The sequence below is a fragment of the Ammospiza caudacuta genome, chromosome 33, assembly GCF_027887145.1.
Source record: "Ammospiza caudacuta isolate bAmmCau1 chromosome 33, bAmmCau1.pri, whole genome shotgun sequence".
NCBI classification, from domain to species: domain Eukaryota; kingdom Metazoa; phylum Chordata; class Aves; order Passeriformes; family Passerellidae; genus Ammospiza; species Ammospiza caudacuta.
The window spans coordinates 3819415-3888614 of record NC_080625.1 but is presented as its reverse complement, the minus strand read 5'-3'; the positions used below and the strand labels follow the sequence as shown (position 1 = coordinate 3888614).

General features: G+C 53.0%; 3 protein-coding genes and 2 pseudogenes across 4 annotated transcripts in view; 3 read left to right on the top strand and 2 right to left on the bottom strand.

Annotated features, from left to right (window-relative positions):
* Positions 1-3919, top strand: part of LOC131570241 (hydroperoxide isomerase ALOXE3-like) — a 4567-nt gene extending 648 nt beyond the window's left edge. Inside the window, exons 2-13 of one of the 2 annotated variants that reach the window (XM_058822602.1) lie at positions 1-121; positions 194-275; positions 371-493; positions 592-695; positions 794-1116; positions 1192-1395; positions 1526-1612; positions 2200-2327; positions 2404-2525; positions 2617-2717; positions 3136-3306; positions 3523-3919. The exon at positions 1-121 is cut by the window's left edge and continues 78 nt beyond it. In XM_058822602.1, coding sequence (XP_058678585.1) covers positions 1-121; positions 194-275; positions 371-493; positions 592-695; positions 794-1116; positions 1192-1395; positions 1526-1612; positions 2200-2327; positions 2404-2525; positions 2617-2717; positions 3136-3306; positions 3523-3702 — 1746 coding nt within the window. In that variant the 3' untranslated portion in view covers positions 3703-3919. Of the gene's footprint in view, positions 122-193; positions 276-370; positions 494-591; positions 696-793; positions 1117-1191; positions 1396-1525; positions 1613-2157; positions 2328-2403; positions 2526-2616; positions 2718-3135; positions 3307-3522 lie in introns of both variants that reach the window. The other variant, XM_058822601.1, reaches the window with a different exon arrangement.
* A 13134-nt stretch (positions 3920-17053) lies between these two features.
* On the top strand, positions 17054-33845 carry LOC131570243 (zinc finger protein 850-like; annotated as a pseudogene).
* LOC131570168 (zinc finger protein 572-like) lies at positions 20743-25375 on the bottom strand (annotated as a pseudogene).
* A 565-nt stretch (positions 33846-34410) lies between the features above and the next one.
* LOC131570203 (zinc finger protein 776-like) lies at positions 34411-41869 on the top strand. The gene is made up of 4 exons (XM_058822546.1): positions 34411-34483; positions 34808-34968; positions 38361-38417; positions 41687-41869. The coding sequence occupies exons 1-4, from the start codon at positions 34411-34413 to the stop codon at positions 41867-41869; spliced, it is 474 nt and encodes a 157-aa protein (XP_058678529.1).
* A 7481-nt stretch (positions 41870-49350) lies between these two features.
* LOC131570202 (class II histocompatibility antigen, B-L beta chain-like) lies at positions 49351-51921 on the bottom strand. Its single transcript, XM_058822545.1, has 4 exons — positions 51828-51921; positions 51190-51459; positions 50306-50590; positions 49351-49718 (listed from the first exon to the last, which is right to left on the bottom strand). The coding sequence occupies exons 1-4, from the start codon at positions 51910-51912 to the stop codon at positions 49351-49353; spliced, it is 1008 nt and encodes a 335-aa protein (XP_058678528.1). The 5' UTR covers positions 51913-51921.
* Positions 51922-69200: the final 17279 nt, after the last annotated feature.

Genomic DNA, 69200 nt, shown 5'->3' with positions numbered 1-69200 from the left:
CTGGAGGATGCCTGGTTCTGCAAGGACGTCCGGGTGGCAGCCCCCAATGGCACCCTGTATCGCTTCCCCTGCTACCAGTGGCTGGAGGGAGTCACCACGGTGGAGGTGCGAGAGGGCTCAGGTAGGACCCACCCTGTCCCCATCTTCCTCTGATGGCCAGAGGTCCGACTTTTGACACCCCCTTTCTTTCTAGGGAAGAAGCTGGTGGATGACAAGCTGCAGATCCTCAAGGAACATCGTCATCGGGAGCTGGCGGCACGGCAGGAGGCTTACCGGTGACAGCAGGGACAGGGGGGCAAGGCCTGCTTTGGCCAGGTGGGCTGGTCAGCAGTGATGCTGATGTCTGCTCCCATTTCCCCCCCCTACTCAGGTGGAAGAACTTCGCCCAGGGCTGGCCCCGTTGCCTCAATGTGGACTCCATCTTCGAGCTGGACTCCAACATCCAGTTCTCCCGCATCAGGGCCAACAACTTCACTGGTTTCCTCATCTTCCAGTAAGCTGTGCCCTGAGGCCATGGAGGACTTGGGTAATGGCAGGGAAAGGGGCCAGAGAAGGCAAGAAGTGTGCTGAGGTCCCCCCTCTGCCCTGTAGAGGGGCCTCCCACTTTCTGTCAGGGTTCCTACTGAGACGCAGCTCCTGGAACAGCCTGGATGAGATGCGCACCATCTTCTCCCGGACACAGGGCAGGGACATTGGTGGGTGCCTTTTGTGTTGTCCCCTGCCCTTCCTCCTGTATCACTCAAGGTGCTTGGAGGGTGGGTAAGTGGGTGCTGATGTCTGACCATCGCCTCAGTACCTGAGTATGTGGCCAAGCACTGGCAAGAAGATGACTTCTTCGGTTCCCAGTTCCTCACTGGCAACAACCCCATCATCATCCATCGCTGCACCACACTGCCACTCAATTTCCCAGTGACACCAGAGATGGTTGCTGGCTCACTGGGAGGTGCCACTGACCTGGGCAAGGAGCTGCAAGAAGGTCGGATTTTCATTGTGGACTACAAGGTGCTGGAGGACATCCCAACCGACACCATTTACGGGCGCCAGCAGCACATAGCAGCCCCGCTCTGCCTGCTTCACCAAGGCACTGATGGGCTCCTGCGCCCCATCGCCATCCAGGTAGGGGTGTCCCACTCTAAATCCTACTGTCAGGAGGGTGGCAATGGTTCTATACCACCATGTGGTCTCCCACAGCTCAGCCAAACACCAGGACCCCACAGCCCCATCTTCCTGCCGAGTGATGATGAGTGGGACTGGCTGTTGGCCAAGACCTGGGTGCGCAACGCCGACTTCTACAGCCACCAGCTCCTCACCCACCTGCTGAGGACCCACCTGTTTGGGGAGGTCTTTGCCATCGCCACGCTGCGCCACCTGCCCACCTGTCACCCTCTCTTCAAGGTAAGGGTTCCCCTCAGGGCCACCTGCTGCTCCCTGTCCCCAGATCTGAGGGCAGTTATGCCCCACCTGACAGCCCCCCGCTCCATGAAGGGGTCCATGGTCACCTGCCAGGTGTTTATTCCTCCCTCAGCTCCTCATGCCCCACTTCCACTTCACACTGCACATCAACACCTTGGCCCGCAGTGTCCTCATAAACCAGGGTGGCCTCATTGACAAGGTGAGCCCTGGGAACTGAGGCCACTGGGCTCTGCTGGGGCACAGAATGCTCTGGGGTACTGGGAGGCACAGGGGTGTACTGGGGACACTGGCGGTCTACTGAAGTCCACTGGGACACTGGAGGGCACTGGAGTCTTGGCAGTGCTGGGGTCTCCTGGAGGTACTGGATTCTACTGGGGGGCACTGGGGTCTCCTGGGAACCCTGGGGTCTACTGGAAACACGGGGCAGTACTGGGGTGCTACTGGAACCAATGTAGAGTACTGGTGCGCACTGGGAACACTGGGTGTACTGAAATTGCTGGGGAACACTGCGGTGTATTGGGGGCACTAGGGGGCATGAGAAGCATGAGAGACCTGGCAGACATTAGAGAACATGGTGTGGAGGACACTGGAGAGCACTGGGGTATATGGGAGTACCAGGGGCACTGGGTGTGTACTTGGAGTACTTGTAACCTGGAACCAGTATGGGGTACTGGGGTGTATGGGGAGCACTGGGCGACACTGAAGCCGGGCACCTCCTGCCCTCCCCAACCATGGTTCACCCAGGGTTCCGGGGTGACCTATGAGGGGCTGCTGCTGGTGGTGCAGCGAGGCCTGGAGCAGGTGACCTACACGTCCCTGTGCCTCCCCGACGACATCCGCCACCGTGGCATGTCCCATGTCCCCAACTACTACTACCGAGACGATGGGATGAGCCTCTGGGAAGCCATTGAGAGGTGAGACTGGTTTCAGGGGGTGGAGGGTGGTCCTGGCATGCCCCAGGATCTCACAATCACCTCATCCCTACGGCAGCTTTGTCACCGGCATCGTCGCATTCTACTATGATGGGGATGCAGCAGTGAGCGGGGACACCGAGCTGCAGGCCTGGGTGATGGACATCTTCACCAATGGCTTCTTGGGCAGGACCTCCTCAGGTAGCACACCTGTGGCTGCCAGAGGATGTCCCCAGGAGAGGCAGGGAACACGCAGGTCCCTGAGGCTCTTGGCTGTCCCATCCCCACCCAGGTATTCCCTCGTCGCTGCAGACAGTGGTGGAGCTCATCAAGTTCCTCACCATGGTGATGTTCACCTGCTCGGCGCAGCACGCGGCTGTCAACAATGGGCAGGTGGGACACGGGCAGGGACCCAAAGGATATCCTCAGGTGTCCTCAAGCCATGCTGGGGACATGGCCCCCTCCCACTCCTCTGTGTGCAGGAAGGATGTCCCAATCCTGAACCAATGTCTATGTCACACCTACATGCCAGAAGGATGTCCCCATCCATCCTATCTCCATGTTGGAAAGATGTCCTCACCCTGTGTCCCCATCCAATGGGTCCCCATGCCAGAAGGATGTCCCCATCCATCCCCTCTTCACACTGGAGATGTCCCCATCCATCTCCCTTGCCATGCTGAGATGTTCCAATCTGCCCCCTCTGTGCCAAAGAATGTTCCCACCTGTCCCCTCGCTGTTTCGGGAGGATGTCCCCACCCATTCCATTGCTGTTTTGGGGGGGTGTTCTCTGCAGTAATCTTTCCCCCTGCAGTATGATCTGGGGGCCTTTGTCCCCAACGCCCCGTCCTCCATGCGCCACCCACCACCCAGCGAGAAGGGCCGGGCCTTCCTCCAGCACTTCCTCGACACCATTCCTGAGGTGGCCACCACTGCTAACATCCTGGTTGCCCTCATTCTCCTCAGCTCCCAACTCAAGGACAGGGTGAGTCTGGCCCCACAGTCCCCACGTGCCCCCCTAAACAGCTCTGTGGGCCTGGGGAACTGCAGGAGGTGCCCACAAGGGTGGATGTCACCCCCTTTGGTGTCACCAAGCTTGGGGGACAGCCACCATTGCTCCACACCTACCAGGGTGCTGGAGAACCCCCGAATAGCACTAGGGGGCTGAAGCTAAAGGGTCCATGTTGCTGTCCCCCTCCAGAGGCTCCTGGGACAGTACCCAGAGGAGTGGTTCACGGAGGCGGAACCCCGGCGGCTCATCCGGGCCTTCCAAGGGCGGCTGGAGGAGATCCGGGACCGGATTGAGGAGAGGAACCAACAGGCTGAGCTGAGATACAACTACCTGAACCCACTGGAGACGGAGAACAGCATCTCCATCTGAGCACAGGAGCTGCACCCGCTCAGCATCACCAGCACTGCCATCACCCTGCACCTGGGCACCCTCAACAGACAGAACCACCAGCATCTGGACACCCAGTACACCCAGCACCCCTTACTCGGCCATCCCCAACACCCTGTCACCCAGCGTCCCGCACTTGGACAACCCCAGCAGCCCCACACCTGGAGATCTCCATCATGCACCCCCACCTCCCTCAGCACCCCCCACTCCATTTTCCTCTCCCCAATAAATGCCAGCTGTCAATCAAACCTTGCTGCTTGTAGGCATACCCTAAAACCACAGGGATCCGCACAGCCCCCACACAAAGGAGGAAGCTGAACCGAGGCAACTGGGGGACATGACAGAGTTCCAGGTGCCCCCAGTGCTTCCTCCCAGTGCTCACAGTGTTCATCACTGCTCCACAGGGACCCAGTGCCCCCCGGCAGCGCTCCCCTCATTGTGGGCAGAGTGGGAGCTTGAAACAAAGTTTATTAGAGAAGCTGTTTTGGGATATAAAGTACAGAAAGGACCCCCAACACCCCCAAAACCTACCCAGGACCCCCTGGCTTTCTAAACTTCTCAGAAGGGAATGTAGGTGTGGCTGGATCTAATCCAAGTCCAGCTTCCACAGCCTCCTAACAGGCAAGGTGCTCCAGCCCCACCTTGGAGGCCCTTCACTAAACCTGCTCAGGCTTACAGACATCTTTCCTGTGTTGAGGAACCACAACCAAGGCACAATAATCTGGATAATTCAGATCCATATCCCTAATCTCCTGGTCACACAGTCCAGGGTGCTCCTGGCCTTCCTTGCTGCCAGGGCATATGGCTGCCTCCAGCTCCCTGTCCACCAAGTCCTTTCCCACAGGGATTCTGCCAGCCACACAGCTCCAGCCAGTGCCACTGCAGGGGCTGATACTGGCATTTGTCCTTCTTTCATGAATTCCACGAGTGTGTGAACTGAATATATGCAGGTAACCAAGACAGCCAAAACCCACAGCTGAAGTGTAAAGAGTAGATTTATCCTATTGCCACGCTAGGAAAAAGGGACATATACAGTCCTAAGCTTATTCCATCGTAACAGGGGCAAAAACAACACATGCCAAGCCTGTTCCTCTGCCATAACACACCACAGGGCCCATCAAAGGCACATGCCTTCAAAAGGCTGTGCTTTTGCAATCTCTGAGCCCCTTATCTCTCTTCCCTCTCACCAGGAGGCCTAAGGCCTGTGAAAAATGCATTTTAAGACTTTTTTACAACATCCTGTTATCTTCTGCAGAAATTGCACTTCTCAAAGCAGACATAAAACAACCCAAAGCAATCACAATATGTGAAATTTCTCCCACCAAATATTAGCATCTTTCAGCTGCAAGGTCATCTTTGAGTGAAAATACTTTTTCTTATTTTTTTCTTCCTTGCCACATCGGCTTTTAACGCCTTCCCCCCCTCAGTGAGGTTCCTGACAATACTTGCTTTCCTCCTCTTTGAAGCTCTTCACTGAATGCAGAGATCTGAGAGACCTTTCCAACAAAGACTCAGGCAAAGAAGCCATTTTATCCCTCAACATCAGTATCAGTGTTTGCTGGTATTTAATCCCCCTCCCTGTTCTGAAGCAGTCCTGCACAGCACACACAATGCAGAGAAATTCCCTGTCTGTTGCTGGCCTTGCTGTTATCCAGCGTCTTCACAGCTCCCATTCGTTACCTGTCCAGTGCCATCGCAGCCCTGCTCCCTTCCACGTCCCCAGAGCCCAGTGCAGGCCCAGCCCAGGCCAGGAGCATTGCGGCTGGGAACGGCCCCTGTGCCGTGGTGCCCACAGCAGCCTTGGGGCTCTGTGCCCCATGGCCTCCCTGCTGGGCAGCCTCTGCCAGCTCCTGCAGAGCCCCTGGCACCTGTGGGGCTGCACAGACCGCCCTGCCCCAGGCTCTGCCGGCCCCTGGGCCAGCAGAGAGGCAGCCAGGGCTGGCCATGACCGGGAACAGGCCCTGAGCCCCGCAGGAGGATGGAGCTGGGCCACAGCCAAACTCAGCCCAGGCCAAAGCTGGGCTCATCAGCCAGGGCTGCCAAGGGCTGGGCACCGAGGCTGGCGCTGACAAATGTCCTGGGCCCCCTCCCTGCTCTGTCCATGCCACCAAGGCCTGGCCTGAGTCCTGCCCCTGCACGCTCAGCCAGTCTGAGATGGACACTGATGGTTTCTGGGCCAGGCTCTCTGAGCCCAGCCCAGCTCCCTGCAAGCTCTGCCAGCTGCCCTGAGCTCTGGGCAGCACCAAGGGCCTCTCCCCAGCCCAGCCCAGCCGGCTCTGGCCCCACAGCTCTGCTCAGGCCAGGCTGCTCTGGGCACTGCCCCACGGCCTCAGCCCCTGGCAAGGGCACAGCAGCAGCTGCAGCTGCCACAGGACGCAGCCCCAGCCATGGGGGAAGGTGCTGGGCCAAGGCCAAAAGAGGCTCCCTGGCTGCCCTGCTCCCCTCGGGCTGAGGTGCTGAGAGCTCTGCAGCCCCTGCTGCCATCCCATCTGCCCAGGGCAGCACAAGAGCCCCGGCCCTGGGGCTCTCAAGAGCTGCTCCTGCTCCAGGCCCAGGGCGCGCTCCAAGGCTGGTGCAGCCAGAAAATTGTTCTCACTTCCCATTCATTCCTGCTCTGCTGAGGATGGACATCAAGACTAAAAAAAAATGCTGCAGGTTAATTTATTTTATTTAAATACAATGTGAGTCTCCCTATTTACACAGTCTCTGGGTCACACAAGCTTGGTGGATGCTGAAGGAGGAAAGGATGAGTAATGACACTTCTTTTTAAAGACAACAACATCACAAGTGGAGAAGAAAAATATGTAATATGTAAATAAGGAAAGACAGACCTATCTGTCATGACATGCACTGGGAGTCACTGACAGAGGACAACAGGCAGGCTGTGGCTGCTCAAATGCATCCACTCCTAAGTTTCTTCAGCTCTTGGTTCCTCAGGCTGTAGATGAGGGGGTTCAGTGCTGGAGGCATCATTGAGTACAGAACCGACACCACCAGATGTAACCGTGGGGAGGAGGTGAAGGGGGGCTTCAGGTAAACAAACATGGAAGTGCTGATAACAGGGAGACCAGACAGGCGAGGGAAGCACAGGGCTTTGTGCTGTCCCTGTTCAGAAGGGATCCTCAGCATGGCCCTGAAGATCCACACAGCACAGAAAAAATGAGTACAAAACACTCAAATCCTAAACAGACACTAAACACAAGAATCCCAACTTTGACCAGTTATTTTCAGAGACACCCAGTCTCCAGATTCTCAGAGACTTGAACATTTGTTGTTGTGGACACTCAAAACCCTGTAAGGTCAAGGGTCTGTTGAAGATGAAGGCTGGAAGAAAGTAATTTCAGCTACCAGGAGGGAAGTTCCTTCTGAAATCCTGACAAGTAGGGCAGGTACCTTCTACAACAAGTAAGAGACCCTGGAACTCGGCGGCCAGACAACTGACAAGGTGGGTGAAGGTGCTTCTGGGACAGAGGAGCCTCCTAAAGCAACACCACCTGTACCCGGCATCAGAATCTCCTCTGTTAAGAGGAAAAGAAGGGAAGTTTAATAAGAGACTATTCTCCCTTCTGAGGAGAATGGAGGGCCTGATTTGCAGATAGGACCCAACTCACAGCGAAGTCTGCAGTCTCCCAGGGGCTTGGGTAAGGGATATGACTGGAAAACTCTCCAGCCTATTGAGGCCCTCTGATTACTATTGGTTTTTCAGGCTGGCAGTGACAAAGTAATAAAGAGAAGTCCGAGGGAAATCAAAAGAGATTTCAAAGCCTTGAGACAACTGAACACAGGATCAGGAGCACAGGTAGTGATTTCCCCGGTCCTTCTGGTAACAGGGAATAATACTGACAGGAATAAAAAGATCCGTCACATCAATGCATGTGTCCAAGGCTGATGCAACTGGAAAAAATTGGGTTATTTGACTATGGGATGATCTATTCAACACCTGGCCTACTGACACCTGATGGGATTTACCTTTAAGAGGGAAAGGGACAAAATCAGGCTCACCAGTGAAGAGCAAGGGGATGGAGCGCCAAAGCTCGAGGAAAGGAGCACTGATAGGATCCCTCAATCCTGCTACAATCTACCACACCTGAAACGTTTCCACACTAATGCTTACACAGCATGAGCAACAAACAAGAAGAGCTGGAAGCTCTGACCCACTGCCAGAGCTTTGACAGCACTGGCATAAGTGAAACCTGGTGGGATGAGACAACTCTGTTACAGGAGTGCCCCACTGGATGATTAAAGGCTCTTTTAGAAGGGTAACCAGGGCAGGAGAGGTGTGGGATGGCATTGGATGTAATGGAAGGGCTGGAATGTCTGGAGCTCACAGCTGGCAACGGCACAGTTGAGACTGGGTGAGAATAAAGGGGCAAACAAATAATGCAGATGCCATGTGGGAGTCTACTACAGACCACCCAGCCAGGCCCAGGACAGTGAAGAGTTATTATCTGAGGAACTAAGGGACACTTCAAAGGAAAGATGCTCTCTGAGATCTGCTGCTTCTCAACAGAGAGATCTCGTGAGCAAAATGGAGATTGGTCATCTCAGCCACAGAGACCACAGAGCAATCAAGTTTAAATCTCTGCTGACAGGAGGTAAAGCGCCAGCAAAACTTCAGCTCTGGCCATGAGAGCAGACCTCAGGCTGTTCAGGGAACAAATGAGTACCCTGGAAAAATGTGGTGTCTGCAGGTGCTGGAGCCCGTCACTGCATCATCTTCTAAGGCACAGGAGCAGAAATTCCTAAATGCTGGCAGTCAAGCAGGCAGGGTAGAAGACTGGTGTGGCTGAACAGGGATTTCCCCTTAGATATAAGGAAAAAAGGAAGGTGTGTGCCCAGCAGAAAGTTCAGGTAACACAGGAAGAATACAGAGATGCTGCTCAACACTGTAGGGAGAAAATCTGTGTGGCCAAAGCTCAGTTGGAATTGAAGCTGCCAGAAATGTGGGGAACAATAAAAAGTTCTTTCAAATATATTAACGGGAAAACAAAGGGTAGAAATAACACTGTCGCATTCCAGGATTAGGATGGTCACCTCACAAACAGGGACGTGCACAAGGCGGATGTGTTTTAATACACTCTTTGCCACTGCCTTCAACACAGATGACAGACCAAGGCAATCTCAGTGCAGGAGATCAAGAATGATCAACTCCAAGTTGACCCTGAACTTGCATGGGATCTGCTGATCCAGCTGGATCCCTACAAATCTATGGGGTCTGATGGGATTCATACAAGAATACTCAGAGCTGCTGATGTCATTGCAAAGCCTCTCTTGATGATTTCTGAGTGTTCCTGGGATACCTGAGAGGTCCCAGCTGACTGGAAGCTGGCAAATGCTGTCCCAGTTTTCAAGAAGGGCAAGGAGGAGGACTCTGGAAACTACTACAGGCCTGTCAGAGCCACTTCAGTACCCAATGATGCAACAGAAAAGATTACTCTGGAAGGAGTTGAAAAATACCTGGAAGACACCACAGTTATTGGTCACAGCCAGCACAGCTTCATGAGGGGAAAGTCCTGCTTGTTGAACCTGATTTTCTTCTAAGACAGGGCAACCCATGTGGTTGATCCAGGAAAGCCAGGAGATGGAATGTTTTTTGGACTTCAGCATAGGTTTTGATACTGTCTCTCCCAGGCCCCTTCTGAACAAAGTGTGAATAACTGTGAAACAGCTGAATAACTGTGTTACGTGTTGGGCACAAAGGGTGACAGTGACAGACGAAATCAGGCTGGCACCAGTCACTAGTGGGGTTCCACAGGGATCCATCATCAGCCCAGTTCTCTTCAACACCTTCATAAATGACTTGGAGGCAGGACTCAAATAAATACTAAGAAAATACACTAAATTGGGAGGAGCTATCAACTTCTGCAAGGGCAGAGAGGCCCTGCAAAAAGCCTCAACAAATCAGAGATGTAGACAATCACCAACCATGTGAAGTTTAACAAGGGCAAGTGCAGGATCCTGCACCTGAGATGGGGAGCCCCTGGCTGTGTGTATGGACTGGGGAATGAGATGCTGGAGAGCAGCTGTGAGAAGGGACCTGGAGGTCCTGGTCAGTGTCCAGCTGGATCCAAATCAGCAGTGCCTGGCAGCCAGGAGGGCCATCCGTGTGCTGGGCTCATCAGGCCCAGCATGGCCAGCCTGGCCAGGGAGGGGATTGTCCTCTGCTTTGCATTGGGGCAGCCTCACCTTGAGTCCTGGGGGCAGTTTTGGGCACAAAAACACAAAAAAGACATTTAGTCACTGGAGAGCATCCAAAGGAGGCCACAAGAATGGGAAAGGTCTGGAGAGGAGCTTTATGAGGAGCAACTGTGGTCACTTTATCTGTTCAGCTGGGGGAGACTGAGGGGAGACCTCATGGAGCTCTTCAACATCGTCCCAAGGGGCAGCACAGGAGCAGGTACCAGCCTCTCCACTCTTGTGATCAGTGGCAGGTCTCAAGCAAACAGATGGAGCTGAGTCAGGGAGGTTTAGGTGAGGTATCAGGAAAAGGTTTTTACCTCAGTTGGTCAGGCACTGGAACAAGCTGCCCAGAGAAGTGGTCACAGCTCCAAACCTGTCTCAGCTCAAGGAGCATTTGGACAATGCTGTCAGCCTATGGTGGGATTGTAGGAGTGTTGTGTACAAGTCCTGGAGTTAGACTTGGTGATCCTGATGGGTACCTTCCAAATCAGCCTACTCTGTGATTCTAGGAAGTTTCTGCTCTGCCCCAAGACTTGTGCTCAGCCTCCTGTCTCACCCACTGGAGAAGAACACCTGTGCCCACAGGAACAAAACCCACCAAAAGTCTGGTTTACACAAGAGGCTGCACCAGGTGAACTGGAAAAGGGAGCAGATCAGGTCCCCTCACTCTTTTTTCTTCGTTTTCCCTGCCTCTCTTTATTCTCCTCTCTCACATCTCTTTCTGTTTTTTCTCTGCCCAGCTCCAGCCCATCCACATGGCAGCACCAACACAGGACTGAAGCACTGGAAATATTCTTTGCCTCCTTCCCTGACTGTGCCTGGGCAAAGCACACCATTCTCCACATGAACTGTGGTGGAACTGGGGACATTGTGGAGCTGTGCTGCTGCTCCACACACTTGTAAGCCAGTGCCTTGGACGAGTTTGTGGTCGGAGCAGAGAATTCATGGAAGTGTTGGGAACATCAAAACATAAGGTGTGTCTGGGTCTTTCTTTAGCTTGATGGGAATTTATAACAAACATCACTCCCCTACCAGTGGATGAGGACAGGGGTCCCCGGGCTCCCCTCTTTCCATGCTCCCCCTGCCTCTCAGGCTGCCGGGGGTCCCCCCCTCTAAAGGCTCACCATTTCAGAACCCCAGGGCTCCCTGCTCTCTGGGCTGCTGGGGTCCCAGGGGCTCCTCCTCTCTGAGTGGTTCTGAAGGTCTCACAGGGAGAGACTGGAGTGTTCTGAGTTAATGGCTCAAACAATTGGCCATTTGTAAAAGCAGGGGGGCTTTGCTGATTATGGGCAAGGGAACAGCCCAGGTGCAGAGGGTGAGAGCCCCAGAGCATGACGACAACAAATCAACCTTGGTTTAGCAAGAAGCTGGGCTTTGAGCCAAATAAGGGAAAAATCCTATAGGCAGCTGATCCAGCGAGGTGGGACAGTGCTTTTGAGCAGGGACATTTCATCCTTAACACGACTGGCTCAGTTGTAAAAACTCCCTCCTCCCTGAGGGATATACTGGGACATTCACACATACTGGGACATTCACACATACTGGGACATTCAGACAGAGGGCTGAAGGTTTTCATCCCCTCTGATGGGCCATAATTAGCTCAACGACAATGACTGAGAGACAACTGTCATGTCTTAACAGATGTCATAAATCATCAAAGATCTCTGAAGTGCCCCAGACTCATTTCTGGAGCCTTCCACCAGAGGACTGCATATGATCCAGTGTTGCAATAAACCCACAGTGCTGTAAAGACCGTGCAAACCCCCCCTTCCCGGGAAGGGCGTGGACCTTCCTGCATAACCCCGAGTGCACATTAACCCAGTTAAGTCTGTGTTTCATGGGCATCACCCAGCCCCAAAAAATCAAGACAGTGACCATCATTTCAACCAACTGACATCAAAATTGCAACAAACAAGTCCCATGTCTGGATCCAAAGATGGTTACACCTTTCTACTCTTATCCTTTTTTTTCTCTTTCTTTCCCTTATATGTCTTCTTATTTTAATGCTTTTATATTGTTGCATTTCTGTAGATAATAATAACCAAAATGGTTTCCCACCTCCTTTCCATTGCATCCAAATTGGTGAGTTCTCAAAAAAAATGTGCATAAAAGATAGATAGATAGATAGATAGATAGATGGATGACAGATAAACACCACTATAAATCTTCAGAGGCTGGTCATAACCACCCTTCTCCAGGGTCCCCTATCTCCAGGGTTCCCTTTTCAGCACTCCCGGGGATCCAAGGGCTCCCCATCTCTCCAGGCTCCTTCCTTCTCTCTCAGGGCTACAAGGCGATCCCCCTCTGTGGAGAGCTTAACTGGAAACTTACAGGTAGAATCAAGTTTCAGTATTGATAGATAGCTCTCATCGTTAGACCTACAATCATGGTCACATTCTGTTGTTAAAGTTAGCATTATAGTGGGCATTATGTCTCTGTTAGTAGTGTTAATTTTGCCGTGTTTTTGCATGTGCTTACAGAACATGGTGCAAAGGATGATATCTACTGCATTTAATCAGACTATGCTTGTTCAACAGAAAAACGGGGGAAGTGTGGAGAACTTTGTGGACAGTTGGTTAGCTGAGAAAGGTCACGTCGACATAATGCCTCTGGTCAAGCTTGAAGGGGACAAGTATAGGAGTCAGTAGCCAGTGTCCAATGACAGGCAAGGACATTGTGCCCTTGGTGCAACAGCAGGATAGGGGAGAGCATCTTTGGCAGAAATACGAAGAATAGTTTCAATAAAATATCTACAAGAATGCAGAAGTAGGCGTAGCTGGCTGATAAGTGACTAACCAATAGTGAGCTCGCCTTTGCAATATGTATGAGCCTCATTAACACCGATATAAAAATGCGTACCTATCAATAAAGTTTGAGATTTGCTGATCACTCATATTGCGTGCCGCATTTCTCCCGCCGACTCCCAACACCCCTCTCCATGCTTTCCCCTTCCAGGCTCCTCCCTCCCCTCTAGGCTTCCAGGAGTTTCCCCTCTCCAGGTTCCCTACTTCAGGGTCCCGGCGGGTCCCGAGGCTCCCCCCTTCCCAAGATCCCTCCTCACCGGGCCCCCTCCTCTCCATTCTTCCTCCACCTCCAGGTTGCCACGGGTCCTCAAGCCCAGGTGTGGCCCCTCTGCACTGTCCCCGTTCTGGGGGTCCCAGTTTATCCCGGGAGAGTCCCCAGCCCCAGCGTCTGGCACAGCATCCCCGCCGGGGCCGGGGCCGGGAAGGCGCAGCCCCAGCAGGCGCGGTGATCCCTCCCCTCCCTCCGCCGGACCGTCCTCCCGAAATAACACCGCCTGGAGACCCCGCAGAATGCCCCCGGGGGCGGCTCCTGCGGTTCAGCTTTGGAATCCTGCAAGGACGAAATATTCCCCCATCCCCCGAAAAAAAACAAGAGACCCACCCCCAGATATTTGGGGTGAACTTGAAATATCTCGCCTCCCTCCAGAAACAAATGGTCCCAGGAACACACACCCCGTCCCCGCAAGATATTTGGGGCGGGCTCCCCGTCCCAATCACCTGCGGGATGTAGGTGAGCGGGCAATGCTCCCGAGGGGAGCGGCCGCGCACACACCGAGCGCTCCCCACGGACACTTCATTCTGTTCCGCTTCCTGCTCCTCCTACCTCCGCTTCTTCTCCTCGTCCTCTGTACTCCCAGCTCCTTCTCCTCTTACCTCCCTTCCTTATCCTGCTCCTTCTTCATCCTTCCTCCTCCATTCCTTCTCCTCCTCCTCCCACAACCAGCGCTACCCTTCCCCCCAAAGCCCCTTCTGTTCCGCGGGAGGAGCAGGGATGGAGCTGGGGCAGGTCTGGATCGGCAGCGCTGGGCTCTCGGCTGCTCCCACCCGCTGCGACAGGACACGGAAATGGGAAAAGCAGAGGAAAACAGAAAATTGGTGAATGGAGATAAAATTTTGGGGTTTATGGCGTCCTTAGTCGGAGACTTCCACTCCTTTGTGCTCATCTCAGGAGCCGAGATCTTGGAGGGGGGAATGCAGAGATGCCTGGGGGATCCCAGGGCATTTTGGAGGCAGGATGAGAGGCTGTGTAAGCCCCTTCCTGGGGCTCAGCAGAGTCTAGCTGGAAAGCCTCAGGTGCTCCTGGGGCCCCGGGCTCAAGGCTTGTCACCACCTGCTACTTCAGATGGTAGTTCTGGCAGGACCTTAACTCCTCATGCCTCTTCCTGGGGCCAGAGGACTTGTAGAGACCTTCTCCAGATGGATCCTAGAGGTGTTCCCTCTAGGAACTTTGGGCTCACAGTGAAGCCCTTCCCATAGTTGTGGCATCCAGAGGGTCTCCCCAGTATGGATTAACTGGTGCTTGATGAGTTTGAAGCTTCTTCCAAAGCTTTCCCTGCAGTCCCGGACCGTGTAGGATTTGGTGGTGAGTTGACCCTGGCTGGATGCTGGGTGCCACCAAAACTACTCTGTCCTTGCTGTCCACATCTGGACACAGGAGAGAAAATAAAAATAAAGGCCCAAGAGTTGAGATAAGGACCAGAAGAGATCCCTCACCGACCACAGTTATGGTCAAAACAGACAGCCTGGAACTAGGAACTGAATTTATTACAAACCAAATCAGAGCAGGATAATGAGAAATAAAATAAATCCTAAAAACACCACCTCCCTATCCCACCCTCCTTCCTGGGCTCTCCCTCCTTCCTGCAGCAGTGCAGGGAGATGGGAATGGGGGTCATGGTCAGTTCATCACACCTTGTTCCTACTGCTGTTTAGGGAAAGAAGTCTGAGTCCTTCCTCTGCCCCAGCATGGGTCCTCTAGAGCTGCAAGTGCTTCCAGCAAAGCTGTCCCACTGTGGGCTCTTCTCTCTGTAGGTTTGCTGTCCTTGCAGGGTGTCTGCTGCAGCACGGGCTTCCCAAGTCATCACATCCTTTTTAAAGCATCCACCTGCTCCAGTATGGGCCTCCCACAGGTTCACAGCCCTCTTTTGGGCATCCAATCCCTGTACTAGCACCTGGAGCAGCTCCTGACCCTCCTTTTCCACTGACCTTGGTGTCTGTAGAGCTGTTCCTCTCACATTCTGCTCTTCGCTGCACCCAATTTCATTTGTACAAGAAGGTTTTTGGTTTTTTTCCTTCTTAAATATATTATCATTACCATCTCTGATGGGGTCATCCTTGGCCAGCAGCAGATCCATCCTGGAGCTGGCTGGCATTGTCTCTACTAGATGTGGGAGAAGATTCTGGCAGCTTCTCACATTAGCCACTCCTGTAGCCCCCTGCCCCCAGTACCAAAAGCTGGCCATGAAAACCCAGTACAGTTCCCTTGTTTCCGTGATGCCCTGCAGTGTCACAGTGTCCCCTGGGCACCAGGAAACCCTGCAGGGTTGTGAGCACACCTGGTGCAGGTGCCTCAGGGGCAGGAGCAGTGGAGCTGCAGGCTGAACTCTGGGGGGAGTGCAGAGACACAAGAGGCCATGAACTGTTGACTTGGCACAATAAAGGGCTCAGGGCCTGTGGTGCAGCCCAGGGAGGGACACTGAGAGACACTGCAGGAGCAAGAGCTGAGACTGGGCCACACTTGGACTGTGAGAGGATAAAGCCAAGCTGTTCCTTTGCTGGGAGTCCCTCCTGGGAGGCACCAGCTGAGGCTGTTTCTGGGTTACTGCTTTTATTGTCTCATATTGTCCTAATTCAATTTGTCCAAATTGTTATTACTCTAATTGTGTTACTATTCTTTTTAACCATTTTATTACTCTTAAACTTTTAAAAATTTTAAAAACAAGTGATTGGCGTTTTTCACAGGATGATCAAGGAGAAGCAGGGGGAGGACGCAAGAAGGACGACAAGGAACAGCAAGGATTCAGCAGAAAAAAAAAGCAGCCCGAGCAGGAGGAGGCGGGAAAGAGGGGCAGGAAGAGGGGCAGGAAAAGGAGGAGCCACAAGCGCACAGCTCGCTGTACCTGCAGCCCCGGCGCCCTGGGAGCATCGGTCCTGCCCTCCGCGTCCCGCAGGTGACGGGGGAGGGCGGCTCGTCGGGCTCCTGGTAGAGTTTTTCTGGGAGGGGGATTTGGGATCTGCCGGGAATCCAGAGCTGAGCCGGAAATGCCCCTTGGGAGGACGGTGAGGGTGTCCGGGAAGGGGGGGTTTGTTTGGAGCGGTCCCGGCGGCGGGGCCGGGGCATGCCGCGTTCCCGGAGCCGCGGTGCGGGTTTGTGCTCGGGCCCGCCGCCTCCATGGCCAGCCCGGGGTGCGGGTTTGTGCTCGGGCCCGCCGCCTTCACTGCCAGCCCGCGGTGCGGGTTTGTGCTCGGGCCCGCCGCCTTCACTGCCGGCCCGCGGTGCGGGTTTGTGCTCGGGCCCGCCGCCTCCATGGCCATGGCCCGGTGCTGGCGGGGATGGCACTCCGGTTCTGGGGGCCCTTCCAAAGAGCCGAGGTGTGGGGAGGAGCCCCGGAGAGAGGCCGCACTGGAGCTGCGGGATCCCCGGTGGCCTGGAGAGGGGTCGGGCACGGAGAGGGAGAAGCGTGGAGAGGGAAAACCCTCGGGAGCCAGAAACGGCGGACCCGGAGAGGGGGGATAGGTTGGAGACGGCTCCCCAAGGAACGCCAAAGTGGGAAACCCAGGGTGGGGGAAATTCAGGAACGCCCAGCATCTTGAAGCAGATAGTGAGAGGAGAAAACACGCACAGGGCTTCCAAAATCCTTGGTGTCCCTAAGCAGGGAGACCACGGCGGAGAGGGGGACACGACACACGGGACCCCCAGCAGCCCAGAGAAGAGCGAGCACCAGAGCCTCAAAGTGGGGAGGCCTCTGGGATTCTCGGGACCCTTGGCATCCTAGAATAAGGATCCCCAATACATGGAGGAACCCCAGCAGCCTGGAGAACGGGGACCATTGCGACACCAAAGTGGAGAGACCAGAGAGACCAGAAAAATCTCCTGGGAGATTTTTCTGTGGCAGAATCTTGACATTTTGAAGTTTTTGGGGAGTAGATCTTTTTGTTTTTATTGGGTTTTGGGCTAAATCTTGGCTGTTTGTAGTTTTTTGGGCTGAATTTTCTATTTTAGAGTGGGTTTCAGCTGAATCTTGGTGTTTGGAGGCCTGTGTCTTAGTCTTTTAGGGACTTTTTTAGAGACAAGATGCCCAGTGACTTCTAGAGATGGACTTGGGCAGGAGGAATCTCCAATCCAGCACACTCACATCTTGTTTTTTCTGCCAAAACCAGGACTTATCATTCCCTAACTTTGGCCAGATGGAGGAGGAGACTGCGAGGAAGAGGAAGATGCTCTGGGACCCCCAGGCAGGTGAGGAGGAAATCATTGCCCCTTTCCCTCTCTCTTTTGCCTCGTCTCCCAGCCCAGCATTGCCCTTGGCTGCAGGACAACCCCAGCTGTCCTGCTGGGTATGAATTTGGGGGGATGTCCTTCCCCTTCCCTCTGGCACAGAGGCAGATCTCCTTCCTCTCCGTCTTCCTTCTCCCTTCTCCTTTTTCCCCCCTCCCTTTTCTTCTGTTTTTTCCTTCCTCTCCTTGTTCCTTCTTCTTTCTTCTTTTCCTTGTTCCTTCTCTTTTCTGTCTTTCCTTCCTCCTTTTTCTTTGTGCTGCTTCCTCTTACTTCCTTTTCCTCATTTCTTCCTCTCCTTTCTCCTTCTTCCCCTTTTTTGTTCCCTCTTCTCCTTCCTCCTCCTTTTTCATTCCTCCCCTCCTTCCTTCTTCTGCCTTCCTCACTTCCTTCCTCTCCCTGTTCTGCTCTTTCTTCCTTCCTGTCTCTCCTTGATCCCTTCTCTCCTTGTTCCTTTGCCTCACTCATTCCTTCTTCCTTCCTCTCCTTCTTCCCTCCTCCCCCAGGGAATGACCTGCACACAGAGGCCAGGGAAGACAAATCCCCATGTCGGAGCCTCGTGGAAGCGGCTGCTTTAAGCAACTCCACAGCACAGGAAGTCAGCAAGGAGGAAAAGCCCCGGAGATCCCCCACGAGGTGCAGCTTCAAACCCAGCCCAGGGAGCTCTGAGGAGGAAAGACCCACCCTGAGCCGGGAAGGCAGCCAGAGCTTCAGCCAGAGCTCAGAGCTGGTGATCCATGAGCAGCTTCCTGACAGGGAGAAGCCCTACAAGTGCTTGGAGTGTGGGAAGAGCTTCAGCTGGAGCTCCCACCTGATCCGGCACCAGAGGATCCACACTGGGGAACGGCCCTACACATGTGGGGAGTGTGGGAAGAGCTTCAGCCAGAGCTCTGACCTGGTGGTCCACCAGCGCCTTCACACAGGGGAGCGCCCCTACAAGTGCTTGGAATGTGGAAAGAACTTCAGCAAGAGGTCCAGCCTCACATACCACCAGCGCTTCCACACTGGGGAGCGGCCACACGTTTGCTTGGAGTGTGGGAAGGGCTTTATCCAGAGCTCCCACCTCATCAGCCACCGCCGGCTGCACACCGGGGAACGGCCCTATAACTGCTTGGAGTGTGGGAAGAGCTTCAACCGCAGCTTCAGCCTCGTCATCCACCAACGCGTCCACACTGGGGAGCGGCCCCACGAGTGCCACGAGTGTGGGAAGAGGTTTCAGAGCAGCTCCGATCTCCTCCTGCATCAGCGGATGCACGCAGGGGAGAGGCCCTTCCGCTGCTCGGACTGCAGGAAGGGTTTCATCCGTAGCTCTGACCTGGTCAAGCACTGGCGCGTCCACACTGGGGAACGGCCCTACACGTGTGGGGAATGTGGGAAGGGCTTCACCCAGAGCTCTGCTTTGGCCTCACACCAGCGGACCCACTGGTAAGAGAAGCCCTACGAGCGCTCCAGCTGCGGGAAGAGCATTGGAGGATCCGTGCTGGGCAGAGCATGGGGTGACCCATGTTCCTGGTGATCCACATGGGAAGGCATCTGGCTTGTGGTCTCCACATCCTTCGGGTTCCCCTTAGGCACCTGGATGAGCAGAGGGGTAAGAACATCCACTGGGACACAGACTGATGGTGGAAATTCATTGGGAAGAGTGGATTTGTTGACTTTAGACCCCAAAAAATCTTATCTGCTCCATCCAATAATTTCTTCCTCTGGTATCAAGCAACACTGGATGATCTTTAGGGTCATTTCCAACCTAAATAATTCCACAATTCTAATTCTCTCTGGCCCATGGGTGTCTTGCACAGCCAAATGGCGATGGACTGGGGCAAAAAACAAAATTTTGAACACAATGGGGTAGAGACCCCTCTTAAAAGGCTCTTCCACCCACCCAAGCCAACTCCATGGACACTCACATGATGCTGACATGTAAATCTTTTTATTTTGGCCTTGATTTTCTTTTGATTCATGTTTATCCCTTAAAAACATCCAAGGCTGGGGTAAAAAAAATGAATAAAACTTCTAAACTGCCAACATTTACTGAAATTTTGGGGTTCTAGGCGATATTTGGAGAAACGTGGGAGAGTTTTCTCCATTGTTTTGCAGTCCAAATCCAAGAGGGATCAAATCTGTTACATCAAAATTGCTCAGTTCTGCTGAAAATGGCTAAATCCCAACCTAAAATAGCTCAGTCCCACCCCTTAAGGGCATGATTCCACCTCAAAATGTCTCAATTCCACCCCAAAAATCATGTGATCCCACAGCACCCTCAATACCTCCAGGAGGGGTGTGATGGGGCTTGGGAGAGGTGGGATGTGAATTGGGAGGGTGGGAATGGGGTTTGGGGTGGAGTGGGATGGGATGGAGGAAATAGGGCTTGGAAAGGGGATCTTCATATCTGGGAGGGGCAGGATTGGGATTGGGATTGGTGGGATGCAGGTTAGGGGCTGGAATGAATTTTGGGAGGGCTAGGAAGGGATCTGGAATAAGATAGCAAAAGATAGGGGGTGTTAAGGATGGGGGGACCATGTCCCCAAGGGTGTTTCAGGGTATCCCCCAAATCTGTGGAGGTTTTGGGGTATCTGCCATTCCTGAAGAGATTTTGAGATATTCCCCATTCCTGAGAGGTTTTTTTGGGCACCCCCCTTCCTGAGCGAGTTTTTGGGGTACCCAGAATCCTGGGGGTGGTGGGAGAGGGGGGAGACGTGGCTCTGGCGCTTGGAAAAGGGGCTCCACAGCTCCTCCACTTGGAACAGGGAGCCCATTTTGGGAGGACCATGTTGCATTTTGCTGGTTTTGAAGTATTATGAACGGCTTTTGGGAATATACTGCTTATTTTCAGGTGTTGAGGTGACTCCCCGCTATTCTTGGGGGCTGCGGTGATGCCCCCTCATTATGGGAGGATGAGGTGATCCTATTTTGGAGAGGATCTTGCTGTTTTCTGCCGATTTTCAGGGTTATAAATGGCTTGTGGAGGCACCTTGCCCTCATTTTGGGAGGTTGGGGTGACCCCGTGGTTCCTCCAGTGGCCGAGGGGTTATAACCAGCTTGTGGGGTCCCCTTATTGCAGGGCTCCCCCTGGAGCAGAGCGCGTTCCCCTCGCTGCAGCCCCGGCCCTGCGGCAGCGCTCAGCCCACGGTGATCCCCCGTGCGGGGCCCCGCTCGGCCCCAGCGCTGCCCGCCTGCAAACCCCCTCAGCCCCAGCGCAGCCCGCATGCAAACCCCCTCAGCCCCAGCGCTGCCCGCCTGCAAACCCCCTCAGCCCCAGCGCTGCCCACCCGCATCCCCCTCAGCCCCCCTTAGCCCCAGCGCTGCCCGCCCACAGCCCCCTCAGCCCCAGCGCTGCCCACCTGCAAACCGCCGCAGCCCCAGCGCTGCCCACCCGCATCCCCCTCAGCCCCCCTTAGCCCCAGCGCTGCCCGCCCGCAGCCCCCTCAGCCCCAGCGCTGCCCGCCTGCAAACCCCCTCAGCCCCAGCTCTGCCCACCCGCATCCCCCTCAGCCCCCTCAGCCCCAGCGCTGCCCGCCCGCAGCCCCCTCAGCCCTAGCTCCTTCAGCCCCAGCGCTGCCCGCCTGCAGCCCCCTCAGCCCCCCTCAGCCCCGGCGCTGCCCACCCGCAGCCCCCTCGGCCCCAGCGCCCCCCGACAGGGGAATTTGGGGTGGGGGGAGGTGGGGGCGCCCAGGCCGGGCCCGTCCGCGCCGTCCCCTCAGGGCCCGGGCATGGCCGGTGCTCAGCGTGGGTCCGGGCCTGGTGCGCCCGGGGCCGCTTTGGGACCCCCCCCCCCCACTGCACAGGCGGCTGCGCTTGAGGCTGGCGGCACCACCCGGCACTGGGGATCGGACAGCTGGGGACAGCCAGAGCCCTGCTGGGGACAGCTGGGGACAGCCAGAGCCCTGCTGGGGACAGCCGGGGCCCTGCTGGGGACAGCCGGGGCCCTACTGGGGACAGCTGGGGCCTTGCTGGGGACACTGGTGGCACTGGGAGCACCCCCGGCTGTGGGCCCGGAGCGCTCGGGGAAAGGGGATGGGGATGGAAGGGTGTGACGGTGTTCACAGGGGTCTTATGTTGAGGGAAGAGACGAGGATCTGACTCCATGTTTCAGAGGGCTTGACTTACTATTTTATGATATATATTACATTGAAACTATATTAAAAGAATAGAAGAAAAGATTTCATCAGAAGGCTAGCTAAGAATAGAAAAAGAAAGAATGATAACAAAGGCCTGTGGCTTGGACTCTCTGTCCGAGCCAGCTGACTGTGATTTGCCATCAATTAGAAACAAGTAACATGGGCCAATCACAGATCCACCTGTTAATTCCACAGCAGCAGATAACCATTGTTAACATTTTGTTCCTGAGGCGTCTCAGCTTCTCAGGAGGAAAAATCCTAAGGAAAGGATTTTTCATAAAAGATGTCTGCAACAGAAGGGTGCGAAGCAGGGAGGGGGAGGATGGGAAGCAGTGAGGACAGGACGGGAAAAGGGTGGGGTAGGACCTCCCCACACCCAGAGCGGGGTATGGTGGGCTGGGGATCTGAGGGCGATGGGAAAGAGGTGGAAAGTTTGGTCTGGGACCCGTAAACGGAGTGGGAGGGATGTGGAATCCACGGAAGTCAGTGAAAGGGGCACATCAAACCCCCAAGTTTAGTGGAGGTAGGAGGCAGCCCCAAACCAAGTGGGGACAGGGTGGGGGGGTGGGAACACCCTGAAGCTAAGCTGCAGGAGGAGCAGTGGATTGAAGGGACGATGGGAAATGAATGGGAGAATGAGGAAAATTGGGGGTGGGACAGTGGGCAGGGACATCCCGTGGGAGTCCGGTACCCGGATGTTCTGCCTGAATGGGGTCAAACAACTCCAACAATGCCCTGTTTGCAAACATGCCAGCAGTAAATGAAGAAGAAGGTTTCTGCTGTTTTTTGCATTAAATGACAGTGAGATAAGATACAGGAGATCTGTTAAAATACTGGGACAAAGGAACAACCAAGTGATACGTTATCCAAAGCTGCTGAGACTGACAGTGCAGGCCTTCAGGCTGTAACAGCCCCATCCCACATTTTAACTGCAGTCTCCTGACGTATCCAGTTCGCAGGGGGAGAGGGATGTGGAGATTCTTCTGTGGAATAAGGATACCCCTCAAGGACTGGAGCTCCCAGGGCTGTGTGGGGCAGGGAATGCCAGCGCCTGTTAGGAGCTGGGGATTGTGCACGGGGTGGGGCTGGATAACAAGAAAATGTCACGGAAACAGCAACTCAAGTCTTTAACTCTGTAATTTCACTATTAGAAAGCAGATTTATTTCAGTGCTAGGTGTGTGCAGGTATGACTCCCGTATCACACACACTCAGCTACCTCTCACATTTGTTTGTATTGATATAACTAATATATATTAATACATTTCCCAAACTCATACATATATGCTAAACATTCCCCTTAAATTCTTTTACATATTTAAATCACTTATTGGAACTCATTTACATTAGAGTTGGGGGTCATTTAAGGGTCTCTGGTGGTCACTTGGGGAACATCCCAGTCCTCAAATTATGCCTGTTCATCACAGGCCTCAAAAAACCAGCTGCTTCTTGAATGCATCCCAGCTCTGCATATGCATGGCTCATCAGGTCTCTGGACAATGTGGGTCACTGTGGACCATCCAGTGCGTGTCCTCCAGTGGGGGAAGAAGTTGGACCAATAACCAAAGCTCTTCCCCCCTCCTCCCCCTGGGGCACTCACAAGGGCTTCCTTTGCTGATGGGCGCAGTGTGAGGTCAAGGCAGAGCTGCAGAAGCTCCTGCCATACTCCCAGCACTCACAGGGTTTCACCCAGCTCTGAGTGTCTTGGTGGCTGATGAGATTGGAGCTATAGTTGAAGCGCTTCCTACAGCTGGTACAGCAGAAGGGCCTCTGCTCTGTGTGCATCCCCTGATGAGATCTGAGCCATTCTGAAACCGCTTCCCACACTAGGGACACCTGTAAGGCTGCTCCCCAGCATGGATCTTCTGGTGGCAGATCAGGTAGTGGGGGATGCTACGGCTCTTCCTGTAAGAGCCTAAATGAGGGATGTGGGACTCCAGGCAGTCTCCAAAATGCAGATTATTGTATCCGAGAGGTTACAGCAGCCCAGGGTCATGGGTGACAGAGCTGTGCCTACAGCTGTCAGCCCAAGCTGCAGGCAGGCCTGGAGACCTTTTGGTTTTGGTTGCATTGCCTTTTGTACTTTTCTTTGCTGAGCATCTTAATACAGTAGAACCAATCTATACCTTAACTATTACCCATAGCCTATCATAACTACTATAATTACCATATTCATGTTACTGTTCACCAATCACTAAAAGTTAGTACATTACAGTTTAAGCTAGAAGTTATTTTTCAGTTTTCTTGCAGTGGAAAATTCTGAGACCTTTTTCTACTTGCAACTTTGCTGCCTTGTTTGCCTGTGCTATCTTTCTGCTTGGTAAAAACATCTTCTTGTTTGAGGTGGGTTTATCCTTTGCTTGAAGCCATAAAAACCCCTTCTAACTAACACACCCTTTGCCTTCTTGGTTATCCAGTAAGACTGGCTCAGCAATTTTCTTTTATATCCAAACTTGCTTCCATCTCTATCCCTTCATCTGACTCTATATTTAAAAATCTTTCTGCCAAGCATATATATCTGTGAGACTTTCTTGTCAAACTTTCGTCCTTCCCAACATTCCTGACACTTGTAGGGCCATTCCCCAGTGTGCAGGCACTGCTGGGTGATGAGGCTGGAGACATCAGTGAAACTCTTCCCACATTCCTCACACTGGGTGGTTCTCCTGTGTGGATCCTCTGGTAGCAAATCAGGCAAGAGCTCCAGCTAAAGCCCTTCCTGCATTCCCCGCAGCTGTAGGGCTGCTCCCAAGTGCTCGGATGTTGGTGGGTGATAAGGCTGGAACTCCAGCTGAAGCTCTTCCCACATTCCAAGCACTTGTATGGTTTCTCCCCTGTGTGCAGCTGCTGGTGGGTGATGAGCTCAGAGTTTCAACTCAAGCTCTTCCTGTAGTCATGGCATTTGATTTGTAGGGCTTCCCTTACTGGTGGGTCTGTTGGTGTCTCATCAAGGCAAAGCTCTGGCTGAATCTTTTCCTACATTCAGGACACTTGTAGGGCCTCTCCCTGGTGTGTGCCTCCTGATGCCTGATGAGATGTGAGCTATTCCAAAACCTCTTGCCATAGTCAGGATACTCATAAGGTCTCTCCTCCATGTGTGTCTGTTGATGTCTGATGAGAATTGAGCTGCTCAAAACCTCTTCCCACACTCAGGACACTCATAAGGCTTCTCCCCGCTGTGGAAGTGCCAGTGGATGACCAGGTGGGACTGTGGACAAAGCTCTTTCCGCAGTCAGGGCACTTGAAGGGCCATTCCACCGCGAGCAGGCTCTGGTGGGTGAGGAGCTTGCCTGGAGGAGAGTCTCCCCATATTAGCCATTATTGTAGGGACGTTCCCCAGTGTGCAGCTGCTGGTGGGAGGCCAAGATGGAGACATCATTGAAGCTCTTCCCACATTCCCCACATGTGTAGGGCCGTTCGCAGCATGGATGGGTGGATGAGGTGGGAGCTCCAGCTGCAGCTCTTCCCACACTCCAAGCACTTGTAGGGCTTCTCTCTATCATGAAGCTGCTGCTGGACCCACAGCTCTGAGCTCTGGCCGAAGCTCTGGCACCTTCCCAGCACAGGCAGGGTCTTTCCTCCTTAGAGCTCCTGGGCTGGGTTTGCATGCAGCCCCTCCTCATGTGGGATCTCCAGGATTTTCCTCCCTGTTGGAGGAAAAGCTGCTCAAAATGGCCTCTTCCAGAAGGTTCTGCTGTGGGGAGGAGGGAGGGAGGCTGCGGGTGGGAAGGGGTAATGGTGGAAAAGAGGGAGAAGCGTTGGAATAACGGGGCGTGGAACCCCATTCTGAGGTAGATGTGAGGTCGGTCACCCCTAAACCGTGGTGAGAGGTAGCTGGAGTTTGGAGGGACGTCAGGAAAGGGTGGGAGATGGGGGATAAGGGGAGGTGGGCAGCGGGAAAGAGGTTCCTATGGGGATCCCCGGCTGTCCTCCATCACTTGCGCCTCGGAGCTGCTCCTCCGGGCTCGGCAGGAGGGAGGCGGATCCCCACTGGGGAGGGGAGTCCCCAGGCTCCCGGTCAATCCCTGTGGAGGTGTTTGGAGGGTTGGGGGGGTCACCCCATTCCGTAGCCGGTGCTGTCGTGGGGTTAGGGTCAGCTTAGGGCGGCCGTGGCGCAGAGCGGGGGAGGAAGAGGAGGAGCAGGAGCAAGACCAGGAGGAGCAAGAAGTAAGAGGGGGGATGAAAACGGAGGAGGAGGAGGAAGCTCGGGGGTCCCCCGCTCACTGTACCGCCCCCGGGAGCATCGTCTCCTTCCCCGCAGTGTTCTGCAGGTGAGCTCGCCCTGAACATCCCGGGGCAGCCCCTGCAGGTGGGATTTTCTGGGGGTGTCCGCGGCATCCCCTGCAGGTGGGATTTTCTGGGGTGTCCGGGGCAGCCCCTGCAGGTGGGATTTTCTGGGGTGTCCGGGGGAGTGCGGGGTCCCGCAGCCGTGCGGCGATCGCACAGAGCCGGCCGTGGGGGACACCGCGGTTTGGGAGAGCCGAGGGGGGAACCCCGGCACCCTGAAATGGGGCACGGAGGAGGCAGCACCGCCGGCAGCCTGGGGCGGAGAGGGGAGAGCAGAGCGGGCAGCCCGGAGACGGGTGTGAGGGAAAATCACACACCCTGAAGAGCCAGTGCTCACAAAGGAGACAGGGGAGCCCTGCAACCTTATCCGAACAAAGGGAGAGAGTCCGCTCGGGCACACCCCTGTGGGCACTCTCCTCATAAAAGGAGGATGCAGCCTGCTTTTATCCTAAACTTTTGGCCGCGTACTGCCGTCTTTGTTTCCCCGTTCCCTGAGGTACAGCCTTCCCGAAACACCTACTGCAGATTCCCCTAAAGCTCAGAAGTTCAAACTGTCTGGGTTCTGCAACAAAGTCATACAGCTGGATGTTCATGAGGGCCTCTGCATGGATTCTTTCAGAATCTGATTGGTTATTTCAGACCTAGTCTTTTGTGAAGACATTAAGACCCATTTCTCTTATCGGGGGTCCCTGGGATCCCCAGACATGCCTAAGAAGAGAGTTAGGGAAGAAAGGACCCCTGGGACACCTCAAACATCTCTAAACAGCACCCAAGCAGAGGGGAAGCCCAGAACCCACGGGAGCCCCAGCAGCCCAGTGAAGGGGCACCTCCAGAGCCCCAGAAAGAGACAACTAGGAAGGGAGAACTGCTGTGAGGGTTTTTGACACTGAGTGTTCATGTTTCTGAGGCATTTAGATATACAAGATGACCATACAGATATACATGAGATGGACTGGGGTAGGAGAACCCCAATCCAACGAGCTCATACCTTGATTTCTTTCAGCCAAAACAGAATTTGTCATTCCCAAGCCTTGGCTGGATCGGGAAGACTGTGGGGAAGATACTCCAGGACAGCCAGGCAGGGCAGGAGGAATCACTGCCCCTTTCCCCTCTCTGCTGCTCCATCTCCCAGCCCAGCACCGCTGCAGGACAGCCTCACTGCCAACGCCATCCTGCCAGGGATGGACTGGGGGGATCTCCTTCCCCTTCCCTCTGGCATGGAGGCAAATCTCCTTTCTCACCTTCTTCCTTCTTCTCTCTCCTTGTCCTTTTCCTTCCTACTGCTTGTTCCTTCCTCCCCCAGGCACGGGGCTGTGGACGGAGACCAGAGAGAACAGATCCCCATGGCAGTACCTTAAGAAAAAGGCCATTTTTAGTGGCTCCACAGCACACGAGGCCAACAGGGAGGAAAAGCCATGGAGATCCCCCACAAGGAGGGCCTGCAAACCCAGCCCGTGGTGCTCTGAGGAGGAAAGACCCACCCTGTGTTGGGAAGGCAGCTGACCTGGTGGTTGATCAGATGCTTCACGATGGGGACAAATCCTACAAGGGCTTATTGGAATGTGGGAAGAGCTTCAGCAATAGCTCCAACCTCCTCATCCACCACTGGGTGCACGTGGCCCTATGAGTGTGAGGAATGTGGGAAGAGCTTCACTCAGAGCTCCAGCCTGGGCTGCCCCCAGAAGATCCACACAGGGAACAGCCCTGGAAGTGTTTGGAATGTGGGAAGAGCTTTATCCAGAGCTTCAGCCTGATGTGCCAACAGAAGATCCACACGAGGAATGGCCCTACCCCCCGTACTCAGAATGCAGAAAGAGATTCGGCCTCCTCTTCCATCTGATCTACCAGCAGTGTCCACGCTAGGGATCGGCCCTACATACGCTTGGAATGCAGGGAGAGCTTCAGGTGAGGCACCTGCCTGGACTGCCACCAGAGCACCCACACTGGGGAACAGCCCTACATGTGCAGGGAGTGTGGAAAGAGCTTTAGTGACTGCTCCAACCTGATCTGCCACCCGAACATCCACACCAGCAGGAGGCTCTGTGAGTGTCCCCAGGGTGGGAGGAGCTGCTGCAGCTCTGCCTTGACCCAACACCAAGAGTCCCACAGGTAAGGGAAGCCCTGTGAGTGCCCTGCCTGCAGGGAGAGCTTTGTGCACTGCTCCAAGCTCACCCATTAGAGAACCCACATTGTGTTATCTACGGTGACCACGCTGGGACTTGAACCAGCCTGGTGAGTCAAGCTGGTCACACACATGGTAATCCAGCACTGGCAGAGACCAAGATTTTGGAGACAATTTTGTGGGAACCCCTCCAAAAAAAGCTCTTTCACCCACCCAACCCAACCCAATCCGACCCAACCCAAACCCACGGATACTCAAACGATGCTGACATGTAAATTCTTTAATTTTGACCTTGATTTTCTTGTGATCTATCCTTTAAAAAACACCCAAAATTGGGTAAAAATAAGGAACCTTGTCAGAGATGTGTAAAACCCCACCATTTTACAGGGACTGGGGGGGGGAATTTCTAGTCTGGGGGATATTCAGGAGGATTTGGGATTTTTGAGGGAATTTGGAGGAGTTTCCTCCATTACTTTGCACCCCAAAAGGTGAGGGGTTCTATCCATCACCTCAAAACCACTCAATGCCACTGAAAGTTTCTCCATCCCAGCCAAAAATAGCTTGATCCCAGCTCAAAATGACTCAATACCACCCCAAAAGTATTCAATCCCACAGCGCTCCAAACCCTGGAGGGGAACGAAGGGGTGGGATGTGAATCCAGAGGGGTGGGATATGGACTGGGGCAGATGGGATAGGGATTGGGAGGGGTGGGAGGGGATTTGGGAGAAGTGGCATGTGAATTGGGAGGGGTGGGATGGGGATTAGGAGGGGTTGGATGGGGTCTGAAATGAGACAGCTGAAGGCTGGCAATGATGAGGCCCAGGGGTCCCCGTTCCTGAAGGGATTGCAGGGTATCCCCCAGTTCTGCAGGGCTGTGGCCGATGCCTCACCAGTTGCCAGGCAGACCCACAGTGCCCAACAGTCCCCACGTGAACCCCAGGTGAACCCCCCTCACCTTCAGCGCCCCCCAGGAGGGGAATTTGAGGAGGGGGAAGATGGAGGGCATCCAGCCTGGGCCCCCACACTGCCCTGGCAGTGCAGCTGAGCGGCCGAGAGCCCAGCGCTGCCCCAGCTCCATCCCTGCCCCAGCTCCATCCCTGCCCCTGCCGTGGGATGCTGTGGGTTTGGGGGCAAGAGGGAGCCGGCAGTGGGTGCTGGGCCTGGGGCAGGAGGAGAAGGGATGGAGAAGGAGGGATAGAGGAGGAGAAGATTGCCTGGCTAAAGCACACCAAGAAAAAGGAAACAAAAATCCAAAATCAATCAATCCAAAGTGAAATAAACCCAAAACCATTCATGTAGCTCAGGAGGTTCTGGGGAAGGAAGGGGTGAGGGGAAAAAACCAGAAGAGGGTAAGGATGAAAAGGAATATGGAAGACCCCACTGTTGAGTCACAAGGGTCAGAGTTGACACCTGTGCAGAACTGAGCCTGGATTTCAACAGTTTAGGCTTAAAGGCCCAATAGCACTTAACTGAACAGCACTTAACTGAAACTTAATCACTAACTTCACACAGAATTTATTACACCACAACAGGAACATCCCCACAGGCCCGAATCTTCCCACAGGAGCAGGGCAGAGCCTTGAGGAGGAGCAGGGGCTCAGCCCAGCACCATTCGGGGGTGCCCGGGGGCAGCAGACAGGAGAGTTCCCAGCTCACAGAGGCCCCAGAGCTCCAAGGGGGCAACGTGGAGCCGGTGCTCAGAGACAGAGACACACTCCAGAGCTGCAAGTGGCAATAGTAGAGAGAGCTTTATTGTTTGAACCCAGCTTCATACAGGGGGTTTGAAAATGGCCCAGTCTAAACCGCTCATTGGTCTGATCTTAACACCTCTCAGTTCTCTGACCAGTGAGATGTCTGCAGCTTGGGGTGCAGGTGTGACTGGGTGAAATTGCCCAATAAAGCCAGCTTGTACTGTAACTCACTCACTCAGGGCTGCTGTTTATAGGGCCCAAGGGATGGGCTTTATTCACAGACATTGTCCATCCTGGCCCAAGCTCAGGCTGGTGACTTTCTGGGAAAGGTTGAGAACTAAAATATTATCCCATTTGGGATGTTACTCAGGCAAAAAAAAAAGGTTTCCAAGGCTGTTGGAGCTCGTTGGACATCACCAGTCCCCGGAACAGACAATGTTGGTGATAAACTCAAGAGGAGCTGAGCCCAGGGGCTGCTTGTCAAGGCCAAGGCCTAAACAAGTGTTTCTCAGATCACAGTGTTGCCTGATAGGAGGGGGGGCTGGGGAGAGATTTTCCCAAGTGTGTCCACTGATGTTTCATGAGATCTGAGATGCTCGGAACCCTTTTCCCACATTCCTCACACTCGTAAGTCTATTCCCCGTGTGCCAGTGCTGGTGGGTGATGAATGCAGATGGAAGAAGAGAATTTCCAGAGCTCGGAGCTGGGTGAGACATAGACAAGAATCAGCATGGGATGATGCAGAGCTGTGTGTGCAGCTCGGAGTGCCCGAGCTGCTCCTGCCCAGCTCCGCTCTGGAATGCCGTTCTGGAAGTGGCACTTGGCCTGTCCCGTCCTCTGGCACCCCGCTCTGTGGGCAGGGACACGGGTCATGGTGTGCCCCGCCACAGCCGGCTGGGGGCTCAGGAGGCCGTGCCGGAGCCCCCTTTCCCATTCCCGGCTGCTGGGTGCGGGGAACCCCCAGAGCCCCCCAGGGAGGATCCGCTTCCCCCAGAGCCGCAGGGAGCCCCTCAGGATTACGGAAGGGAGCTGTGAAGGGACCCCCTTTGGGAACCCCTTCCCGCTGTGCCACCTCCCTTCATCTTCCCTGTCCGCTCCGTCCCCATCGTACCCCGAATCCCAGCTCTCCCCATCTCGGCTCGGGCTGACCCACCTCCTGTACCACCTTCTCCCTTCTTACCGTGTCCCGACCCCGCCCCGCAGCCGATGGCAGCGCAAGGGAAGAGGAAGAGGAGGAGGAGGAGCCGGAAAAGGAAGAGAAGCTGAAAGACGACGAGGAGGAGGGGGTGTACATTTTTGTTCTTGCCTCGAGTTGATGTAGCAGGGCCAGGAGGTCAGCTGCTGTAGCTGTCTGATCTGCAGAGGAGAAGAAGAACAAGCAGCAGAAAGCGGGAGAGGAAGAGGAGGAGGAAATTCGCGTGCCCACCGCGCCGTGTGCCCGCAGCCCTCCCGGCCCGCGGAGCGCCTGCCCCGCCGCGCCCTGCAGGTGTCCGGGGAGGGAGGGAGGGGAGCGGGCCCGCATATCTGGGGCGCCCCCGTTTTGTTCGGGGCGATCCCGGCCGTGCCTATCGGCAGGGCCCAGGGCAGCATGCGGGGTCTCGCACCCAGCTGGAGATCGCCCGGCCGGGGCAGGGGACGCCGGTTCTGGCTGTCCCTGCCGTGGGACACCGGAGAGGGCGATGCGTGTTTGGAATAGCCCCGGGAGAGCAGAAAGGAGGAAGCACAGAGTTAACGGGGAGGGCAGGATTCCGTCGACCCTGAATCGGGTGACTGGGAGGGGGGACGTCCCCGGCATCGGGGAGTGGGGCGAGGCTGAAGAGTGGGAGCCCTGGGACCCCCAGCAGCCGAAACAGAGACTCGGAGGAGAAGGGACCCCTAGGGCGGCTAAAACTTCCAGCAACCCTAAGCAGGACCCAGGAGAGGGAAGACCTCCAGGACCCCGAAATGGAGAGACCAGAGACGGGGGAATCTTGGAGGACTCCTGTGCTGAATCTTAATATTTGGAGGGGGTTTTTCTTCTGCATCATGGTGTTTCAGATGTTTTCATGGACACAAGACACTTGGTGACTTCTAGAGATGGACTTGGGCAGGAGGAACCACCAGCACACTCACACATTGTTTTCCCCCAAAACCAGGATTCATCATTCCTAAGGGTTGGCTGAATGGAGGAGGAGGCTGCAAGGAAGAGGAAGATGCTCCAGGACAGCCAGGCAGGTGAGGAGGAAGTCACTTCCTGTTTCACCCTCATTTCTGTTCCATCTCCCAGCCCAGCATGGCCCCCAGCTGCAGGACAACTTCACTGCCAACACCATCCTGCCAGGGATGGATGGGGGGATCTCCTTCCCCTTCCCTCTGGCACGGAGGCAAATCCCATCCTCTCCTTGTCCTTCCTCCCCCAGGCACCGAGCTGAAGGTAGAGATCAAGGAGGAGAAATCCCCCTGGCAGAGCATTGCGGAAGAGGCTGTTTTGAGCACCTCCACAGCACAGGAAGCCAATGGGGAAGAGAAGCCCCAGAGATCCCGCACAAGGAGGGGCTGCAAGCCCAGCCCAGGGTGCTCCAAGGAGGAAAGAGACCCCCTGTGCCAGGAAGGTGGCCAGAGCTCAGAGCTGGTGAAGAAGCGTGACGTGGGGAAGAAGTCCCACAAATGCTTGGAGTGTGGGAAGAGCTTCAGCCGGAGCTTCCACCTCCTCCGGCACCAGATGATCCACACAGGGGAACGCCCCTATGAATGCTTGGAGTGTGGGAAGAGCTTTGGCCGGAGCTCCTGTCTGATCCGCCATCGGGTAATTCACACAGGGGAACGGCCCTACAACTGCAGGGAATGTGGGAAAAGCTTCAGTGACCGCTCCAACCTCCTCACCCACCAGCGCCTGCACTCCAGGGTACGGCCCTTTGAGTGTTGGGAGTGTGGGAAGAGCTTCAGCACCAGGTCTGACCTGATCCAGCATCAGAAGATCCACAGTGGACAACGGCTGTATGAGTGTCCTGAGTGTGCAAAGAGATTTCGGACCAGCTCCCATCTCCTCCTGCATCAGCGCATTCACACAGACGAGAGGCCCTTCCGCTGCCCCGACTGCGGGAAGGGCTTCAAACGCAACTCCCACCTCACCCTGCACCTGCGCACCCACACCAGGGAGAAGCCCTACGAGTGTCCTGAGTGTGGGAAGAGCTTCTCCAGCAGCTCTGGCTTGACCCGACACCAACAGTCCCACTTGTAAGGGAAGCCCTGCTGTGGAGGCCCAGGGGCCCCCCATTGCCCTGGAAGGGCAAAGGTGACGAGGGTCCAAGAGAGACTCCCTCGGAATACAGTGGTCTCACCCATAGGCATTTCCAGGCTCATGTTAATGCAACAGGCTTTATTGGTATCACCCAGTTCAACTGCCCTCTTTTCTTTGTAGGTACTGCCCCTAGAATGTTCTCCCCTCTCTTGTTCCCTGTGGTCCCGGTTTACTGTGGTGCTCTGCCCCTGGTTATCTCATTGGTTCCCAGTTTGCTGCCCCTCCTCTGTGCCACTTGTACTCAGTTCCCATTGGCCCTTGACCCTCGGATCTGCCTCTTTTCCCCCCCATATAAAACCGTCTCCTCAGCCGTCTGTCCTTGGACCCTCTTCATGGCAATAAACCAGATTTGGACCTCCACACAAAGACTGTTCGTTAGCAGTTTAAGCAAGCCTGCTCTGGGCTCTGGGAGTGCCAGTCGTTCACAGAGGCTCATTGTGGACTCCCCACAACACCCTGAGAATGCCCTGACTGTGAGAAGGTCTTCATCTGCTGCTCCAACTTCATCACACATCAGAGGACCAACATTGGATGATTCACAGTGACCCTCACTGGGCCGAGGCCTGCTGATCCATGTTCCAGGTGTACTGGGTATGTGTGGCCAGGTTTTGGAAGGAGGGGGCTACAGGGGTAGCTTTTATGAGAAGCTGTCAGGAATTTCCCCATGTCCAGCAAAGCCAGCACAGCTTCTGTACAGATCCACAACTCACCAACGCTAAGCCCATAGGAGATGGCAGCGACACCCCAGGGATAATGGATTCAAGAAGGAAAAAGTTCTTGTGCAGATGGAATCAGGTGCAGAGCAGAGTGGGAACATGTGAAAGGAACAGCTCTGCAGACTCCCAGGGCAGGGCAGAAGGAGGGGCAGGAGCTGCTCCAGGTACCGGAGCTGCCTGCAGCCCCTGGAGGAGCCTGTGCTGGAACGGGGGGATGCCCGGAAAGAAGGATGTGAGCCCGTGGGAAGCCCGTGCTGGAGCAGCCTCCATGCAGGGCCCTGTGGATCCCTGGGCAGAGGAGCCCACGCTGGAACAGCTTGGCTGGAAGGACCTGTGGGGACCCACGCTGGGACAGGGGAAGGACTCCCAGCCTCTGTCCCAGAGCAGCAGCAGGAGGAACAAGGTGCATTATCCTGCTCTGATTTGGTTGGTAATAAATTGAGGTCCTTTCCCCAGGGTGAGTCTGTTTTGCTTGTGACAGTGTTTGGGGAGCAATCCCTCCTGGTGCTTATCTCAATTCCTGGGCCTTTCCTTTTATTTTCTTTCCCCTGTCCATGTGCAGAGGGCAGGGACAAAGCAGTTCTGGTGGCACCTTGCACCCGGTCGGGGTCAGCCCGCCGGAGGGAGTTGGTAGAGGCCTCTGAGGGTCCCTGGACATCCCCCCTGGAGCAGGGTGTCCCCCCTTGCTGCAGCCCCGTCCCTCAGGCAGCGCCCAGCCCAGCAGAGCGCTCGGTGCTGGCAGTGTCCCGCAGACCCGCAGCGCTCAGCCGGGGCTCCAGCTGTGGCCCCCAGCCCCAGCGCTCCCTGCCAGGGAATTTGGGAAGGGAACACGTGGAGGGCGCCGGGGGGCCCCAAGCTGTCCCCACATGGAGGGGGCGGCTGAGACGGGGCCCGGCCCTGCCCGGGCACAGCTGATGCCCCCGCACTCCAAACCGCTCCGGACGGGCGCTCCCAGCGCAGCGCGGCTGCTTTGGGGCTGCTGCTCCCGGCCCGGCCCCGGCCATGGGGCGGCAGCTGGGGCCCTACTGGTGGTGCTGGGAGCCCCCCCGGGTGCGGGTTGAGCAGGGAGACAGGAGTAGGGGGGAACTGAAAGATGTTTGAGAGGACACGAAAGGGAAGGTGGGACAGTGGGAAAAGGGTTCCCAGTGTGGGACCTTTCGCGTCCCCCGTCATTGATCTCTGCAGCGATTCCCTGGCGCTCTGAGGGGGAGTGAGATCCACACCCAATCCCCCTGTCCATCCCTCAGGAGCAAATGGGGACTTCCCTCACACAGCAGCTGGTGCTGCAGCGGCAATGGGGCAGACTGGGGGCTGGAAAGGGGAGTCCAGAGGGCCCCCTGAGCTTCCAGCCTGATGTGGGGTGGTGGGGGTAGGGGGGTGCATCCCCTTGCCCGCACAGTGGTGTTCCTGTGGATGGGAAAAGGCCAGAGTCACTTCCTGAACGGCCCTGAGTGGGTGAGGTTCATGGACAAGAACATCTGTAACCTAAAGCAGCTCCAGCAGTTCAACAGCGATTTGGGCACTTTGAGGGGATACCCCATATGGGAACACCCAGGCCCAGTACTGGAACACCCAACTGGAATTACTGGAGAAGAGATGGGCTCAGGTACTCCAGTACAGGGACACATACTGTTGGCACACCCCAATCACCTGGCATGAGCAGCCCTATTTTTGAGGAAAACAACCCCAAATCTCCATAAAAATCCCCAAATCCTCCGGATTATCCCCCTAAATCCCAAATTCTCCTTTAAATCAAATTGAAATAGTTGGGGCTTGAAGATCTTTGTTTAATTCCTTTATTTTAGTCCAAATTTCATCTGTTTGTAAGAGATTAAAATTGCTCAAAAGAAAACGAAGGCCCAAACAGAAGGATTTGCGCGTTGGTGTCCTGTGAGTATCTCTGTAGCTGGCCTGTTTGGGTGGGAAGAGCCCTTTTTGCAGACTTTGATTTGAATAGTTAGGTGTTTGCACCAATCCATCACCACTTGTCTGTGGAAGATGCCTGTGGGCCATAAGGAATTAGAACAATTAAATTAAAAAGACCTCTTGGTTGCAAAAGACCTCAAAGATCATCCAGTTTTGCTTGATGCCTCCTGAAGAAATGAGTGGTGGCTGCTGGTGAGATTTTTTGGGGTCTAAAGTCAACAAGACTGCTCTGCCCAATGAATTTCCAATGTTGGTCTGCATTCTAATGGATGTTCCTTCCCCTGCATTCATCAGGGTGCCTGTGGGCAACAAGGAGGATGTGGACATCACTAGCCAGTTGTCTTCCCAATGTGGATCACTTGGAATGTGGGTAAACAGGTCTCTGCCCAATGTGGTTCAGCAGGAAAATTGGTCAACATATCTTTTTCCAGTGTAGACCACTGGGTCTCTGCCCAATGGGGGTCACCATGGATCATCCAATATTTGTCCTCTGATGGGTGATAAAGTTGGACAAAGCTCTTCCCGCAGTCAGGGCACTTGCAGGGCTTCCCTTACACGTGGGACCAGTGGTGTGAGGTCAAGGCATCGCTCTGGGTGATGAGGTGGGAGCTCCAGTTGAAGCTCTTCCCTCTTGGGACACTCACAGGGCCATTCCCCAGTGGGGACCTTCTGGTGGCTGGGGTGGTGAGAGCGGTCACTGAAGCTCTTCCCACATTCCAAACACCTGTAGAGCCATTTCCCTGCGTGGATCTTCTGGTGGAGGATGAGGGTGGAGCTCTGAGTGAAGCGCTTCCCACGTTCCTCACGCTCGGGGCCATTTCCCCGTGTGCACCCACTGGTGGATGAGGGTTTCTCTTTGGTGTGAATATGCTGCTGGACCCCCAGGTCAGAGCTCTGGCTGAAGTTCTGGCCGCCTTCCAAGCACAGGGAGGGTCTTTCCTCCTCTCAGCTCCCCGGGCTGGGTTTGCAGCCCCTCCTCGTGTGGGATCTCTGGGGCTTTTCCTCCCCAGTGGATTCCTGCGCCATGAAGCTGCTCAAAATGCGTCTTCCATGAGGTTCTGTGGCAAGGATTTGTTCTCCCTGGTCTCTGTCCACAGCTCAGTGCCCGGGGGAGGAAGGACAAAGAGAGGATGGTGTTTTCCTCCATGGCAGAGGGAAGGGGAAGGAGATCCCTCAATCCATCCCCAACAGAACAGCATCAGCAGAGGGGTTGTCCTGCAGCCCAGGGCAATTTTCAGCTAAAAGACAGAGCAGGGAAAAGGGGCAGTGACTTCCTCCTGACTTGCCTGGGTGTCCTGGGCCATCTTCCTCTATCGCAGTCAGGCTCACTGCAGCCCCGAGTCCAGTCCAGCTGGGGACAATGTGCCAAAACAGAGGGACGGGAACAATGGATTTGCCTGAAAAATAGAGGACTTTAAGAGCAAAATAACAAACACAGAAACCACAGGATCTGAGGGTTAAGATCCAGTGACAGAGCAGGGGTAACAATAACAATATATAGGGGTACTCTGAGGGCAGGGGTCCCATCAGCAACACTAACTCGGAGCATGACCTTACATGTGACAGGTCCTGAACCAACTGAGAACAAGAACATGACTTAATGCAGAATAGTTCCATTAACATACCATCAACATACTAACTCCCATGACCACACTCTTCTCACCATGACCTGACCAGATAGCTCTCTTTCAGTATCCTGTTTTCCATGGTCTAGGGTTGATGCCTCCTGTATATGCCACTGAGGCTAAACCACTATTCATCCTAGCTGGTTGCGTTCCTACATTCCTCTTCCTTGTAGCCTCCTCCTCCAAGGAGGCCAAGTTTTGGAATAAGAAATCCTTTTTTGGGAGGTTAAACAAGGTGTGAGCATGTTGGGTTGGAGGTTCCTCCTGCCCAAGTCTATCTCTAGAAGTCACTGGGCATCTTGTGCCCACAGAGATTTTCAAAACACCAAGATTCAGCCCAAAACCCATCTCTGATCTCTCCACTTTGAGGTTCTTGGGGCTCCCCCTGCCTGAGCTGCTGAAGGTCCCACGTGCATTAGGGGTTCCCTGTCTCAAGCCTGCTGGCAGTCCCAGGAATTGTCCCTCTTCAGACTCTCCCTTTTCCCAGCCTACGCTTCAGGGAGCTCTGTGCCCCCCTGTGCTGTTGGGCTCCCTCCTCTCCCGGCCCCCCATTCCGAGTTCCGGGGTACCCGGGGCTCTCCCCGATCCGTATTACCCCCACCTCCAGTCTGCCAGAGGTCCCACAGTTCCAGTGCTGCCCATTTCCATTTTCCCCTCCCCAGGGGTCCCAGGCTTTCCCACATTCGGCTCTCCCGGGGAGTCCCCAAACCAGCGTTCCACACCCCTGGCCAGCACCAGGCAGCAGCCACAGGATGCCCCCCAAAAACAACGCTCCTGGGGACTGCCCAAGATACCTGAGACAATCTCCCTGTCCCTGCTCACCTGAGGGATGTGAGGGGCCAGTCCTCCTGGGGCGGAGGGGCTGCAGTTGCAGTGAACGGTGAATGCATGAGATACCTCCTCTCCCCTCTCCTCTTCCTCCTCCTGCTTTCTCCTTCTCTATCCCTTTGGCTGTGGCCCAGGAGCTCTCAGGTCAGCGGGGGAGCTGGACATGATGGGAAAATGGGGGAAGAGGGGGGAAATATGGGAGGGATCCCCAAAAGGAGCAAGAGAGAGGGTAGGGCACCCCCAAACTGATCGGAGGGGAACTGGGGCTGTGGAGGGGGTACAAGAGGTGGTGGGTCAGTGCAAACATACTCTCATGGGGGTTCCTTCGTGTTCCTCATTGCTTAATCCCCAGAGCGGTTCTGGGGGTCTCTGAGGGGGTAGATCCACTCTGGGGGTTTCCCAGCCCTCCGTCCATTGGGGGGTTCCCCCCACTCAGCAGCCGGTGCTGCGGCGGGCACGTGGCAGAGTGGGTGTGAGAAAGGGGGCAGGGGTGGCCTCTTGAGCCCCCAACCTGCTGTGGGGCGCAGGGGCTTGCTGGGCATTGAGGTGCCACTGACCTTCCTCTGCCCACAGAGGGGTGTTCAGAGGGTGGGAAAGGCCAAGTGCCACTCCCTGAAGGACCCTGAGCAGGTGAGGTTCACGGGCAGGAGCACCTGCACCAAGGAGCAGCTCAGGCACTGTGGCAGGGACACCTCCCTCCGCCTTCGCTGCCTACCAGCACATGAGAATGGCCTTACAAGTGTGGGAAACGAGGAAAGAGGTTTTGGAGCAGCTCAGATTTCGTGAAGCATCAGTGGATACACTCAGGGAAGAGTCCGTCCACCCTTCCCCAAGCCAAAGCATGATCTGAGAAATGCGATTTAGGCCATGGCCTTGATGATCAAACCCTGGGCTCAGCTTCTTTGGCGCTTACCACAAGCACTATCTGCTCCAGGGACTGGTGCTCTCCAAAAAGCTCCTGCTTATTAACTAACAGCCTTGGAAACCTTTTTTTTTTTGCCTGAGTAACATCCCAAATGGGATCATATTTTAGTTCTCAACCTTTCCCAGAAAGTCACCAGCCTGAGCTTGGGCCAGGATGGACAATGTCTGTGAATAAAGCCCATCCCTTGGGCCCTATAAACAGCAGCCCTGAGTGAGTGAGTTACAGTACAAGCTGGCTTTATTGGGCAATTTCACCCAGTCACACCTGCACCCCAAGCTGCAGACATCTCACTGCTCAGAGAACTGAGAGGTGTTAAGATCAGACCAATGAGCGGTTTAGACTGGGCCATTTTCAAACCCCCTGTATGAAGCTGGGTTCAAACAATAAAGCTCTCTCTACTATTGCCACTTGCAGCTCTGGAGTGTGTCTCTGTCTCTGAGCACCGGCTCCACGTTGCCCCCTTGGAGCTCTGGGGCCTCTGTGAGCTGGGAACTCTCCTGTCTGCTGCCCCCGGGCACCCCCGAATGGTGCTGGGCTGAGCCCCTGCTCCTCCTCAAGGCTCTGCCCTGCTCCTGTGGGAAGATTTGGGCCTGTGGGGATGTTCCTGTTGTGGTGTAATAAATTCTGTGTGAAGTTAGTGATTAAGTTTCAGTTAAGTGCTGTTCAGTTAAGTGCTATTGGGCCTTTAAGCCTAAACTGTTGAAATCCAGGCTCAGTTCTGCACAGGTGTCAGCTCTGACCCTTGTTACTCAGCAGTGGAATCTTCCATATTCCCTTTTATCACTACCTTTTTCTATCCTTTTCTCTCCCCTGCTCCTCTGTCCCATCCTCTCCGCCCCCATCCAGTAAAATGGTTCTGGGTTTATTTCAGTTTGGATTGATTGATTTTTGCTGTTTCTCAGAGTGCTTTAAGCATTCAGTAAGTGTCAGAGTGAACCTTGCCAAGGAACTTTGTTGTAGGGTCATTTTCATATGAGGCCTGGTTTTGCTGATGGGTTTCCTGGCAATTCTTTAAGTGACCTTAAAACATTGGAGCCCAAGAGAACAGCTCTGCAAACATCCAAGGGCAGGAGCTGCTCCAGGCAGTGTTCGTATTGGTTGTGGGGGGAGGAGGAGAAAGGATGGAGAAGGAGCGAGAGAAAGAATGGACAAAGAAGGAGAAAAAAAGCGGGATTAAGAAGGAGGAAGAGGAGGAGTAGGGAGAGACAAGGAGGAGGAAGAGGGAAAAGGAGGTGGTCACTGTTTCTGCAGCCCAGCTTGCCGCTGGGGTTTCTCTCTCCCTGCGTTTCGCAGGTAACTGGAGAAGAGGAGCTCGGCCCAAATATCTTGGGGCGTCCCTGGGACTCTTTTTTGAGCAGAGTAGGATATTTTCAGCTTGCAGGACTTCAAGGCTGAGCTGTAAATGCTCCTTAGTGAGATACTGGGTGTCCCTGCAATGGGTGGTGCAGTGCAGGGTTCCCAGAGCCATGGGGAAGCATGGAGGGGTGCTGGCAAGGACAGCAGTATTGGAGACCTCGGGGAGAGCCAGGCTAGGGGGAAACACGGAATCCCCGGTGTGGGGAGAGGGGCCCAGCTGGTGCTGGGGGACCCCCAGAAGGTTGGAGGGGCAGGAGAAAGAGGGAGGAGCCCCAGGGCCCTGAAACCAGGATCCTAAGAGGGAGGACCCAAGGCAGTCTCGATAGGAGGAGAGAAAACCAACACAGGAGGGAAGCCAGGACCCCCAACAGCAGAGGGAAGGAGGATCCCTGGGACACAGTCAGGAGAAAAAGAGCCCCTGGGATGCCCCAAACCCTGGGCATTCATAAGCTGGATCTCAGAGAAGGGGAACCACCTGGACCCATCGTACCCCCAAGCAGCCCAGAGAAGGGGAGCCTCAAAAACCCCAAAGTGGGAAGACCATAGAGGGAAGACACCTGAAACTGCCAGGAGCACACACAGCCTGAAGACACTGGGGACCCTGTAGAGATCTAACTTTAAATGCATGCAGGACCCCCAGCATCCTGCATAGGGGAGACCCCCAGAACCCCAAAGTCAGGAGACCATGGAAATGTGTTTGTACCAGTGGGCACACTACAGCCTGGCAAAGGTCAAAGATCCCGAAAGATGTCACAGTGCACACGTGTAGCGCAGATGCTGAAAAGTGGCAAAGCTGAATAACCTCGCTCAGCTTCAGTCCTGTGCAGATCACAGAAGGCGAAGAACGAAGCAGCAGAGCAACGGGCTTTTGTGCCCACTGAAGGGAATTGCAAAAATCCAGCAGCTGCTCATTCACAAGCACAGTCAGCTGTGTGTGCTCTTGCTTCTTGAAAAACTCACTGGTGCCCTTCTTTTCTCACAGGAGGGGTTTTTGGTCTGGAGGTTTTGGAGGTTTGTGTTGACACAGAATCCCTGGTGAGTTCTGGAGATGGATTTGAGGGAAGTCCTTCCCCTCCCCTCTGGCACAGAGGCAAATCCCATCCTCTCCTTGTCCTTCCTCTCCTCAGGCACTGAGCTGCAGGCAGACACCAGGGTGGAGGAATCCCCCTGGTAGAACATTGTGGAAGAGGCCGTTTTGAGCGCCTCCACAGCGCAGGAGTCCAACGGGGAGGAAAAACCCCAGAGATATCCCATGAGGAAGGGCTCCAAATGCAGCCCAGGGTGCTCCAAGGAGGAAAAAACCACCCTGTGCCAGGAAGGCAGCTGGAGCTTCAGCCAGAACTCACACCTGGTGGTCTACAAGCAGCATCATATTGGTGAGAAGCACTACAGGTGCTTGGAATGTGGAAAAGAGCTTCAGCCAGAGATCCCATCTGATCTGCCACCAGAAGATCCACACGTGGGAACAGCCACACAAGTGCCTGAAATGTGGGAAGGACTTCAGTGATGACTCTAACCTCATCATCCACCGGAGCCTGCACACTGGAGAGCAGCCCTACAAGTGCAGGGAACGTAGGAAGAGCTTCAGCCAGAGTTCCAGCCTCCTCTCTCTCACCAGCTTGTCCAGACTGGGGATCGGCCCTACCAGTGCCCCAGCTGCAGAAAGAGATTCAGCTTCAGATCCCACCTGATCTACCACCAGAAGATCCACAGTGAGGAACAGCCCCACGAGTGTCCTGAGTATGGGAAGAGTTTCTCCTACAGCTCTACCTTGATTTCACCCCAATGGACCCATGAGTAGGGGAAGCCCTACAAGTGCCCTGACTACAGGAAGAGTTTTATCTCCTGCTCCAATTTTATCACCCACCAGAGGACCCATGTTGCATTATCCACAGTGACCCATATTGTGAAAAAACATGGTGATCCACATTCCTGGTGGTCCGTGTTGGGTGAAAACCTGGTGACCTATGTTCCACATGATCCACACTGGGAAGATGCCTGGCTGGTGGTCTTTGGGCACCTGGATGAACGGAGGGGAAAACTTCTACCAGGATGGGGACTGACATTGGAAATTGAAGCATTGAGGCCTGAACAGCAGGCCCTGCGCGAAAGTTAATCTCCAGATGAACCTTCCAACCAAACTTTATATGATACTTGCATCTGCAGTATATGATACTTGCATCATTGAAATATCAATGATCATTAGTGAAATATGTAATGTGATACAAGTGTATTTATCTTTCCATGTTTAGGGGAAGTTAAAGTAATGAAATCAGATATGTGGCCTTGTTTGGAGGCACATCATCAAAGCCAACTCCCCTGGTTCCTTCTTGAGCCCTGACCAGGTTTTGGGGGGAACCCAAATGTTGTGGGTTGGTGCTGACCAGATGCCACACACCCACAAAAGCCACTTACTCACTCCTCTCCACAGTCAGACAGGGGAGAGGAAATATGTAACAAAGGGTTCATGGGTTGAGATAAGCACCGGGAGACTCATCTCTCACCAAGCACCGTCACAGGCAAAACAGGCTCAGTTTTGAGATATGAAATGAACTAACAGAATCAGAGCAGGATAACAAATAAAATAAGCCCTTAAAACCATCTTCCCCACAGCCCTCCCTCCTTCCCAGCTCTATCCCAGCAGCACAGGGAGACGGGGAATGGGGATTACAGTCAGTTCATCATATGTGGCTTCTGCTCAGGGAGAGGAGTTGTTCCTCTGCTGTGCTGTGGGGTCCCTGCCACAGGAGACAGTTCTCCATAAACTTCTCCAGAGTGAGTCCATCCCATGGGCAACAGCTGTCTGCAAACTGCTGCAACGTGAGTCCATCACAGGGGCAACAGTCCTCCCCAAACTGCTGCCATGTGGGTCACCTTCCCATGGGGTCAGTCATTCAAGGATCTTTATTAATCACTACAGGCAATCTTTTGGACTAATTATTTGGTGCATTACTTATCCTTTTTTAATTCTTTGCTCTTTTGAACTATAGAAAATTATGCTTACTTCTTAAAGTTGTGTCTTTTGTGCTGACCCCATCAACTGGCAGAACAGAAATTCATTAGGAAGGCTGCATTTGTTAGTCCTTCTGCTCAGAGTTTCTTTTCTTGGGAGTGGGTTGGTTTTGGCGTTGGTGGTCACTGTCTGCCTCTGCCAGAGTTCCCTTTGACCCAGTCAGAGCTGATTACACACAGTTGCTGGACTGGGCTTTCCTGGTGGCCTATGAATTCTGCAATCTTTGTGTCCAGTCTCAGCGATCCATTCTCCTCCCCCAGCTTTGTGAACCTCCCCCAGGCCTGAGATAACACCTGGACAATTGTCCCACCCTGATCTTACCTACATTCCAGGTGCCAGGTACCCACTGAGGAATATCAGACTACCAGGGGAGGGCAGGAGGGGAGAGGGGAGGGAGGATTCAGCAGTCATTGGTGGTGGCAGCTGCCATTGTGTCCATAACTTGGGGTGAACTTTGTTTGACCAGTGATGTTCATATGAGCAGTTGCTTCTTTATGCACTTTGCCACAGTGGGAATTTCTGTGGGCATGCATTTCCCGGCATGTGCCACCCAGATCTCGCCTCTGCCAGGCCTGGAGTCAGCACCTTCCTGTTCCTCCTTTGTGTGCTCATCTCACGGCAAACCCTTCTGCGGCCTTGGCAGTGTTTGAGATGCGCAGCTCTGCTCCTCGGGTCCTTACACAGCCTGATCCATCACCCACCCTCGAGTGACCTCACACTGCCCTGAGTGTTGGAGCAGCTCCAGCCTCAGCTCCACCCAAGGATTCACCATGGAAAGGGACTGGTCTCCTGTGGGAAAAGCTTTGGCCAGAGCATGGACTTGATCTTCCACTGAAGGATCCATGCTGGGGAGAAACCCTGTGTCTGCCCAAACTTTGTCCAGAGGCTCCACTCAAATTAAGATGCTTTGAAAGTGGAATTAAGCCATTTGGGGTTTGTATCAAGAGATTTTGGGGGGGCATGGAGCCATTTTCAGTGTGATTGTGTTGTTTTAAGATGATTGGTCAATCACTCTTGGTTTTGCTGTGCACACCGATGCAGAAGACACCCCTACATGCCCACGGAATCCCCAGATCCCCTGGAACATCCCCCTGAACTCCAAGTTCTCCCCAAAAAGTAGTAAAATGGGAGGGTTTTACGTGTCTTTTTTCAACTTATTTATTTTTAACCCCCTTTCAGGTGTTTTAAAGGGATGAAGAGGAATCACAAGAAAATTAAGGCCAAAACAAAAGTATTTACATGTTGGCACTGTGTGAATATCCATGGAGTTGGGTTGGTGGAAGAGAATTTTTTTGAGGAGTTTCCACCCCATTGTGTCTGAAATCTTGATCTTTGCTCCAGTCCGTAGCTGTGAAAGACACCCACGGGCCTTGGAGAAGTAGAATTGTATTATTGAGTTGTAATTGTACTAATTGAAATAGGAGGAAAGGGAGATGGAATTAGGGAGGAGGAGGAAGGGGAGGAGGAATAGCAGGGAGCTCATGGATCCACGGCTCCCCACATCTGCAGCCCTCCCCAGCCTGGGGGCATCATCCCCCCTCTTGCCTCAGATATCCAGGGGGAACGGGGGGTGTCTCTCAGGATTTGTTTTATGTGAGGCAATATCTGGATTTTGCAGAACTCCAAAGCTGATCTGCAAATGCCCCTCGGGGGATACTGAGGGGATTCCAGAGGTGTTCTTGGTCTGGGGGCTCCTGGTGGCTGCAGCCATGGGAATGGCAGGGGATGTGGAATCCCTGGAGCTGCGAGGTGATCAGCCAGCAGCAGGGCAGGGGGAGCAGGAGCTCCCTCTCTGGGGACTCCTCAGGAGAGCCAGGGCTGGGGGAAGGCCAGGAGAGAGGAAAACTGAGAGAGGCAATGTGGTAATCACAAATCCTCTGAACAGAGACAGACATTGCTCTCTCCCAGGATTTTCCTGGGAAGCTGTGAGAAGCTGTGAGAAAGTTCAGAGAAGAGAATGAGAAACAATTCTTATCTCCAATTGCTGCACTTTTTGTTGTGCACGTGTGGAATGTGTTATGGAGATTGCTTACCAAAGGGTGGTTTCTTAACTGGACACTGGATGGTGTTTGGATCGATTGACCAATTAGGTTAAAGCTGTTTTGGACAGCCAGTAAGGGTTACAAGTTTCCTTAGAGTATTGTATATTGTAGTATAGATTAATAAAGCAATTGATTAATAAAGCCTTTTGCAATCATGGAGTCAATGTTAATTACTCCAGGGGACCAATGTTAATTGTTCAGGGGACCATTGCCACAATAAGGCAATACTGGAACTGAGGGACCCCTGACAGCCCAGAGAGGGGCAAAGCTCAGTGAGGGAGAAGGAGAGATCCGGAGAAGGCTGAACCCAGGGATTCCCAGGACCCCCAGCAGTCCTGAAAGTGAGGAACCGTGGAGATGGAGGATCACCAATACACACGAGACCCCCAGCAGGCCAGACAGAGGGAAACCAAAGTGGAGACACCAGACAGGGCACCCAGGCAGGTGAGGAGGAAGTCACTGCCCCTTTCCCCCTCTCCTCTACTCCACCTCCCAGCCCAGCATCGCCCCCAGCTGCAGGACAACCAACGTTGTCCTGACAGGGATGGATTTGGGGGATGTCCTTTCCCTTCCCTCTGGCACGGAGGCAAATCCCATCCCATCCCATCCCATCCCATCCCATCCCATCCCATCCCATCCCATCCCATCCCATCCCATCCCATCCCATCCCATCCCATCCCATCCCTCCCTCCTTTATTCCTCTCCTTTCTCTCTCTCTCCTTCTCGAGGCACTGACAGAGACCAGGGAGGACAAATCCCTGCATCAGAACCTTGTGGAAAGGCCATTTTGAGTGACTCCATGGCACTGAGGAGGAGAAGCTACAGTGGCGTCCCATGAGGAGCGTCTCCAAACACAGCCCACAGTGCTCCAAGGAGGAAAGACCTATCCTGTATCAGGAAGGTGGCCAAAGCTTCATCCAGAGCTCGGACCTGGTGGTCCTTGAATGGTTTCACACTGGGGACGTGTGCTACAGGCGCTTGGAACGTGGCAAGAGCTTCAGATGGAGCTGCTACCTGATCTGGCACCAGAAGAGCCACATGGGCGAACGGCCCTCGAAGAGCTTGGAATGTGGGAAGAGCTTTAGCCAGAGCTCCTGTCTGATTCATTGTTGGAACCCAAGAAATTGCTCCAACTGCCCTGGAGGCTCAGAGACCTTGGCACGGAGTCAAAGACACCTGTGCCTTCGATTTTAACCCATAGAAGCACTTACCAAATTTGTGCGAGGAGTTACAAGCCACAAAGGTTTGAGTAAAATGTTAGTAAATTTATCACTGAGTGAAAAATGTAGAATTTTGAGGTTTTCAGAATGGGGGTTCAGGAAGCAAGATATAGAAAAATCTGAGCATGTCCAGTCTTTCTCCTCCTTCTTCTTTGCCTCCATCTTCTGCTGTGATAGTAGCACTTTTAGATTGATTTAGAGTAGAGGCAAACTGTCTAACAGAGGTGATAACTAGTAGAAAATTATTGTAAATAATGTACACACAGATCTCAGCAAGTCAGAGAAAAAATTTTATAAATAATAAAAAATAAACAACCTTGAGAATGAGAGCCAAGGAATCCTGTCTTCAGTCTTGGAGCTGAGAAAAAGAGACTTCCTCACACCTCGAGGTTATCTTGACACCAGAGACCCCATCAACCCACCATGGGATAATTCACATGGGAGAGCTGCCCTACAGGTGTAGGGAATGTGTGAAGAGCTTCAGTGACCACTCTAACCTCACCAGCCACCAGCGCCTGCCCTCCAGGGAATGGCTCTGCCAGTGTGGGGAGTGCGGGAGGAGCTGCAGCCAGAGCTCCCACCTGATTCACCACCAGAACATCCACACTGGCCCTAGCAGTGTCCTGACTGTGGGAAAAGCTTCACCCAAGAGCTCTGCCTCGACCTTACACCAATGGATTCACTGGAAAGAGAACCCCTGTGAGTGCCCCGATTTGGGAAGGGCTTCAAACGCTGCTCCAACTCCATTGCCCATTGGAAGAGCCATGCTGGATGATCCACAGCGAGCCTCACTGGGCAGAGACCTGGTGACCCATGTTCCTGGTAATCCATGCTGGGACTGTATTGGGTTTGTGTGATCAGGTGCTGGAAACAGGGGTGCTCCAGGGATGGCTTCTGTGAGGAGCTTCCAGAAGCTTCCCCCATGTTTGGCTCCTGTCCTCATCCACTCCCGAAGGCGAGGGTAACCCAGGTTCTGGTTCATGGATACCTGGCACAGATCAAAGTGAAACAACAGTCATTGATCCGTGTTTGTAAATATATGTCTGTTGGGTTTGTTTTAGAACAGTTTCTTTGCCATGTAGAGCAGGTTTGGAACCCTTTTCGATTACCATCTCTAGCAATATAGAAGCATGAAAATAACACTTAGGAAAACTTATAAGGGAAAAGAAAGTAAGCATAAGAGTAGAAAGATACACACAGACACCACCTCTGGATCCAGCAACAAAAATAAATTGGTGCAATGTCCTTGTCTTTGGTCTAAGTGATGGTCCCAGGATGGATCCCTTGGGGGCAGGAAAAGCCCCAGAAACACCAAGTTCTGTGAGTCAGCACAGGTTCAGGTTGGGTGAATGCCCAGCTCCCTCCTCTGGCGGGAGTTTTACACTGTCGGATGCCACGCTGCGGATCCCAGGGCTCTGATGGTTCATGGCCCCTTCTGAGATGCGGCCCTGCCTCTCCCGGCAGCGCAGCTGAGCCAGGTGTGGCCATGGGAAGGGATGCAAACCTGCAGCCCTCTGTGTGAATGTCCCGGGCCTTCCCCGGGGAGCTCCCAGAGCTGAGCCAGTTGTGTCAGGGAGGGCACTGCCCTGCTCCAAAGCCCTGTCCTGTTGGAACGTCGGGGGACACAAGACAGATTGTTGAAAGCGAAGGGAGACGACCCATCCTTATTGATCAGCATCGAACTCCAGCTTTATTGATCCAAAAGGCACGTTTTTATAACCGTGTTAATTAAGATCATACATATTGCAAAACTCGAGCTCACGATAGGCTACAGAGCAAACACTAATCCCTCCTTTTTTTTTCAATACTTGTGGTTTGTTATTGAATCCAAGATTTATTTTCTCACCCTGTTATAAAAGTTCTCAAGGCCTCCATGTTATTGAAGACAGGCTTGAGAACTTAGCTGTTTACAGAAACAGGCTGTGAGAATTTGCTCCTCACAGCTGCCTTTTAAGACATTTCTGAGCAAAATTCTCCAACACAGATGATGGACTTTGGACCTGGTTAACATAAGAGATTGGATAACAGGCTGCCTTGGGAAAAACAAATGGAACTTTGAAAATTAGACCTGGATTGCAAGAAGATTCAATCAAACGGGTTTACCGGAAAAACAAAAACCCATTAAACTCTGCAAGGAGGAGATGTTGTTATATACATATGTTTGTGTATTTGATTTTAACCTAATCATTGAAGGACACATTACTAGTCTCCCTGAAACAGTATATATGCGTTTGAATCCCTCAACAAAATGGGATTCTGATCACTGCATCAGCCTTCCCTGTCTCTCCATGGCCGGCCCTGTCCCGCCTGGCAGCAGCTGCTGCTGATCGGCCTCTGCCCTTCCCTGGCTCCAGCCCAGCCCGTCCCGTCGGGGGCTGGCTGTTCACCCCCCGTGCCCCGGGCACTGCCCACGCCCGTGGCCAGCAGAGCCCCCTCTGCCTCTGCCATAGTTTCAGCCATTAACCCGGGACATTCCAGTCCCTCACAGCTCTGCTCCCCAAAAGCCCAGAGCGATGGGTGGGGCCTCTAAACGACTCCATCCCACTGAAAATGGCTCAACTCCACCTCCAAACAACTCAATCCCACCTCAAAACTTTGGGGTATCTCCTGAGCCCAAATTACTCCCACTTGTGGATGTTCCTTGTCCACAAACTTCACCCAGCTGTTGCCATTGGGGAAGTGACAGTGGGCTTTTCCCCAAAAATGGAACACACCTGTGTGGGAAAGGAGACAGGTGAGGGGGTGCCTCCCCTCAGCCCCAAGAGACCCCATCACCCTACAGCAGGCTGGGGGCTCAAGGCACCCTCCTGGATCCCTCATTCCCACCCCCTGTGCCCCACAGCCCCCACAGCACTGGCTGCTGGCTGGGGTCACCCCCACTGTCAGCCCATTCCTGATCCATCTCGGGGCTGATTCTGCCCCCTCCCATCACAGTACCCCTGTGGGTTCCCCCAGAATTCCTCCACACAGCTCCCTCATAAATGGGATCAGGGTGAACTGGGAAGCTTTATTGGGAGCACTGGGAGCAGCTGGGCGGGGACAGAGCGCCAGCGGGGCTGGGGGGGACACGGGACCCCCCCAAAATCAGCGTAGCGGGGACGGAGCGAGGGGTCCCGGCCAGGCCCGAGCCCACGGGGAGGGGCTGCGGCCGCCGCCGGCTCAGGAGCTCTGTGGGCAGAGAAAAGGGGGTGACACCGGGCTGGGGGCCCCGGCGGGAGCGCACACACCCAGGGGGAGGGGGGACACGACCCTCGGGACCCCCCCTCACCTTCCTGCACAGGGAGAAGCCGAGCCCCAGCGCCAGGAAGATGAAGCCCAAGACGAAGCCCCCGATGCCCGTCAGCATCTTGCTGCGGGCGGCGTCCGGCGGCATCTCTGGGGGGTCCGCAGGGCTCAGCGCCCACAAAACCTCTCACCGACACCCTGAGCCCCTCCCAGCACCCTCATACCCCTCCAGCCCACCCAGGACCACAAGACCTCTTTCCTATCCCCATCCAACCTCCCCAGTACCACCCAAGTTCCCTCCCCATCCTTCCAGGACCCCAAACCCCCTCCCAGTTGACACTCATCTTCCAATGATCCCCCAAACCTTTTCCCAGTCCCACCAGCACTCACCAACATCACTGCCAGTAGACTGAAGCACACTCAACCCTCACCCCAGCCCCGTTTCTACATCCCCAACCTGCTTCCAGCCCCTCCAGCTCCATCAGACTCCCAGTTACATCAAGCACCACCAGGATGTTCCCTTTCAGAAGCCACCAGGAAACCCTTAACTGCATCCCAGTCTTCCCAGCATCCTCCAAAACTCTTCTCTGCCCTCCCAGGCCATCCAAACCCTTCTCCCAGGTACCCTCTGCCTCCCTCAAAATCCCTCCCAATTAATCCCAGCTACCACCAACTCCCCTCTCAGCCCCCACAATGCCTCCCCCGCTGCCCCTGGCACTTTGGGGGCCGGGCCGTACCCCAGTGCCGCCTCAGGGGCTGCTCCAGGCTGACGTGCTCCACCTGGCAGCTGTAGCTGAGCCCGCGCCGGGGCGGCGTTTCCAGCAGCACCAGCAGCTGGTAGGTCCAGTCCCCGTTGGGGACCACGTCGGTGGCCACCACGTGCTCCGAGAGCTCCTGCTGGCCCTGGAACCACCTCACCTGGATGGCAGCAGGGTAGAAATCCATCACGGAGCAGAGCAGGCGGCCGGGGCCGGGCTGGGAGCTCGATGGGGGCACCAGCGAGATGGACACGCTGGGGGGCACTGGGAGAGTGTGGAGAGACACTGGGATAAAATGCGGGTAAAATGGGAGACACGGGGAAGGACTCGGGTAACACTAAGAGGGTCTGGGAGGGGGTTGGAGAATCCTGGGGAAGGCACTGGGAGAGAGGATGGAAGTCTGAGAGTGGACCGAGAAGGATTGGGAATGGAATGGGAATGAACTGAGAGGGACCGGGAAGGAAGTGCCTGGTACTGGGAGGGATTTCTGTGGCACTGGGATGAACTGGGAATGGCGCGCGCGGCACTGGGAGGCCGAGTCCAGCGCGGAGCACTGGGGGCTGCGGGTCTGCCCGGCAACTGATGAGTCATCAGAGAGACGTGCTCTGATTGGCTGCAGCAGCTCCACGGGCCGTCGAGATGGACACGCGGGGGGCACTGGGAGAGTCTGGGATGGACTGGGAGAGACTGGGATGGACTGGGAGAGATAGGGAGAGCTCCGGGACACTGCAGGGTGGGCAAGAGCCCAGGGGAATGGGCACAGGAAGGGCTGACATGTCTGGGGTTGTTCCCAGAGAGGTTTGAGGGGCTCCAGGGTCATTGGCAGGGCAGGTCCGAAGGGACGCGCTCTGCCCCAGGCTCACCTTGGCGCTCCACGAGGAACGGGGTGGACAACTGGTAGTTGTGTCGGCAGTGCCTGTCCACCGAATCCCGTCTGTGCTCCATCCATTCCGGGTCGCTGTTCCAGTGCCTGGCAACCTCCTCGCCATATGGGGTGTCCCCCACAAAGTGCCCCACGTCGCTGTCGAAGTGCACGTACTGCTCCCGGTTGTAGATGAACCTCTTCACGAACCTCACCCGCTCGGTGCCGTTAATGAAGTGACACTCGGACTTAACCATCTCCTGGAACACTCCTATGTGTGCAGGACACAGGTCAGAGGGTGCCCCTCCAGCAGCCCCCAGCACCCCACAGCAAACCAAGATCTCAGAGGCAACCCCGGATCCACACTCTGCGCCCCGTGTGCCCCACGTGCCACCCCTTGTAGGCCCTTTGTTCCCGCGGCCCCTCTTCCTCTTTCCCACTCTTCTCCGTATTTTCCTCCCTCTTTTTCATAACTCCTCGGTCGCCAGCAAGACTCCCCACATCAATTTGAGGGTCCCACCTCCCCCTTTTCCCTCCACGCCCCACCGTTCCCACCGTCCCTTCCCTTCCCTTCCCTTCCCTTCCCTTCCCTTCCCTTCCCTTCCCTTCCCTTCCCTTCCCTTCCCGCCCCCCGCTCACCCGAGAGCTCCGCGCCCGCAGCCGGGGGGGCTCCCAGCACCACCAGTGCCACCAGCAGGGCCCCGGCTGCCGCCCCTCGCCCCATGGCCGGGGCCGGGCAGGCTCTGGCACCTCCCCCCTGCCCAAATTCCCCTCGCGGTGGAGTCTGGGGGCGAGGCGGAGCGCGGGTGGAGTCCAGGTGAGGAGCTCTGGGCGCTGTGGGACCGCCTGGCGACCGGGGAGTCATCAGCGCGGCGCGCTCTGATTAGCTCTGTGAACGGCTGAGGAGAGGCCCCGGGGCTGGAAGAAAAATCGGGAGAGATCCCGCTCCGAGAACCGGCACGGGCGCAACAGACCCAGCCTGGGCACAGGGAGTAAATTTATTATCAACCAAATCACAGCAGCACAAGGAGAAGAGAAAGAAATCTCTCCACCACCTTCCCCCCACCCAACGGGGATCGCCAGGGCCACGGATCACCAGGGCTCTGCGCCGCGGGGGTCACTGGGGATGCCGCACTCGGGACACCTGCAGGGACTCTCCCTGGTGTGGATGCACTGGCAGGTGACGAGCTGGGAGCTCGGGCTGAAGCCGTTCCCACACTCCCCACACCCACAGCGCCATTGCCCGGTGTGGATCTGGTTGACCTTGATGAGGTGGGAGTTCTTACTGGAAGCTCTGCCCGAATTCCAAGCATTTGTAGGGCCATTCCCTGAGGTGGATCCTATGATGGGTAACCAGGTCAGACTTCCATATGAAGCTCTTCCCACATCCCAAGCCCCAGCAGGGATGTTCCTTGCTTTGGATCTCCTGGTGCTGGATCAGGTCGGAGCTCTGGCTGGAGCTCATTCCACATTCCAAGCACTTGTAGGGTGTCTCAGCTTGAGAGACAATTTAAAAGAGGACACTCTGGGGTGAGTGTTGTCCCCTCTACAGAGTTCCAATAATCCCTTTCCACCAACAGGAAATGAAGGTTCATAGATGAAACTGAAAAAAACTCCAACAGTTTATTAACAAACAGAATGCCCACAAGGCAAGAATATTAATTTTTAAAAGTAAACAACTGCTAGATATTAAATTGTCAGACCTTACGTGCCACACAAGTATTTTTTACTGTACTTTGGCTTACTTTCCATAGAAATTTGTCCATCTGGGATTGAGGCTGCCTCAACTGTCTCAACAATTACCTCACCATTAGCTGGTTCTTTTGCCTCTCTGTCTGCCAGCTCATTTCCTTTCTCCAAATCAGAGCTCACTTTTTGGTGTGCCTTGATGTGCATGATGGTCACCTTTTCAGGTAGCTGGATTGTCTCCAACTGTTTTATTATCTCTTGTGCATGTTTAATGCTTTTTGCTTGTGAGTTCAACAGTCCTCTTTCCTTCCAGATGGCTCCATGTGCATGGACTACCCCAAATGCATACCTTGAGTCTGTGTAAATATTGATTTTCTTTCCTTTTGCCAGCTCTAAAGCCCGGGTTAAGGCAATTATTTCAGCCTCCTGTGCCGAGGTGTTGGTTGGTAATGATCCAGACTCTATTACCTCTTGGCTTGTGGTAACTGCATACCTGGCATGCCTTTTTCCACTGATGATGGAGCTGCTTCCATCAGTGAACCAGGTCTCAGTGTCCTTGAGAAGGATGTCCTTCAGAGATCTGGGTCTCTGGAGTAGGTAGCTTTGATGGTCTCCAGGCAGTCATGGATCACAGGTTCTCCCGTACAACCCCTGAGGAAAGAAGCTGGGTTTACAATGTTAGTTACCACAATTTCTGCATCATCCTGTTCCCCCATTCTGGCTTGGTATTTCAGGAATCTCTGTGGGGGGAGCCAATGTCCCCCCTTTACTTCCAGCACTGCAGACACTGTGTGGGACACCAGTACTGTCATCTTCTGGCCCAGGGTGAACTTGTGTGCTTCCTGGATGTTCACTGCCACTGCCACAACAGCTCTGGGGCATCCTGGCCACCCCTTAGCTGCTGCATCCAGCTGCTTAGAGAGGCAGGCGACTGCCCTGCGGTATGGGCCCACATCTTGTGCCAGCATTCCCAAAGCAATTCTCTGCCTTTCGTGAGAAAACAAGAAGAAAGAATGGGTTACTCACATCTGGAAGTCCCAGGGCTGGAGCTTACACAGGGGCCTTCTTCAGCTGGCTGAAGGCTCATGTTGCTTCTTTTGTCCATTGAAAGTCTCTGTTCCCTTCTGTAATCAAGGCATACAGGGGTTTGACTAACAGTCTGTAATTATAAACCCACAGCCTGCACCACCCAGTCATGCCCAAAAAGGTTCTCAGTTCTTTTACTGTCTGGGGCATTGGGGTCTGGCATATTGCTTCCCCGAGATCCCGTCCTAAAGTTCTTTATCTGGCACTAACCTCATAGCCCAAATACACAACTGTTTGCTTCACCATCTGGGCTTTCTTCTGGGACACTCGATACTCTGTAGGCCCAAAAAGTTGAAGAGACTTACCATCCACTCTATACATGCCTCTTGAGTTTTGGTAGCTACCAGAAGGTTGTCCACATGCTGTAACAGCTGTCCTTCTGATGGAGCTTCCCAGGATTCCAGAGCTTTTGCTAGTTGTTCTTCAAATATCAAGGGAGAGTTCTTAAAAACCTTGAGGTAGAACTGACCATGTTAGCTGGGTTTTGCATCCAGTTTGGTGTTTTCCCACTCAAATGCAAAACTTTTCTGGCTGGCCTCATGGAGAGGAAGGCAAAATAAAGCATCTTTTAAATCCAAAACAGTAAACCATGTTAAACCATGTAGTTCACATGTTAAATGATTTATCAGACTGTAGGGGTTGGCAACCATTGGTTAAAAATCCTCAGTTATCTTATTAAAAGCTCTTAAATATTGTACTATTTGGTATGATCCATCAAGCTTTTTAACAAGTAGAATAGGAGTATTGAACTCAGACTGATAGTCCTTTAATAGCCCTATCTGTAAAAAATTTTCAATTACTGGGCTAATCCCTTCGCTTGTCTTCCTTTCTCAAAGGGTACTGCTTGACCATAACTGATTGTTTTCCTTATTCAAGCCTAATTTGCACTGGTGGTGCATTCTTTGCTCTCCCTGGTATGTCAGAAGCCCACAACACAGGAAATACCTGAGCCAATATTTTCCTGTGAGTTTCATCTTCACTTTCAACTTTAGCCTCATTGGTTATTAACATCAGGCTTAACAATTCCACTTATTGTTGGTCCAAAGTAATCTCTCTGGTTTTGAATATTATTTTTGCTTCTAATTGTTCCAATAAATCTCTACCCAAAAGTGCTGATGGAGCAGTGGGCATATATAAAAACTTGTGAGTTCCCCATTGTTTCCCAGGTTTATATTTCAATGGCCTACAAAAATAAGCTCTTTCAGATTGGCCAGCTGCCCCCTTTACCATGACATGATGATCTGTTATCGGTATTAAAGCTTTATTTAACCCCAAATATGTTGCCCTTGTGTCTGTCAGGAATTCCATTTCCTTTTCTTTGTCGCCTGGTTTCATTATGACCAGAGAGTCTCTTAGGGTAGGATTCTCCAGTCCACCTCAATCTTCCTTAACCACCACCGGTCTCTCTTTTTGATCTCTTCTTTGTTCATCGCCTTTTCTTTGTCCCTGGCTCTGGTTCTTCCAGTGTCCAACCCTCTTGCCGAATGCACATTGGTCTCTCCTTAGCCAAGGTGCTCCCTGCCTTGGTGGCACATGTCCACATTTCCTTTTGTTTTCTTCTCTTACTACTGCTAATAATAATTCATCCCTTCTTTGCACTTTTCTTCCTGGTTACTAAATACTCTCCATGCCTCTTCTAGCAAAGTCTCTAAATCTCGTGCTGTCTCACCCTGTGTCTTCTGAAGTTTGCATCTAATGTCCCCTGTAGATTGTCGTAAGAATAAACCCATTAGATGTTGTATCCCTTCTTCAGATTCAGGATCTAAGCTTGTACGATGACACATTGCATCCTGCCAATGTTCTAGAAATTCAGAAGGTGTTTTGGAGGGACCTTGCTTAGTTGCATATAGGGTCGACCAATTTATTGGTTTAGGAACTGCTCTTTCCAACCCCTGCACTATATATTCTGACAATCCTCTAGCTTTTCCACATCACCATCATTATTAGGATCCCAGTATGGATCCCGAAGAGGAAAAACATCTCTCAATCTGCTCTGTGTTATTCTGCAATCATCTTCTGCTAAATCCCTAGCTTCTTTTAAAACCAGTTGTTTTCCTGTCTCAGTTAAGACATCCAATGACAGCTGGAGGTCTGTCCAGTCAGGTCGATGCTGTTTAATCATAAACTTTAATTTCTTTACAACATCTGTTGGGTCACTTCAATAACGTTTAGCAATCTTTTCCCAAGCCTCTAAATCCATTGTAGAAAAAGGAATTTTGACTCACATTGTTTTCCCATCAGGACTTACTGCCCCCTCAAGGGTGCTCGCATAATTTCCCTGGTTTGTTTCTGAGTCCAGGATGCTGCAGGACCCTTTGGAGAGGGCTTCTGTTCCTTGCTGTTGCTGCTGAGCAGTGGGAGAGATTTAGGAGTAAACAGAGTAATCAAGGTGGGGAATGGAGTAGAAGCTGGAGTTGAATTTGAACTAGAAACTGGAGTTGATTCAGTTGAGCTTAAAACTGGAGCTGGAGTTGAAACAGAAATACCTTTGTTTAAAGCTGGAGCTGGGGTTGAAAAAGTAATAGCCTTAATTGGAGTGGAGGATGGAAATGGAATATGAGCTGGAATTTGGACAGATGTCAGGAGGTGGAATAAGAGCTGAAACTGGAGTTGAGGTTGTTAACTGTAGGAAAGACATTCTGTGCTGTTCTTGTGAGCCAGCAAAGGCCTCCTGAAGTTAAAGGAAAGCCCCATATCTCTCCTGAGGAAGACACCAAGGTTGTCCCCATGGAGACGTGATGAAGGAGAGAAAGTTGAGCGATACAGACTCCAGCTGGCTCACAGAATGGTGTGGCTCCTTGGTCATCCAATGAGCCACATCTTTCTTGTAACCAATGGGCAGTGAATGTGTATGTTGAGTGAATGTAAATATCTTGAAAAAGTATAAAAGCAGCATGTTGCTATATTAAATCTTTCTTTCACCCTTCTGATGGAGTCATGGTACTTTGTGCTGTGTCGTGCTCTATAAGGACAGTAGGACAGTTACCCATCCCGAGTTTGCTGCCCCTCTCCGCCCCTTTGCCTTCTAGGGATGGTTCAAACAGATCCCCCAACTCTTGCTCCAGTGACTCAGCTGCGTATTCCTTGTCTGGGTGTGTGCAGCGTTGGTTTATGGAGCATGCATTACAACAGCATTTCATCCTCCCTCTGCTAGCCTCAATCTCTTTTTCCAGGGCCAATGCAAAGGGGTCAGAGGGAGCCCTGAGCCCGCAATCTCTCTGCCACTCAGGGTGGTTCTGGAGGGAGAAAAACACGTCAGCATATGTCATTTCTTCCCATTTTTCCTCCTCAAAAACAACATAAGCTGTAACAAAGTCTCATAATGAGAGTTCCAGTTGGGGGCCAGCTGACCCCCTCTTCAAGCCTATAGAGTGGTCGCCACTGTGTGGAAAATTTCACTAGAGTCCTTTTATTTTCTATCCCTCTACCTACTACCAGTTCCTTCCAGTGTGCCAAAATACACCCTAAAGAAATACTTTTGGGGACCTCTTTACTCTGATTGCTTCCCATCGCTCCCCTTCTCCTTAACAAAACCAACACCCTACTCCAATCCTTACTACCTCCTCCTTTGCTTCTTGTCTCGCTTCCACCCAAACCTGGCTTCACAGATTTTTACAGTCCTTTTCCAATCTTCTTCTTGCACAGCCCACAGCTCAGGTACTAAATGTGATTTTCCACAAATCAGCTTTAAAATATTTGGTTCTAAATCAACTTGACCAGGGAGCTGTTGACATTGGGCACATTCTCTGTACCAGTTAGCAGAAGAACAATAATAACATCCTGCACAAATCTTACATTGCAGTAACACCCACGCACAATGCCAACCTCGAGATGCACCAAAAGCTGCAGGAAAATTCCCACAAATGCAAGCTATTCCATTCACTCTTCCTTGGCTGTCTAGATTCTCCACAGCCAGTTGTTTCCAATCCAGAGCCACTAGTCTCTCAGCAGACAACTGATATAACCTTCTAAATAAATGCTCTAATTTCCCCTGTCTATCCACCAGTTTACTGTGTTCACAAACTTCCACAAGTCAAGCTTAAACCACTGAAGCAAAGCAGTTTCTTCTCTCTGTCTGGCCAGATTGGATTCTCAGACCAAAACTACCCCTATTATGACTCTAGCAATCACCATCTACAAACACGATCGACCTACCTAAAACCACAAGTAAACTCTTACCAAAGGCTTCTACTTTTTTCTTGCCAAACTGGCCCCGTCCTTTGTCTATCCCCAATTTGCTTCAAAATGTTCATGTCTCAGCTCTCAAAAATCAATCAGCACTTTCTAATGAACCAGTTTTACACTTCACACTCAACCTGTGCTGCACTTACAACTTTTGACACAAGATGGAAGTGTTGCCTCAAAAATACGCCACAGCTCCAAACACGACCACAACATAAACTCATATATAATTTAAAAAATCTCTTTCACGCAATCTAATAATATCGCAATCTTATTACTCTCACGGGAAACACAAACAAAACACACTACACTAAAGCACTCAACCTCTATACTTCAAATTCCACAAACATAAACACCTGAACAACAGAGCACTGCCCGATAATTTTTCAGATTCCAAACCCTTTTAACATGAAAACCGGGTGTTATAGTAAATTCTGTCCCCGTAGCCAAAACACAGACAGACAGACAGACAGACACACAGACACACAGACACACACAGACACACAGATACACACGCACACACAGTCACAGCAGGGAGGAGATTTATTAAGGATCATGCCCCCCACACACTTTGTTTTTCCCTGGCCATTTCAATTGCCCGAAAACGGAACTGCAGGTCCAAACTCCCACTCGCATGGTGCTAACAACACACCTCAACAAATGCTCTCACAATCGTTCTCACAGTCAGGACACATTCACAATAACTTAACAACTTTAGATCAGGATTTGCCCTTATGTCTTCTGCTCCAGTTGGTAGCAAACGGAGTCCTCTATGGTGAAATAAATGACAAAATCCCTTATTGTCAGCCACAAAAGCCTGAGCTCAGTGCCACAGTTCAACAACTCTTTCTGCCGGCAAGCAGATTAACCAGATTTCAACTGCAACTTCAGCCTGCAAGCACAGTACAGAGGCACAAGTTGCAAGTGGGACATCTTCCACGACTTATCAAAGGCGCTTTCCTGACCATGCATATGCCTCACAGGTCACTGTTTAAAACTGTTCTAATTTTTAAAGATATTGTTCTGTCCAGAGTTTTAGTGCTCAGGGGTCCTTGTCTGCTGCTGGATGAACAGTCTGTGCAGCAGAGACCACTCTTCCAGGAATATCCTGGGGGTGCACCAAGGGGGTCCATGACCTGAGCTGGTCTCACAGCCCAGCAGAGCCTCCTCCTGCCTTGGCTCTCCAATTTAATCATTAAACTGAAGTTCACAAACAAAGACTCTCTAACTAGTCCAAGATAGAAAGTGGTGTGTTTATTACAGGGGTGGGGGGGGATCGTTCATCCCTGAAATCTGTGACCACACACAAGGCTCTTTGCCTTCTATTTATTTCCCAGAATAATACATAGGCATAACTCCAGCACCTCCCATCCCTACCTTGTATTAGAGTGAGGCTATTAGTCCTTCACACATGTGCAATTCTTCCTTGAATTGGGTTGGTGGTCTTGAATTGGGTCAGTGGTCCCAGGGATGAAGTCAGGAAAGCCTTTGTCAGATCTCTGTGACCCTCTGGCACGATCCAAGGCCCCCTGCTCTGTGATGGATTAACACAGAGTCCAGGTGCTGGGCATTGTTCTACTGCTTTAAATATGTTCCTATAATGGTTCACTTGCTCCACTTCCTTCTACAAATGAGTTCATAATATAATAATTACATTTAGCTTAAGCATCTAATAATCATTAACCTATCATTGGTGTATCTAACTTCAATATAAATTGGTTCTGACTCTCAGCTAAAATCTTAACCCTTTAAAATCATGATTCAGGGTCACGAGTTGGGGGGAGAGGGCGGGAGACAAAGACTGCTCACCCTCGAATTCATGCGGCAACAGAGAACATTTATTCCCAAGCCCCCTTAGGCAGTGCATTAGAAAGACCCAGTCTGGATGCTCTCAGTGGTTCGAACTCCACGGCCCTTCAGGTCCTGGCCACTGAGATGGCTACATAATTATCTGGGAGATAATTACTTGGACAAGACCCTTTTTCAAGCATGGTAACATTAAGCAACAAAGCACAACAAGTTCATTGGCAAGATTAACTCTACTGCCTACAGGACAGCTAAGGCACAACAAAATAAAACAAGCAACAACAAAACCAAACAAAATCCAGACAGTCAAAACAGAAATGAACTGACGGCTATCTGGGGGATGATGGCTGGGTGTGTGTTGTGTTTAGGTGCATGGGACAAAAGACAGGGTGGGCAAGGATTAAAAGGAACTTGGCCTAAAACACTAACACTAAGCAGCACTTTAACTTCTACTTTAATTTGTAACTTAACTTATCCCTTGGGCCTAGCAATTCAACAGAGGAACAACACTTAACATTATTTAACCTAACTTACAGCTATAACTTCCACATTCTGCATAGCAACTTGAGAGAAAAACAACACTTAGCAACACTTAGCTTACAACTCACATTTACAACTTAGCAAAGGAACAGCACTCGTGTCTCACACACCCTATGGCCGTTGGACCTCTGTGGCTCCAGGCATGGTTTGAGAGTTTTTGGCGCGCTTCGTTTCCCACCCTGCGTGTTCTCACATCTGCTGTTCCAGTCTCCTGCTACGAGGTTCCTGACACAGCCCATTTCACGACCTGAAGGGCCCTGGGACTGGCTGCTCCTTGTGAATCTGCAACAGGGAGCCCCTTCTCGCTCTCTCTCCCTCCCCATCTCATTGGGTCCCCAACCCCCCCATCCCTCCCTGGGGCTGACAGTGGGGGTGACCCCAGCCAGCAGCCAGTGCTGTGGGGGCTGTGGGGCACAGGGGGTGGGAATGAGGGATCCAGGAGGGTCCCTTGAGCCCCCAGCCTGCTGTGGGGTGATGGGGTCTGTTGGGGCTGAGGGGAGGCACCCCCTCACCTGTCTCCTTTCCCACACAGGTGTGTTCCATTTTTGGGGAAAAGCCCACTGTCACTTCCCCAATGGCAACAGCCGGGTGAAGTTTGTGGACAAGGAACATCCACAAGTGGGAGTAATTTGGGCTCAGGAGATACCCCAAAGTTTTGAGGTGGGATTGAGTTGTTTGGAGGTGGAGCTGAGCCATTTTCAGTGGGATGGAGTCGTTTAGAGGCCCCACCCATCGCTCTGGGCTTTTGGGGAGCAGAGCTGTGAGGGACTGGAATGTCCCGGGTTAATGGCTGGAACTATGGCAGAGGCAGAGGGGGCTCTGCTGGCCACGGGCGTGGGCAGTGCCCGGGGCACGGGGGGTGAACAGCCAGCCCCCGACGGGACGGGCTGGGCTGGAGCCAGGGAAGGGCAGAGGCCGATCAGCAGCAGCTGCTGCCAGGCGGGACAGGGCCGGCCATGGAGAGACAGGGAAGGCTGATGCAGTGATCAGAATCCCATTTTGTTGAGGGATTCAAACGCTTATATACTATTTCAGGGAGACTAGTAATGTGTCCTTCAATGATTAGGTTAAAATCACATACACAAACGTATGCATATAACAACATCTCCTCCTTGCAGAGCTTAATGGGATTTTCTTCTTCTGGTAAATCCCTTTGATTGAATCTTCTTGCAATCCAGGTCTAATTTTCAAAGTTCCATTTGTTTTTCCCAAGGCAGCCTGTTATCCAATCTCTTATGTTATCCAGGTCCAAAGTGCATCATCTGTGTTGTGTCCCCCGACGCTCCAACAGGACAGGGCTTTGGAGCAGGGCAGTGCCCTCCCTGACACAACTGGCTCAGCTCTGGGAGCTCCCCGGGGAAGGCCCGGGACATTCACACAGAGGGCTGCAGGTTTGCATCCCTTCCCATGGCCACACCTGGCTCAGCTGCGCTGCCGGGAGAGGCAGGGCCGCATCTCAGAAGGGGCCATGAACCATCAGAGCCCTGGGATCCGCAGCGTGGCATCCGACAGTGTAAAACTCCCGCCAGAGGAGGGAGCTGGGCATTCACCCAACCTGAACCTGTGCTGACTCACAGAACTTGGTGTTTCTGGGGCTTTTCCTGCCCCCAAGGGATCCATCCTGGGACCATCACTTAGACAGGGACATTGTAGTAATCAAAACCAAAACTTTTGTTGCTGGATCCAGAGCTGGTGACTGTGTATCTTTCTACTCCGATGCTTGCTTTCTTTTCCTTTACATAATTTCTCTTGCGTTACTTCAACGAGCCCCCCTAACTTCCACAGCCTGGCCACACAAACCCAATACACTGGATCAAAACATGGATCACCCAGAATGGGGTCACCAGGTCTCTGTCCATCATGGGTCACTCCGATGGGTGATAAGGCTGGAGCAGGGGACAAAGCCCTTCCCACAGTCGGGGCACTGGCAGGGCTTCCCTGATCCGTGGCTTCATCTGTGTGAGGCCAAGGCAGAGCTGCAGGACAAGCTCTTCCCACACTCAGGACACCCTTAGAGCCTCTCCCCAGTGCAGATGTGCCTGTGCATGGTGAGGTGGGAGTTGCATTTGTAGCTCTTCCCACAGCTGGGGCAGTGAATGGGCCTCTCCCCTGTGTGTGTTCTCAGCCCAGGGGGTCAGAGCGGGGAAACTGCTGGCAGCACCTTCAGGACACAGCCAAGGGCTGGGGGTCTCCTCCCCCACTTCATTTTCTCTCCCCAGTTCAAATCATCCCCTCTCATTCGCATTTTCTCCCCACATTCCTCACCCCAATTAAGCTTCTCCACAATTAAGCCCTGATCTCTCTCCCTGCCCCCAGCTCCACCTGGCAGGACCCGGCCAGGACCTTCGGGAAACAGAAGAAAGGGTTAAAAATTTCATCATTATTTCCATTTATTTCCTTGGTTTCTGGGGGATTTTCCTGCGGCTGCTCCGGGTGATGGCTGAGGGATCCCCTCAGGCTCCTCCCCCTTTCCAGTCCCTTTTCCAGCTCTTTTCCTCGACTGACCCAAACCTGCAGATTTTGGGGGGTGGGAGGGGTCGCTCTGCTCGGGAGTCCCGGAGGTGCCCCCAGGGAGGCCCCAGCGCAGCTCCCTCCGGCCCCTTGGAGCATTTGGAATCTCCAGCTCTCAGCCAGTGCTCTCCATGGGATTCAATCCCCCCTGCAGGATTTGCCCCCAGAGTGGCTTTATTTCCAGAGGGTTTTGTGGTTTCCCTTCGAGGCTGGCCCTGGTGGCACCGGAGCAGCCACGGGTGAGGGGCAGGAAGGGCTGTGGGACAGCAGCTCCTCACGAACCCCCGGAGGGGACAAGGGTTGGGGGGAAATAGGGAATAAACACAGGATTATAGAAGAAGAAGAAAAAAATATAGACTATATATGATACCTAAAATGATATTAAATGAAATAAAATTATGAAAAAAAAAAAGTGACAGCAGAGCTTTTTCTGTTGGGACTTTGGGTTTCTTGTCCACGTTTCAAGCTGGGTCTGAGACAGAAACCAGTGGCTGGGAGAGACATTGCTGCTGAAGGGCCTCATTTTGCCAAAACTAAAGTATCAAGTATCAAGTAGCACCTTGAAGTTACAGAAGTCCCAGAACCCATGATGGATTCCCTCATTTGAAGCTGAAAGCGGAGCTCCCCTTGCAACTCTGCTTTGCAATGATGAATGTAAAAATTCAACACCACCGCCAGTTCCCTCACTCCCCTGCCCAGTGGTGCAGGGAGATGTGATGGGAGTTACGGTCAGTTTGTGCCACTGCTTCCCCCTCAGGGACAGGAACCCTTGCCCTGCTCCAGGGTGTGGGATCTGTCCATGGGGTCAGTCCCTGCCCTGTCCAGCGAGGGTCCCTTCCCCCCCGTGCAGCCACTCCTCAGCTCGGCCCTGAGGTGCAGGGCAGTCACGCTCCAGCCCCGTGGGCAGCAGCGCCAGTTTGTGCCAGGCCATGGGATCCATAGTGTCCAAAAGAGCCCATTTCCCCATGGCTCTGCCTGGCTAGAGGCAGGGCCTCTCTAGCCCCAGTTATCATTCCCTCCCTCAACATACATCCTACAGGTTCCTTCAAGGGGATGTGACGTATCATCCTCCCTTCTGTTGTACCTGGCAGCTCGGTCATGGGAGGCTGAGGCCACCTTCACTTTAGCAGAACTCCCTCAGTTGATGTTTTCCTCTTTGAGCTGACATCCCTGCTGCCAGGACATGGGTGGGTTTGCCATCCCATCTTCTCATGTCTTCCCCATGGTCACCAAGGAAGAACCACAGCTCAGCTCATTGGGTGTACCCCCTCTCTCTAGCTGGGAGACATTGGACTTTGATGTTAGGGGCTGTGACTTGCACTGGCGGCACATGGAAACTGTTCTTTGTCACCTCCTCTCTCCCCTCCCTAATTTCCTCTTACAAGTCCTCTTTGGTCCTTAACCAAAGCAGAGACATGAGTGTGCATCAGGCCGCTGACCATACTCTCATAATACCTGAGCCTGTTGGCTACAGAACCTTCTGTCTTTCACTTGTATTCAGCTTTCATCATTGCAGTGAAGGCGGTGCATTGACATGGCCCCAGATTTGCCACACTCCACAACATCTGCCCTGTGCACCTGACCTTGTTGGAGTCATTATGGTGCTGTCAGCCCCTTCCAAAGAGTTCCTCTAGTACTGCCACTTCTCTCAGATGTTGGATTCTTTCCTCAATGGTCTTAGGATGGCAATCCTGCATTCTGTCTCTGTGAACAAACCTCTTTCTTACCCTCGTTAAAAGCCGCTCACAGAGGGAGGGAAAGGGGCCATGGCTCCCTCACAAACACCTGATCAATACCCATGTCCTGGGTCAAGGATCCCAAATTCCTTGCTTTGCCACCATCCAGTTGCACTCCTGGACCTGTAAGGACCCAAACCCAGAGTAACTAGGTTGAATAAGCCTCACAGCCCCGCAGTGCAACGTCTTTTTGCAGATTACAGAGACTGTGGTATGACAGGGACTCAGTTGATTATTTCAATTTCTGGCTCCCTTGCTGGTTGTGAGGTCCCTGGTTCCTCATAATTATTAGCTGGGCACACTGTCAATGATGTCTTATACTTCCCCCTCTGCACAGGGGCCACTGCTGCTGGCTGTGACTGCCCCTGTGGTTCAGCAGGAACCTGGACAGTTGTCACATCCATGGGCTCCAGTGCTGCACCATCAGACTCTCCCTCTCTGAGGCAGGGAGAGGGTTACCCACCAGCTGGAGAAGTATATTACCTCAGCACCTGTTGTATCCTCTCCATTACCCCATCCAATCTGGGTGGTTTATTTATGAGGTTGGGCAGTGGCTGTGTGGCAGCATCCCTAGTCATTGAGGTAGAGTGAATTAGGGTGGTAACCCAAGGCAGTCTCACCTTATCTCTAAATGCTAAATAGAACAGGAATATCAGCAACACCAGCCACTGTATGATATGGTTGGCATCTAGAGAATATTTGATCCCTTAGAAAGCTCTTGGGGTAGGCCCAAAGAAATGGGTGAAGGGTTGGGAGAAAACTTCCCCCGGTGCTACTTCCTCACAATGGGTGCCATTATCAATGAAACCCCAAAAACACACACTTAGTGAGTGATAACCACGTATCCATGTGCCTGCTTTCAAAAAGTTAAAAATCCATTTATTCCTCACCTTATTGACCCATTGTGCAAACACTGCATAACAGCAACAGTAGCCTTAGTCACAGGACCCATGTTTAGATAAGGAGCTGCAAATGGGAGAAATACAGCCACAATCACGCACTCTTCAAACCAGGGTAGGCTACACCACATGGTGCTGCCTAACAAGGTTTTCATATCCAGCACACAAAAAAGTGGGCTACCCAGGAACTGTTGTTCCTTTGTCTCTCTTTCCTCTCAATGCCCTCAGGCCCCACATTGGGTGCCAAAATCTATCTTGGTTTCAAAGACAGGTGCCTATAAAGGAAGGTGGGAACCCCTCTTGGAATGGAAAATATGACCCTCTCCCCTCTGAATTATTATAAATTTGAAACTAAGGGGCTGATGGGGCTTTCAGGCAAAGATATCAAAAAAGAAACAACAGTTCTTTACTAGTATGCATGTGTATGTATGTATGTATGTATGTATGTAAATGTACGCACATTTACAGAAACTCTGGGGCCCTGCCCAAAGCTGCTGGGCATCTGGATGCTGGGTTACAGTGTACCAGGAGCCTTGAGGCAGAGCAGAGCAGGGCTGAGTGGGAAATTGCTCCTTGGGCAGCTCCTCTGAGAGGGCTGGTCCCTGGTCAGGCTGTGCCAAGGGGGCAGACCCTGGCAGGGGACAGGCGCCTCCTGGCCCCAGGTCCTGGTGTGGTACACACTGGCTTTGGGCTCCCGACCAGCAGAGAACCAGAGAAGGAAGGCAATAAGCACAGCCACGGTGCTGAAGGAAAAGAAACAAAAAGAAACTGGCAGAATCCACAATGCAACAGTGCTTCTGGTCAGAGGCATGAGGCAAGAGGGCCATTGCGCAGATTGGCCACTCTCACAGGAAATTCTGGGCTGGCTCTCACCCATCCCAATACTCCCAGAGCCGGGGGAGGTGAGGCGGGACCAATGACCACCACAGAAACAAAAAACTACAAAAATGGTATGGGATAAAAAAACATTGCCAAGACAATGCCTGTGGGCCAGAGAGAATTAGAATTGTGGAATCATTTAGGTTACAAAATATGTCGAATCAGTATTCGCTGATGCCACCAGAAGAAATAATTGAAAACCAAAGGTAACATTTTACGGGGCTGAAAGTCAAACACTCTGCTCTTCCCAATGAGTTGCTGAAGTCAATCAGCATCCTGATGGATGTTCCTCTCCGTGTTCATCCAGGTACCTGTGGGGAGCCAAGAACACGTGGAACCCACCAGCCAGGTGTCTCTCCAACGTTGCTTACCAGGACCAAGGATCACCAGGGTTCTGCCCAATGGAGGTCACTGGGGATCATCCCATGCTGATCCTCCCTTGGGGGATGGAGCTGGAGCAGCGCACGAAGCTCTTCCCACACTTGGGGCACTCGCAGGATTTCCCTTTACAGGTACCTCTGTGAGTGTCAGGTCAAGGTTGAGCTCCTGGAGAAGCTCTTCCCACCCTCAGGACACTGGTGGGGCCTCTCCCCAAGGTGGATGCGTTGCTGTGCCCTCAGGTGTGAGCTCTGGCTGGGGCAGCGCTGGGCTCCTGCCTGCTCCCACCCTCTGTGCGGGAAGCAGGAATGGGACAGGAGGGAAAAGTGATGGGTGGAGATAAAAATGTGGGGGTTGTGGTCACCCTGGGTGGGAGCTTCCAGTCCTTTGGTCTGGAGATCTTGAAAGGGGGGATGCAGAGATGGATAGGGGATCCCCAGGGATTTTGGGGGCAGGATGAGGGATTGTGTGAGTCCCTTGCTGGTGGGAAGAGGGTCTGGCTGGAGCCCCCTGGTGCTCCTGGGGCCCTCGGCTGGAGAGTTGGCATGGGCTCAAAATGGCTTGATCCCACTTCAAAATCCTCAACCCCACCCCAAAATACACAATCCAACAGAATCCCCAAAACCCACAGAAGTGGTGGGGATGGAGATTGCGACTAGTGGGATGAGGGAGAGGTTCTGCTTCCTAGAACAGAGGAGGATGTAGAGCAATAGGCAGAACTGGGGGGGTTTCCCTCCCGGCATTCTCCAGCCCTTGGCATTCCCGGTTGCCAGGTCCCTTGAGGGAATCCAACCCCTCCTCACCATCCCCCTGTGTTTAGCCCTTTCCTTCCCACCACCTCCACTGGCTTCTTCTCTGGAGAAAACTTGCATCCACTGACTTCTTGCTCTCCCCTCTGTACATGCAGACACTTCTCTGTCACAGACATCTTTTGTGAAAAATTCTTTCTTTGGGATTTTTCCTTCTGGGAAGCTGAGGCCCCAGAAAAAGAATGTAAACAATGGTTATCTGCTGCTGTGGAATGTAACAGGTGCACCTGTGATTGGCCCATGTTGGATGTTTACAATTAAGGGCCAATCAAAGGCCGAGCTCTCTCTGGGACAGAATCAGAGAGAGCTCCTTTGTTTATTGATTCTTTTTCTATTCTTAGCTTAGCAAGCATCTGAGACTTTTTCTCTCTATTCCTATTAGCATAGTAATAATGTAACATATATCATAAAATAATAAATCCAGCCTTCTGAACATGAGGTCAAGATTCTCACCTCTCTCTTCACCCTGAAACCCTTGCAAGCCCGGCAACACTTCTCCATCGATAAATATTGTCCTCATGTACTCTGTGAGCCTGTAAATAATGGACAAGGCTTGGCAACCTCAGAACTGGATTTTTTGGGTGTGTGTTGTTGGGATTTTTTAAATATCGATGTCTCTTCTCCGTTCCCTTTCCAGACTGGGAGGATGTAAGCACAGCTCCAGTCTTTCAGTGTGTGGGGTGTGAGCGTTTAGCAGCAGAGCCTGTGCCAGGCACGGAGCCACAGGGACACTGGAGGGACATTTACCCACCCGCCACAGCCTCAGCTGGGCAGCTGCAGCCTGTGCTGAAAACAGCCACTGGCACAGGTGATTTCTGATGAATCTTGTCTGCCTCCCAGGAGCCAGCTTGAAAAGAAAAACCTCTCAGTTTGCTGAGGCAAAGAAAAAGAAAGGTAGTATTGAATAAAATAAAAGCAAGGCCTCTTGAGACAATGGTTGTCTTTAAAAAGCCAAAGCAAACAATATTCTGTATTGATTGAAAATCTAGCTTTTGATTTCTCTGTTTTTCATGTCTGTTGTCTTCTGGAAAATTGTGGTAGTGGAGTTTGGTGGGTTTTTTTTAAGCAGAGATGCTGAAATGCTTCTAGGTAAAGAAAATAAATAGGAAATTTTCCCCTTCCCCTAATCAAATTGTGTGGTTTGTCAACAGAAGGATTGAGACTGTATATCCAGCAAGCCTGTGCCATTCCAAAGTGCTTTCCTTTGAAAGTACAGCTGTCTTTTCCTTTGTGGATAGGAATAAATCAAAGCTATCCTGGAAACAAAAACTGTCCCTCCTTTTTTCCCTTCTCACAGGAATACAAACGTTTTGTTCTAGTGAATGCTTTCCACATTGAGGGCAGCCCATCTCCAGCCCAAATTCCTCTCTTGCAGGAAAGTCTCTCCCGCAGACACAGAGCTTGAGCTGACAGAGAAAAATGGGACCTCACAAGAGAAGCAAAGTCTTCTAAGGAGAACAGAATTGTTCAGGTTGGAAAAGAGCTCTGAGCTCATCA

Bases quoted from the DNA above. Each gene is read 5' to 3' on its own strand.
- LOC131570203 (XM_058822546.1), top strand. From the start codon at position 34,411: ATGGGGCGGCAGCTGGGGCCCTACTGGTGGTGCTGGGAGCCCCCCCGG. The intron at 34,969-38,360 runs GTACTGGAACAC...CTCTGCCCACAG, and splicing joins TATGGGAACACCCAGGCCCA to AGGGGTGTTCAGAGGGTGGG. The intron at 38,418-41,686 runs GTGAGGTTCACG...CTCTCTCACCAG, and splicing joins CCCTGAAGGACCCTGAGCAG to CTTGTCCAGACTGGGGATCG.
- LOC131570202 (XM_058822545.1), bottom strand. From the start codon at position 51,912: ATGGGGCGAGGGGCGGCAGCCGGGGCCCTGCTGGTGGCACTGGTGGTG. The intron at 51,460-51,827 runs GTGAGCGGGGGG...CTGCACACATAG, and splicing joins TGCGGGCGCGGAGCTCTCGG to GAGTGTTCCAGGAGATGGTT. The intron at 49,719-50,305 runs GTACGGCCCGGC...CGGACCCCCCAG, and splicing joins GCCCCTGAGGCGGCACTGGG to AGATGCCGCCGGACGCCGCC.